We start from the raw sequence: 72,089 nt of genomic DNA on the forward strand, positions 1-72,089 counted from the left end.
GCTTCCTGTCAATAGAGGCCATCTGCATCGTGACAGAGGTTTGTTTGCCGGGTTGTTTTAAAAAGTTTGTCCCTTGCTATCCTGCCGGCCAACCCAAATGAAATAATGTCACTGTGATTTAAATGTTACGGAACTGGAGAAAGACCCTGTGACAGTGTGGCAGAGCAGTGAGGGTCACAGGAACAACACATCTCTAGCATCCTGTTTCAACTTTAAGTCCATTGATGGAGAATAACGTGCGTCTCCCTCTTGTTCCGAGTCACCTGCAGCTTCTGGAGAAAGACCCGGAGTACCGCCTGGGCAGCGGTGCACAAGGCGTGGTGGAGGTGAAGGAGAAGTCTTTCTTCAGGTTACGTGGGGCACACAACCGTTTCAAGGCCGCTCTTTCCCATGGAGGCGGGACCACCTCATGTTGACCGTCCTTCTTCTCTCCTCTCTCGTTTCAGGGCGTGGATTGGCCTGGGCTGCTAGAGAAGAATGTGAGGCCTCCCTTCATTCCCGCCATCGAAGAGCATGAGGAGCTCCATACCGCAGCAGCCACAGCCCTCACCCTGCCTTGCCAGCCCAGGGTCCTCAGCCCGGAGGAGCAGGACCTCTTCAAACACTTTGATTTCATCACGGACGGGTGTTAGGGTTGGCCGTCATGGACGTTTGGAAAAGAGATCCTGCAGAGCTGTATTTTAACGAGCAGAAAACAGAAAGCCCCACAGCTCTTCAAGCACTAAATTAAAAAAACTTTATTTAACTTTATATATCTTTAAGATTTAATTTTGAGCCTTACAATGCTCCATACATTATGCCCTGATGAAGGCTTCCTATCCAAATCATTGGTGGATTTCTTTTTCTCTTTGCCCAATAAAATGTCTTGCTTTAATTTAGTGTGATTGTGATTGTGTAGCAGGGCTTTTGTGCTGGTGAGGAGGGACAATTCGTTTTGAGAATATTTCACAGAGTCTGTTTTGACCTGTGACAGCTACTTTAAAGTCTCATAAGTGCTGCATTATTAATGTACAAAAAACATATGCAATAGAGTTCTGTAACCCCCCCCCCCACACACATACACACCTTTGTCTCAATGTATACATTTATTTTAAACTAATTCCAATACTTCAGTCATATAGATCAGGGGTTCCCAGCCCTGCTTCTGGGGGAGCTCTCAATTACTTAATTGAACCCTTAATTCAACTAATAATTTCCTTTTAAATAATTTAAACATTAGGGCTTTTCAGTTTACAATTGTATAAGGAACTTATTTTCCTAAGGAACCAGCTTTTTATCTGTTACACAATTTAGAAAGTCAATTAGTTCAACTAAGGGTTCAATTAACCAGCAGGGTTGGAGCTCCTGCAGGACCGGGGCTGGGAACCCCTGATATAGATGACACCTAATCAGGACAGTTGGCTGCGTTAGTAGGCCACTTAAAACCACTTCACATTTCATGCGTATGTGCTGGTTTAGTGGTTTAGTGCTTCCACACAGGAAGGAAGATTGACAAGCATCAAAAAAGTCTGTTTCTCAAATAAAATGGAACAATCACGTGGCAAAATGAATTAAATATGTAATAGTAATAATGAATTAAGGAATTAATAATAAACCTCATTCATTTTGGACCTTTAGTTTGTGTTATGCCCGATTTGTATTTTTGCTCTTTTGATTCACTCCCCCGGATAAGGGTGTCTGTTAAGAAGTAAATAATTACAATAATAATAATAAGAAGAAGAAGAACGATGCATTTTATTCAATCTCATCTCTCTCATGTTTTATGAAGAATACTAGTATTGACCCTGCCTTGCCCTCAGGAAATAGACACAGAAACAGGGAGTCTGTGGTGAAATCAGTGCAGGTTGATTTATAGTGCCAAACAAATGAGAGAAAACCCAAAACAGAAGCCCAGCTCCTCTCTGAGCCGATCCACACTGTGAAAACAGGTCTCTGCCTTCATGATCAGCGGGACGTTTCTGCCGCACAACCGGACCTCTGCGCGGACGACCACACGTCTGTTTGAGCGCTGGATGAGCCAGTCGGTCACGGAGGAGATCAGCAGAGGTGTGAGGGCTGTGGGTCGGTTGAAGTCAGAAGGGAGACTTTCCACAAGCGGAAGGAGACAAACATCGCTAGTGATGAAATGTGATCCATTTATTCCAGTTTCATGAGATACTTCAAATATATGAGCTCTGCGTATATTGGATATAGGTGTCTGCTAATAAAACATGTGAAAAAGGTCTGCAATAATAAACTGCGTGATTCACCATTTAAAAATAACACTTTTATAATTCAATCGTTTGATCACAATCAACACACATCGATATGACCAGTGATTCACGCCTGATGATGGCAGGATTTGAGATGTAATTCAACCTGAATCACAAACAAAAGGTATTAATAACAATTTAAAATAAAACAAAACAATAATAATGACATTACAAAGTGACAAGGGGAACTCATGCAATCCTTCAAACAACAGCTTTGGAATGACAAGGAAAACAGCCGTCAAACAAGGCAGACAGGGGAACCAATCACCTGTCCGTGTCTAGAGCTCGGAGGTGGGACTACAATGCTGCCCCGAGGGTTTAGTTGAGGGCAATAATTAAAGAAGAACCCCCTGCCCACTCTCATGTGCACGGCGTGGATGTGGCATTTTTTGTAGACCCACACCAGATCAAACATAAAACAATCTATAAGCTTTTAAACCCAATCGCAGCACTTCTGGAACCAACATATGTACCACACAGTGGGGTATCTTTGTCCAAATCTGCCCCAGAGGGATTACACAGCAGATTGACTCTCATGCTACTGGGATCTCCCCCCAGTTGCACTGCAAGGCCCATTACAGGACGATAAGAGAAGCAGAGTTTACGGACCTCAATGCAGAACCATATTTGAAGTCCTTAGCACCTGTAGCTCAGGGGTCGGGAACCTCGTTACCTAGAAGAGTCAAACAAACCAAACACAGTATAACTATTAACTGCAGCAAGATCTTTCAAATCAAAACTTAGCTGGAAGGGGCTTCCACTCTTGTTCTGCTGACTTACAGCCCAGTGGTTCTGACCCTGAGCTGATATTTCTATTAGAAGAGCGATTTAATGCACAACCGTTTATGTGGAAGTGCTTTCTGTTAAAAACACAGGGATGACCAGGTCACCGAGAGGTCACACAGAATCACTACAACGCTGCAGTAAGAGACAGAGACGCTGGGTGTGAAGGAGACACAACCAAATGAAGATAAACTGAAGAGCTCCACTTGTTTCAAAGACTGCGTTGATCAGTCGAGACCCAGGTTTAAGTCTTGTAAGATGAGTGAGAAACTCATTACATTTTGTAAACACGTTTCTCCAAATCCCACAATGCGTAGTTGCCACCCAGGGCCGACGCCGACTCCCAGAGTCTGGAGGAAATTATCCGACTCCTCTGCCTTCCCAGTGACTCAGCCACCCAGACCAGCTGGGCTCACAGAGAGTAGAGTGGTAATGTGATCATACGCACACACACTGCAAAGTGCTACAGATTACACAGCAAGTACCGTTGGGCTGAATTACTGGACAAGCCGCCCTGGTTTGTCACCTCCAGCGCTCTGTGGAACCGGGTGGAGCTCAAGACCAGTAACATGGAAACAACACAATCTCTCCTGCAAGCTTTTAACTCTCAGTCAGATCAAACACGACTCGACCAGGAGGCTGTTTCTGACCAGAGCACTGCGTAAACACAGACGCTGCCTCTGACTTCTGGGCAGGACTCATTGTTTCATTGCATTAAAGCCCATCAAATACTCCCAGAACGGGGCATTTTACAAAAGCAGTGGTCCTAACATAGGGAGCTAACATACTGTCTTCCTAATTAAGGAGGGAATTAAACTTCCTTGAATTAACGGTGATATTTAAACACTGGGTGGATAAATGTGCCTTTGGCTGAATCGTGCTTTCCGGCGTCTCGTTTACTTCCAGGACAGTCAGTCTGTGTGTTTGTGTTGCTGTGAAGTTCAGATGCTCTGGCCTCTCAGGCCTCCGACACTGTCCCCCCACTCTCTCCATGCACTTCATAGTTATGCAGCTGATCCCACACCTGTTCTACAGATATTGTACAAATCTAAAAACCGCTGTCAATGTTCAATATTTGCATTAAAACGTTTTTTCGCTGCTCTTTTTCTCTGTACTGCTCAACACGACCTGTCTGCACTATCAGTGTTTACCTTTACTTCTGAATATCAGCCAGATGTGCAACATAATCATCATCATTATTTAATTGGGCCCCCCCTTCACCCTCTCGTTATTACTGTCAGGGCACAAGGGGTTAACAGCTGTGCAGAAAGGCGTTCACTTACAGGTGGAGGAGTCAGCGAAGAAAACACGCAGATTCACCTATCTAACAACATCATCCACACACTCTCTCACCAGGAATATAAAAATCTAGTCACTCTGACGTTAAGTGATCAGTGCTGTAATTCCACAGCAGTCCGCAGATCACCATGTCTTTGCGGTGAACAGTTCGTCCTCGAGCCCAGCAGAAACCACCAGCAGCACGGGCTCCGGCAGGTCCACACAGCCGCTGTTACCGGACATGGGACAGGGACGGAGATGGGCTACGGGCACGAGGCACACACCATGCGACTGCCTGCTCTCACCTTCCCCAGCGGAGTCCTCAGGGAGAGAGGGGGCAACACGCTCTCCGTAGGGGCCCGAGCCAAAGACAGAGCCCCGGCCCCATCTACAGCCCCAGCCAGAGTCATAGCCACAGACACACTCAGCCCTACCTGAGGCCGGGCGGCTGCAACAGAGACACTGGGAAGCTGTCCTCAATTATTCATGGGAAACTGATCACTGGGCATCCCTTTCGACTCACACAGCAGGGATCCTCATTAGAGCCGCTTCCAATTCAGCAGGAGACACAGGGAAGGAAGGGAGCCATTTTTTTGCAGAATGAGGATGAGGTGGAGGTGTGTTTGCCCATGGGCGGGTCACCTGGGGCCTTGGCAGTGCAGGTGGACGGTGGAGGCAGTGGTTAGGGCTCTGGACTCATGACTGGAAGGTTGTGGGTTCAAATCCTAGGTGGGGCAGTGCTGTTGTACCCTTGAGCAAGATACTTAACTTAGATTGCTCCAGTAAAATGCCCAGCTGTATAAATGGGTACAAATGTAAGTTGCCCTGGATAAGAGTGTCAGCTAAATGATAATAATAATAATAATTTATGTAGTTTAATATCTCAATATACTCTGAAATTGCAGCACAGAATGATAAGTTGGTAATCTTTGTAGGATCCTGATCAAAAACGTCACTATCGAATTTGCCATTGGCCCCTGCGTGCGTCACTCAGAACAGGTCCCTTCCCACTTCCTGTTCTATTGAGCTCCAAGGTTGCAAGGTTGCAAGGTTGCAAGGTTCATCCTTGCAACCCTTGGGCAGTGCTTCCTTTTTCAGAAAACCGGGGTTGCATTTGCAACCGTTTGTTATCTTTAACGTCAGAAGCACTGCCCAAGGGGGAGGGGTTACTGTCAAACAAAACCGTTGCAAGGGAGGAGGCAGAGAGCTGATAAGGGAGCCTGCCCCGAGGTGAACCGCTAGGGGACCTTGACAACACAACTCCAGACAGTTATCCCAGGGGCCGCGCAAGGCCACACCTAGGCCGCCCAAGAGCAAGGACGGCAGTCACGCTCTTACCGGGAACTGTATGCAATCAGCAGAGCTCAACTCTTACACCCTCTGCTTAGAATAGCAAGGCCGGCTGCTCTACTAGTGCAGCTAGGAGCAAGTGTGGTATGCTGAATAATTCTCCTTACATTGGATAATTCTCAATATAATTATAACAGTTTCTTATTCCTTGATAGATTTTATTCCTTTATATTTTTCTCCCCATGATATGTTGCATGATCATTAGCACTGTCACAGTTTTCGTATTTCTGTGTTTTCATGTGTGATTGGTTATACGTGCATGTGCACGTCGTTGTGTACATTTGTAGAGGGAGTTCTCGCCATACGCTTAATTCATGATAAAGCATCGGTGAAGAAGCATCACTTTAACGTGTATTCATTTAATATCATCCTTAACAGGTATAAAATGTACAAAATGCACACCATCATTGTTCTAATCGCTTTATAAGAAAGACTGTTTTCTATATTGATTGTTTTACGAGATGTGTATGAGTGTTATGTCTGTAAACTCTGTTTAATGTTAACGATCGGTGCTGAACACATGGTTAGCAGATGTGCCGCAATTAGCGTGCATGCTGGTGAATGAGATGACTGAATTACAGACGGTATATATGTAGTGTCATTGTATGTGTTTCATGTTTTCCTTCATTCATTAATTCTGTGTTGTGAGTTTATTTCGTGCTGATTCACTGATAGTGTGAGTATGTATATGGCGTAGGCTATGTAGTCTAGTGAACTTATTTACATACATGGCATGAATGAAATTGTGAAAGTGTTAACATTAACAGCATGTAATTCAAAGTTGTGTTGAGACTATGCACATGTGTTAATGTACATAATTTGTATTCATTTATGTTGAGATTAGCAACATCATCCCCTTATTAGTGATCCAGAGGAGCAGAAGTGTGAGACATTCAGGGCAAGTGGTGGGAAAGACTGAGTGAGCAGTGCCTGTGCTGGAGGTTCAGTTTGTTACCAGCGGCAGCAAGGTCAAGTCAGTAAGGTAAACGCCACTCTCAACGGTGTGTCTACATGGCAGCTAAAAATGGATGAGCTTAAACCGCTTCAGGATGAAATTGGTGAGAAATTATGCACACTATCACGCAAAAAGCTGGCAGAACTCAGTGTCTTTCTTCACCTAACACGAGAGGATGAGACACATGTGACTCATTTGTCTCTGTTGAGCCACCTTAGTAACCATCTTCTGAGAAATGAGCTAGATGAGTTAGAAGATGGCGGCATGGCTGAACTCTTAATGATTAATGATAAACTGAGTCAGCTCATGGGAATCACAATTAATACATCTGAACCAGGGACAGAAAGAGAGGAAAATAAACCTGGAGATGTTAACACAGTCCAGAGAACGATGTCAGAGAGTAAAAGAAATGCAGCTGAACTGTTTTCTGCCATGCACATTAGTCCAGCCGCACCACAGCATGCAGGAAACGGACAGACATATGTAGACCATGGCCCAGTTTATTCTCCACCCATATTAAAGAGACCAGTTACCTCAGCATGCTAGAAAGAATTTCTGGTCTAATAGGAGACTGAGGACAAAAGGATCGGCTCTCATTCTCCAGTCTGGCATGGCAGATAGCCCTTATGGAGTCCACTTTCTATCTAAAACAGGAATTAATAGATTCTGTCATCAGAGCTATCACACCAGTGCTTCAGCTGCGGAGCTATCTTGAGGGAAAGGCAGGGCTGACACTCCCAATGCTGAGATGGATACTTCGCTCTCATTATCAGGAGAAAAATGCTACTGAACTATATAAGCAGCTCACCACAGAAGCTCAGCGCCCTAGAGAAACTCCACAAAGCTTCCTACGAGCCCTTAATCTTAGACAGAAAATTCAGGAGGATGACTCAGGGTTAAAATATGATCATGCTCTGGTCCACAAAATGTTCTTGCACACAGTTTTGACCGGATTGCAAAACGACCACATCCAAAGTGACCTTTAACCATACCTGTCAGATCCCACCGTGTTGCTGGAAAAACTCGTGGCTTGTTCCAATGAATCTGAAACACAGAACAAACGAAAATATGATAAGAGTGGTAGTGTTCATGCTGTGCAGCTAAACAAGCCTGCCCCTGAACAACAATTCCAGGCCAAACAGTCTCGATTTAAAATTTAAAAAGTTCGATTTAATGTCACAACTGAAAAGCCTGAGTGATGATATCATGCAGATTAAAAAGACAATCCAACAACCCTTATCTGTTCCTCAGCAGTGTTTCGCAGTCTATAACAAAGAACCAGCAGCAGCAGTGTCCCCACAGCATCAGATCTCATCTCTGGGTTCCCGACAGACATCAAGATGGACCCAAGCCCAAGAGCATCAGACCTGGAAACCAGATACAGCTACATATCAACAGCAGGCAGGTCCGTACATGTCTCCACACCAGTTCTCACAAAGCCAACAACAGGTGAAGGACCAGAAAATACCTCTTCCACCAGCAAACCTAGTTCAGTTGTCAACTGTTCCACAAGAACATTCTACTCACCATGGACGGCCGTTTGTATATCCTTCCCCTCAGCAGCATCCCATGTCCATCAATTATGCAACTCAGCCTTCAAGTTTTGCAGCACCACAGTATTATCCCCAGCAGTATATGGTGCCACCACAACAGCACCTTTATCAGTTTCGCCAACCCCGTCCTTTGGCGAGCCAGACAATGTTTCCATTGCCAGCAGCGTAAAGCAGAGGAACCTTGCACCCATTGTTACCACTGTGGTAGCAGTGAACACTTCTCAGCTGGCTGTAGGAGTAAAGGCCCCAGGCCTCAGCCAGGAGCTGCGTTAAACCGGAGCGGGTTGCCCCCAAGGGACAGGGCGTGACCCGACCAGTAGAGAAGGCCTAAAAACATGATAGCATGAGCAATCAGAAACAGCTTGAGTTCCAGTCACTTAATAGTATTTTAACTTCCACTTGTCAAGTTAACCAGCATTCTGCCATCACGTCTTTAGTGGGTAAACAATGCAAAAGACAGAAGCATTATGGGACACAGGCTCCCAAGTATGCAGTATTGATGAGCAGTGGAAAGCCAAATACGCACCTGAGGTGACACTGAGAAACATTTCAGAGGCAACAGAAGCACCAGACAGTGTGCGTCTGTTGGCAGCCAATGGAACAAACATGCCATACACAAGATGGTTGGAGATGACCTTCAAGCTGGCATCCCCTGTAACCAATGAGAAAGAGTTAATCATTCCTGTGCTCATTAACAGAAACAATTTCTGCCTATCTTGAGAAACGATTAAGTCATAAACAAATTCTCAGCAGACATCTGTAGGCTATTTCAGCACTGTGTAATCTTTCATTACTGACAGGAGTTTCTTGAGAAGTTGATTAACTGCTTGGTTCAGCCTCCAATCTTAGGATTTCCAGACTTCTCCCAACCGTTCATCCTCCATACAGATGCATCCAACCAAGGGTTGGGAGCCATTCTATACCAGAATCAGAATGGCAAGCTGAGAGTAATTACCTATGGTTCCCGAACTTTGACAAAGGCAGAGAAAAATTACCACCTGCACAGTGGGAAGTTGGAATTTTTAGCTTTGAAATGGGCTGTAACTGAAAAATTCAGAGACTATCTCTATTACGCACCAACCTTTACAGTGTTCAGCGACAATAACCCATTGACCTATGTTCTGACCTCTGCAAAGTTGAACACCACCTGGTGTACACGGGTGTCAGAGCTCGCAGACTTCCACTTTACCATCCGCTACTGTCCAGGTAAAGAAAACATAGATGCAGACTCACTCTCCAGGATGCCAGCGGATCTGGAAATGACAATGAGAGAATGTACTGAGGAGTTCTCATCTGACTGTGTGGGAGCTGTAGTGCAAGCATTGGAGATCCAGAATAATCCAGATGTGTCCCTGGCTGTAGCCTGTCCGAGTGTATCAGCATGTGTGGAGGAAAATGAGGGACTCCTCAAACCCCTGTCAAAAGAAGAAATTAGACAAGCACAAAAGAATGACAAGGACATTAGAGTAATCGTTGAGCACTTACAAACAGGATCTAGGCCCCCTCAGCAGTGGCGCTCTGTCAACTCTCTATCCAAAGTTCTTCTGAGAGAATGAGATCAGCTGAAACTGGATGAACATGGCATTCTGTTACACCACACATCTCAAAGGACACAGCTGCTATTACCAACTCAATTCAAAAGAACTGTTCTAAGGGAACTGCATAATGAGATGGGTCATGAGGGCCTCGACCGCACCACGAGCCTCCTTAGGGATCGGTTCTTCTGGCCCTACATGCAGAAAGACATTGAAAACTATGCCCTGAGAACCTGCTCCTGCATCAAACAAAAAAAAACATGCCGTGACACAAGAGCGCCCTTTAAAAGCATCAAAACGACCCACCCATTCAAATTAGTGTACATTGACTTTCTTCATCTGGACAAATGCAAGGGGGACTACGAGTACATTTTGGTAATCGTTGACCACTTCACCCGGTTTGCACAGGCCTATGCCACAACCTCAAAATCAGCAAAAACAGTGGCTGACCGGTTATTCAATGATTTCGCCCTCAAGTTTGGGTTTCCATCCAGAATTCACCACGACCAAGGGGGAGACTTGAAAAGTACAGTGGCATCAAGGACCACCCCCTACCACCCCCAAGGGAATGGGCAGGTGGAAAGATTTAACCGGACATTACTGCAGATGCTGAAAACCCTGACTGAAAGACAAAAATCTGATTGGAAGAATGCACTCAACAAATTAATATTTGCATACAACTGTACTAGATGTGATGTGACTGGCTTTTCACCTTTCCATCTGCTGTTCAGCCGCTCACCAAAGCTGCCCATCGATGCTCTCTTTGGGCTAAACTCAGAAAACAACTCTCAGAGTTATAGTGAGTACATGGAACGATGGACGAAAGGGATGCAAGAAGCTTGTGAGATAGCGAGAGAACAGGCAACCAAGTCTGCTGAATGGAACAAAAGGAATTACGACCAAAAAGTGAGGTGCACTGACCTATTCCTGGGAAGCAGGGTCCTCGTGAAAAATCTGACTCCAAGAGGTGGGCCCGGGAAACTGCAGAATTACTGGGAGGATGAAGTTCACGTTGTCACACGCCAGGTGGCAGATGATGGACCAATCTACGAAGTAAAACCTGAGCAGAGTAAAGAGTTTTACATCGCAATCTTCTCCATCCATGTGACCATTTACCTCTTAACACCACATCAACTCAAAGTACCAAACCAAAGCAAGGACATCAACCAAGAAACAGCAGAACTCGGCCCAACAGGGGGAGAGAATGTGAGCCAGAGTGTGATAGTGCAAGCGAAGAGGATGAGCACTACTTTCAAGTGGAGCCTTATCAGAGAAGATCACTAGAAAGCAGTGATCTCCTAGGAAAAAGGGATATGTTACCACCACAGTTAGTACCTTGTGGGCCTCGATCTAGCTCGACAGTGTCGGAACCAAGGCCACAGTCACCTTCAGCCGAGTCAGAGATGGATCTTCTAGAACCTGCCCATACAACGGCCATAAGACAAGAACTTCATGAAAATGAACCAACTACTGACCCAATGGAACGATACTTGCCTGTTAATGAAACAACTGAAGCGCTTGGGTCCAGGAACAGGACCTCAGAGGAGGAAAACGGGTACCAGTTCATCAGGAGGAAGCGACGGCCACCAAATAAGTTTACATATGACAATCTTGGGACCCCATCATGGTACAATGTGCAGATGGTGGGTGATAACCACTACCCACACTTTGCATCTAAAGTTGTACAAGGAAAATGTTGATGACAGTGCTGTAATATCAGATGTTGTAGACAACAACTGCTGGGTAAAGTTCAAAGACTTGAAATACTGTAAAGTGAGTATTACTGTTACTGACTAAGCAATTTGATGTTGGGACGACATCTTATTTTGAGGGGGAGAGTGTGGTATGCTGAATAATTCTCCTTACACTGGATAATTCTCATTATAATTATAAGTTTCTTATTGCTTGATAGATTTTATTCCTTTATATTTTTCTCTCCGTGATATGTTGCATGATTATTAGCACTGTCACAGTTTTATTATGTATTTCTGTGTTTTAATGTGTTTCTGCTTAAGCCGGCTTGGCTTCTTCCCATAGTGCATCCTGGTGCCATGTGTTCTCCAGGTAAGCGACACACACGCACCTGGCCATCCACATGATGTAAAAAAAAACGTGATTCATCAGACTAGGCCACCTTCTTCCATTGCTCCGTGGTCCAGTTCTGATGCTCACGTGTCCATTGTAGGTGCTTTTTGGCAGTGAACAGGGGTCAGCATGGGCACCCTGACTGGTCTGCGGCTATGTGGCTATGTTTGAGCTACAGTAGCTCGTCTCTTGGATTGGACCACACGAGCCAGCCTTCACTCCCCATGTGCATCAATGAGCCATGGCCGCCCATGACCCTGTCGCCGGTTCACCGTTTTTCCTTCCTTGGACCACTTTTGTTAGGTACTGACCATTGCAGACTGGGATCACCCCACAAGGGCTGCATTTTTGGAGATGCTCTGACCCAGTTGTCTAGCCATCACAATTTGGCCCTTGTCAAAGTCGCTCAGATCATTACACTTGCCCATTTTTCCTACTTCTAACACATCAACTTTGAGGACAAAATGTTCACTTGCTGCGTAATATATCCCACCCACTGACAGGTGCCATGATAACAAGATTATCAGTTTTATTAATTCACCTGTCAGTGGTCATAGTGTTATGGCTGATCGGTGTATACTGCAGTGATGTTAGAAGCTTGCACTGCTGGTCTGAAGAAAGATGGTGAGCTGAGGTGGAATGCAATCATTTTCTGGTGTCTCGTTGCTAGGGTCTTTAATATGTTCTTAACATTTTGAGAATTTCAAGAACAACTTTTTTGAAAAATGTATGTTTTCCTTCAAAGCGCATTGTCCTAGTAGTAGTGAGGGTAGTGTTCAATATAGTGGTGCTTTGGACGTAATCTAAAGTCAGGAAAGACTTATTTCAGCAGTTGTTTGTGATCAGAGATTTTGCATTCCAAGTACTGGATAGTTTCATCCGTGAACCTAGGCGATGATGCAAGTTCAACTATCTCTTTTAGATCCATTAGAATTTCCCAAGATTTATCAACTTCTGGAACTTCTCCTCCAATAATTAACGGAAGTAGTCTTAGCAAGGAACAATTCTCATGACCATTTCCTCCTATTGTTCCTTTGGATGCAAACATCTTGGAAATCAGTTGTGGGTGGTTATCTTTGTCTGAATGTTTGTATGGGAATGAAGCAATTCCCTTGTTACAAGACTGTAATGAAAACTATTTACTGGAAATCATGTATTTTAAGCAAAGTGCAACTTCAATAGGCAGCTTCTAACATTGGTTGTCACATGGTTTCTGGGCACATGACACTCACATTTAAGCTGTAGGCCTAACAATTACAAAGGTTTAATGTTACAGTACTGTTTAATTTGTAATTTTATTCACATAAAGGGATAGAGTTACTTTTGAAAAAGTGAAAGTTACATTCAATTGCAAAACATTTGTAACCTTGTGTCGTTGGACACCCAATGATCCTCAGTCTGCTGGGGGTTGCTTATTGTATGTCGTACTGGTTCTTATTACTGCACTTTGTACTTTGTGAAATGTTTGTGTAAACTGTAGGTCACTCTGGATGATGGCGTCTGCTGATACATTAATAAATATTAGAGAAAATCGGGGGCGGGCGAGATTGTTTGCCCACATGTTGACTGTCGACTCCACTGTAAGCACTTCTAATTAGTTTGCCATCACATATAAACTGGCTATTCCTTTCCCCCGATTCTAGAACTCCACCGGTTATGGAAATAGCTAAAGGGGCGTTGGCAGTGACGCACACGCAGAACATCTGGAATGACATCATGTTCATTGGAAATCAGCAGTTTCTCGGGACTTTGTCAGGGAACCAATCAGGAAGAGTGCATGCATTGACTTGATCTTTTCAAATGACCAAGATAGAGTCAGAGGGACACTAGTTAGAGAACCAATGGCAAACTGTGATCACAATATGGTTAGCTTTGAGGCATTCTTTCAAAAATCAAGGACCAAGTCTAAAACAATGGTCTACAATTTTAGAAAAGCAAATCTTGAAGGCATGAGGCAGCACTTAGAACAGTTAGACTGGAGCACACTGGATACAGATTCAGTTGAAAATTGATGGGTATATTTTAAGATTATACTACTTGAGGCTCAGGAGAAATTTGTACCAAAACATAGCAAATTGAGGACCAACAAACATTGCCCAAAATGGTTTAATAGAAGAATGCAAAAAATATCAAGAGAATGAAAATGTTGTATAGCGCATACAAAAGGGATGGAGACAAAACAAAATACATAGAATATGTTGAGCTGCAAAGAGACCTTAAGAAAGAGATCAGGAAAGCAAAGAGGGAAATAGAAAGAAACATAGCTCTTTTAGGAGCTAAAACTAATGCAAAGAGCTTTTTTCAATATTACAACAGCAAGAGGACAATAAAGGAGGAAGTGAAACAGATAAAGGGCACAAATGGAAGTATCATGGAAAACGAACAAGATGTGTCAAAAGTTCTAAATGAGTATTTCACAGAGGTTTTCACAAAAGAAAAAATTGATAACATGCCACAGGTTAACAATCAGTCCAGTGAAACCTGGATAAATGAGGAGGAGGTACTAAAGGGACTAGCAGAATTAAAAACAAACAAATCACCTGGGCCAGATGGGATATTTCCAATGGTACTTAAAGAAATTAGGGAAATAATTTATAGGCCGCTAACTCAAATATTCCAAATGACACTTAGAACAGGGGATGTGCCAACAGACTGGAAGACAGCAAATCTCATACCAATCCACAAGAAAGGGGACAAAACTGAGCCAAGAAATTACAGACCAATCAGTCTCACCTGCATCACCTGTAAAATGTTGGAAAAAAAATATTAGACAGAAAAAAGAGGAGCATCTTGATGAAAACCATATTATTGGAGATAGTCAACATGGGTTTAGACGAGGCAGATCATGTCTTACTAATTTATTAGAATTATTTGAACATGCAACTGCAGCTGTAGATCATGTGAAAGCATATGATATGATATACTTAGATTTTCAGGAAGCTTTAATAAGGTTCCACACCAAAGACTGATCCTCAAATTGGAAGCTGTAGGCATTCAGGGTAATGTAAGTAGATGGATTATGAACTGGTTGATGTATAGGAAACAGAGGGTGTCGATTAGAGGAGTTGCTTCTAACTGGAGTTAGGTTGTTAGTGGAGTTCCACAGGGATCAGTACTAGGGCCTTTGCTTTTTTAATCTATATTAATGATCTGGACTCTGGGATAGTTAGCAAACTTGTCAAATTTGCAGATGATGCTAAAATAGGTGGCTCAGCAGATATAATCTCGGCAGCACAGGCTGTTCAAAGGGATTTAGATAATATTCAGTTGTGGGCTGACACCTGGCAGATGAAATTCAATGTGGACAAATACACTATGGGAGGAATAGAACTAGATGAAGTATCGCATGAGAAAGACCTAGGAGTCTATGTGGACTCCTCACTTTCTCCATCCAAACAATGTGGGGAAGCAATAAAAAAGGCAAACAGAGTGTTAGGGTATATTGTCAAAAGTGTAGAATAGAGAACAAGGGCAGTAATGTTCAGACTGTGCAATGCACTAGTTAGAGCTCATCTGGATACTGTGGACAGTTCTGGGGTCCACACTTCAAGAAAGATATCGCTGCTCTAGAGGCAGTTCAGAGGAGAGCAACCAGACTTATTCCAGGTCTGAAGGGAATGTCCTACTGAGAGACTGAGGAACTGAACCTTTTCACCCTGGAACAGAGGAGACTACATGGGGACTTGATTCAAGTCTTCAAAATCATGAAAGGCATCGACCACATCAAACCAGAGGAGCTTTTCCAGATTAGCAGGGACACACGGACCCGGGGACACAAATGGAAATTGGGCTTCAAGGCATTAAAGATGGAAAACAGGAGACACTTCTTCACACAGAGAGTTGTCACAATCTGGAACAAACTCCCCAGCGATGTGGTAGAAGCTGAAAATTTGGGAACATTTAAAAATAGACTGGATAGTTTCCTTGGATCACTCAGGTATTAATGGACACTAAACCAGCACGATGGGTCGAATGGCCTCCTCTCATTTGTTAACTTTCTTATGTTCTAACTGACATCAATATAGTTGCTTAGCAACCAAATGAGTAATCTTCTATATTATATTAATTAGAAAAACTTTAGACGAGGTTTCCTGACTGGCCATCTCTGGAGCAATTTATTATAGTTGAATAAACTATAAGCTTTATTATTTTTCTATTTAAATTGGGCCCTGAGTGTTCCTTGACTATCTGTTGAGGGAGTCGATTTCTCCCTTTCAACTGTGCCGTAATCCAACAGTGATGTTCTTTCGAAAAGACGTCAATTGGAACAACGTGCATGGAGGACCAACTGTCTATATTTATTATTATACCAGTTCATCAAAAAATAATTAAGCCAGTTGCTTTGTTTAGAAAGTCATCTGAATAGAAAAAAATCTATGTTTCGCTGCTGCTCACACCTTCGTCAGGACTTCTTTATAGCTGGAAGTTGGAAGTTGGATGGGTAAAATAAACCGCAAATGTCCACACAGAACACATTGGCATTGATTGTAACTATTATCTTGCTGGTGTGTAAATGATAGAAGAGTATCTTAACTTAATTCAACTTAAATTACATTTCTGTCATAATTTCAAAATTCAAAAAGATTCTAGAAACTGCCAATTCAAAAACAAATAAATCATAATAATAATAATGAATTTCCCCTTCAGCATATTTAAAGTGATTTTTCTGAAAGAAATAACATCATCCTATTTCAAGCCCACCTCTTTCTGGTTACCTGCCACTCCTGAAATTCCTGAAAATTGAAATCTAAATAGCACTGCACAATATACACACTGGAGTCAAACTGACACCCCTCCTACTAAAACAACTGTGTCCCTCTGCTGCTGTGCACAGGGTGGAGTCTTGTTTCAAATGGGAAGCCTTTTGTAAAAGTGCTGACACACGGACTCAAAAAAACCCACTGCAACTTAATTCAAGACCAATTTAAGAGACTGATCATTGTATATCTCTTAATAAGGAGTACAATTTTTGTATACTTAATATGTTACTCACTTTTTATGTGGTGCTGTTTTTAAATTGTGCAGCACCCTGAGACGTATATGGGGCACTACAATACACTGAAATTGATTGATTGATTGATTGTAGAGTAGACCTAGAAGTAGAAGTGTATGGTTCTACTCCTTGCCACAATAATGAAACTACCATTAAAGCTTTCCCTGCAAAAAATATATACAAAAAATGTAAAAAGCTAATACAGTTTTCACATTTTGTTCTGTATGTATGTACTTCTACTTTATGAATCTATCCCATGGATAATAATCATTGGGTAATCCATTTTCTGGGAACCACACAGATGTATGTTTTTATTCTTCCTTTGCTCATTTTTTACATTTTGAATATTACATGCACTGCTTGTGTCAGCATTCATCACATCACATTTGTTTTAACTGGCTCCCTTAAGGCAAAGAGTTGAAGTTTTAACTAAGCCCAGATAGAGTAATATTATTTATATTTATTAATATGCAAAGGGAAGTAAGCATGATGTGTCTTTCATCTACTGCAGTAAGTTTTCTTGGCTGACTACTGCATCTACAGTCCTCAACGTTGCCCAATTCTTTTTGCTTCTTCATCTGAAAACCCCCATCTGCCTTGAAGTTTCTGCCGGGGAGAGACCTTGCAGATGCAGTATAACTACCTTGTGTCTTGCTGCTGTGCTCAGCCTTGCCATGGTGTATGACTTATCTTCAGCAACCTCACCTTGTTAGCTGAGTTTGGCTGTTCCTCACCCAGTTTTATTCCTCCTACACAGCTGTTACTGTTTCAGTTAATGATTGTGTTTCAATCTACATATTGAATTGATGATCATTAGCACCTCCATCCATTTTCAAAACCGCTTATCCTGGTAAGGGTGACAGGGACACCAGAGCCAATCCCGGCAGGCATAGGGCACAAGGCCGGAATACACCCAGGACGGGATACCAGGCCATCGCTGGGCAACACACATACCTACTGGGGAATTTAGAGTGGCCAATTAACCTAACCTGCATATCTTTGGACAGTGGGAGGAAACCCACACAGACACAGGGAGAACATGCAAACTCCACACAGACAGGCACCCTGAGCCAAGACTCAAACCCAGGACCCCTAGAGCTGTGAGGGAGCAGCGCTAACCACCACGCCACCATGCTGCCCATCATTAACACCTGTTTGGTATAATTGTTTAATCATACACCTGACTATATACCTACAAAATCTTGGACTCGGGTTTCCCTCCAATAGCGAGAGAAACCTTTGTCCAGCAGGGGGCTTTTGAACTGTACTTGACAGTCTTTCTTTTTTCCTTTTCCTTTTTTCCTTGCAGGGAGCTGATCCATCAGGCCAGACCAGACGAGACGGGGAGGTGCCGGTTGACAGAGCTGCAGAGTCCTGGGTCCTTGGAGCGGTCCGGAGGCCGAGGCGAGTGGAGATTGGGACGGACCGGGAGCGACAGGGGACCTAGCCAGAGGGGTCGGAGGACTCCTCACGGAGTGGGTCCCATCCAGAAGCCCGGCCGACCATCTACCCGGAGCCCGGCCTGACCAGGACTGCTCCCCGCTGACGTCACCAGCCAGGATCCAGGAGAGGCCTCGGATTCCAGGGACTGACCAGGCCGATCGGCAACGTCCCTGAGGGAGGCCTCCTGCAGCCAGGGCCCGGACTTCTCCCCGCAAGGCCCGCTCCCTGCAAGAGCCCCGGAGGTGGAAGCTGCTCCCCAGCCAGGTGGACTTGCCCCGACCTCCGGATTGAGAGCCTCCCGACCCTTCTCCAAGGTAGGAAAGTGCAGCATGGCCCAGCGAACCGCCGGTGTGAGGCGCCATAATGCGGTGCGCTTCAGCCGTGAGGCTGGAGCCGAGACCGCGGCCCTCACCCGGCTGGAGTTCAGCAGGTCCGTGCTGCAGAGGGGCCTGGGCTTTGCCCCTTCTGAGCTGAACTGTGTGGTAAAACTGCCTGGACCTAGGGACGTGTTCGAGGTGAGCTTTAAGAACCCTCAAGTGCTGGAGAGTTTTTGGAACCTGTATAGGGAGAAAAAAGACAGCATGCCCCTGAATGACTTTGTGGTCGACGCCCTGACAGATAGAGAGATTAAAATTGTAACTATTCAATTTTACAACGAAGCAGTGGCAGAGTACGACGTAGAAGTATGGCTGAGGAGACACTGTGAGATCCTGTCTGAAAGTAGGAGAGTTAATGATGAGGATGGGGTCTGGACCGGTGCTCGGCGGTGGCAGGTGCGCCTGCAGGTGGAAGTGGCCGCCATCGGCGGAGTACGCCATCTACCAAGCACCGTGGTTTTAGGAGCAAATAGGGGGCTTGTCTTTTATCATGGCATGCCCAAATTATGTAGGAACTGCGGGGCCCTGGGTCATTTAGCCGCAGCCTGTACCGTTGTTAAGTGCAAGGTCTGCGGCGGGGAACATCAGACCAGGGCCTGCAAGCAGGAGAGGGCCTGCAACCTGTGCGGTGGGGGAGGGCACCTCTTTAGGAATTGTCCCTCCTCCTATGCAAATAGGGCGCGGGCCCTCGGGGGTGGTGGAGAGAGAGAAAACCAAGCGGAGGCTCCTCCAAAGGTGATACCCCAAGATGGGGGTAGAGAGGAAACAATCCTCAGGAGCCTCATAGGCTCCCTCTCTGACTCTGGGTCAGAAGTGGAGGCAGAGGGAGAGTGGACAGTGGTAGCGGGGAAGAGAAGGAGGGCTGAGAAGAGGAGCATGGGTAGGGGGGGTATGATGAAAAAGAGGATTCATTCTGCAGATTCTCCCCCCCCTGCCGGCTCCTCCCCCGCTCCAGAGTCCCCTCCCTCAAATTTTTATACGCCCCACTCTGACTCCGGAGAGGAGAGTGGTGGGCCTTCTCCACTGCCCCGAGTGGGCAGCCTGGTAGATGAGAGGCCCCCTAGAAATAACATTCCTCCTGCCCCACAACTGAGACTCTCCCAGGGGAGGGGTCAGGTATGCCCTCCCGGCAGTAGTGGGAGAGCCGCAGGTCCTCAGGAGACGAGAGTCGGCGCCAGTGTCCTTTCCCAGAAAGACATCAGGGACGTGATGGCAAGGTCACTGGCGCTGGGGGAGGAGGCCTGCGGCGGCAGACAGCCGGGAAGGGAGAGACCACCCCCTCCCCCACCATTAGTTAAAAGAACGACTAGCGGGGTCTATACAGTTTTCTCCCCAGTTGTACATAAAGCCTCTGCCCTGCCATCTGTTCGTCAGGCCTCGGCCTCAAAGGAACCAGGGAGAACCTCCAGCACCACGGGCCCTGAGCCCAGTGGAGTTTTGCCCGCCTTACCGGGTGGCGGGAGCCGAGCCCCCCCCATAGTCTTCCTAGAGGATCAAGCGGTGAGGCAAATGATTGAAATGATGGGTGCTAGCGCTAAGCTAGGTGAGGGAGAAGAGAGGAGTGGGGAAGAGAAAGGTTTCTTTACATGATTGTTACGGAGCGGGTAATTGCCCTCACAGCCATTATGGCATTAACCATTATTTCAATTAATGTGAGGAGCATTGCTGAGGTGAAAAAGAGGACCGATGTTTTAAACTCTCTGGCTGGAATGAAGGCGGATATTATCTGTTTGCAGGAGTGCGGCATCCCGTTCCAAAAAGAATACAAAGATCTCCGGGACACTTGGACCCTAGGAGAATCCTTCTGGTCGGGGTCCAATGTGTCCCGAGCGGACGGGATTGCCGTACTCCTGAAAAACCCCTTCTTAATAGTTAAAACATTCAAGGTTATAGAGGCGGGCAGACTGGCCAGCCTCGATTTTAAATACAAGGGGGCTGTATTGAGGCTGGTCAATGTCTATGCCCCCACCAGCCAGAGAGAGAGAGTCCTCTTTCTCCCTCAGCTACGCCCGCTCCTGATCGGCACCTTGCCAGTTATCATTTCAGGTGATTTCAACTGTGCTCTGAGGGATGTAGACCGGAGTAAGCCCCGCAACGATAGATCCAGCAGGGACCTCGCTGCGTTCGTGGAGGACTTTGAACTCTGCAACGCAGGTCGGGACCTGGTCCCCTTGTTCACCTGGGTGAGTTCTTCTGGCTCCTCCTTCTCCAGGATAGATCTCGTCCTCCTCAGCAAGCCACTGGAGAGGACCGCCATGTCTTCGGAGGCGGTCTTCTTTTCAGACCACAGGCTCCTGACGACAGAGGTGCTCATTCCGAGCACACGGGAGTCGGGGCCTGGGGTCTGGAAGCTCAACACCTCTCTGCTCGATGACCCTCGTGTGATTAAGACCTTTAGCAGACGCCTCGAGGAGTGGAGGACCCTGAAGGACCTTTTTGATTCTCCCATAGAGTGGTGGGAGATGATGAAGAAAAGAACCAAGGGCTACTTCATTCAGCTGGGGAAACGGAAAGCTCGCGAGAGGCGGGCGAGATATTCCCATCTAAACGCCCGCCTCCAGCGCCTGAGTCTTTTACAGCTCAGAGGCTTCGACCTAGCTGAGGAGGTGGCCCGGGTCAAACTGAGTCTCTCCGCCCTCTATCGGGAGGAGCAAGAGAAGATCAAGGTCCTTTCCAGGGTCCGCATCATGGAGGACGATGAGAAATGCAGCCGCTTCTTCTTCAAGAAAACGAAGGAGAGGCGGCCTGCAATGTCCTCCATGATCGACTCCTCGGGGCAAGAGGTGGAGGGCAGAGAGGCTGTTGAGACAGTGGTGCGGGATTTCTACAGGGAGTTGTACGACCAGAAGGTGGTGGATCAAAATCTGATCCATCACTTTCTGTCCCTGTTGGAGTCCCGCAATGAGGGGGACGAGGAGGAGGAGGAGGATCCAGAGATCACCACCACTGAACTCTCCCAGGTGATAAAGAGTCTTAACTCTGGAAGGACACCGGGTCCCGACGGGATCCCTGCTGAGTTCTATAAGATCTTTTGGGAGGTGCTTAAGGAAGATCTGGGCCAGGTCCTGGGGTCGATGTACAGAGAGGGCAGATTGGCCCCTTCGATGAAGAAGAGTATCCTCTCCCTTCTTCACAAGAAGGGAGACACGAAAGATCTGAGGAACTGGCGGCCAGTCAGCCTCCTGTGCACCGACTACAAGATACTGGCCAAAGCACTGACGCTCCGGCTGCAGCGGCCACTCCCTCAAGTCGTGGGTCCCGACCAGGTCTGTGGTGCCCGGGGGAGATCGGCGGCCGACAACGCCATGCTGCTCAGGGATGTCGTGGCCTACTCGAACGAGAGAAGGCTTCCCCTGGTCCTGATCAGCTTGGACCAGGAGAAAGCCTTCGACAGAGTGGGCCACGAATACCTGCAGCTTGTTATGGAGAGGATGGGTCTCGCTCTTGGCCTGAGGAAGTGGGTCAAGATCATCTACAGCGGCCTAAGCAGCAGGGTCCTTGTGAACCGCCACCTGACCGAACCATTTCCGGTCAGGTCGGGGGTCCGGCAGGGTTGTCCCCTGTCGGCCCTGCTGTACGTCCTCTGCTTGGAGCCGTTCATGCAGGCGATCCGCCGGGACGTCCGGGTGACAGGTTTCCATCTCCCGGGTTCCGGCGGAGAGCAACTGAAGGCCCTGGCCTATATGGACGACGTGGCCGTGGTCTGCACGGACGCTCCGTCCGTGGCCAGGGTCGAGGAACTGCTGGACGGCTTCTGCAGGGCGACGGGGGCCGCTGTGAATAAGGCCAAGAGCGAGGTCTACCTCTCCAGGGCATGGCCTGTCGGCCGGGGCCCGCCGACCGTGTTCCCTGTGAAGCCGTTTATCAAGGTTCTGGGGATCACGATCGACGGGACCAACACGGGCACCCGGAGCTGGGAGGAGGCCATAGCAAAGGTCCAAAGGAAGATCCACGGCTGGAGCACAAGGACCTTGACGATGGCTGGTAAGGTGCTGGTCGTAAAGGCCATCCTCTTCCCGATACTCCTCTACGTAGGAATGATCTTCCCCCCAGACAAGGGTATCACAAAACTAGTGACCCGAATTATATTTCGGTTTGTCTGGGGGAGCAAAATGGAGAGGCTGAAAAGAGTGCAGATGGTGAAGGGTACCCTGGATGGAGGCAGGGGGGTCCCGGACGTTGTGCGGCTGATAAAGGCGCAGGGGCTGGCCTATGTGGTTAAGAACATCCAGGCTGCTGGCAAGAAAGTGAGTTTCATGAACCGCTTTTATTTTGCCAGCAGCCTGAGACCATTCGGCCTCTGCGCCATGGACAACACCAGGCCGCACTCGTGGGATCCCCCGCCGTTCTACAGGGCGCTCCGAGCCTTTGCGCTCGAAGTAGGCCTCCATAAAGTCGTGCTGGCCTCCTGGGATTATAAGACCATCTGTAGTCAGATGAGATCTGCCCAGGAGACCAGCCGGATAGAAGATTTCCCTCCCGAAACCTGCCGGTTTATCTGGGCTAACGCTACGCACGTTTGCCTCACGAACACGCAGAAAGATGTCTCCTGGATGGCTGTGAGTCGGTGTCTCCCCACCCGAGTGTTCATGCACAGAAGGGGCATAGCTCCTTATGACACCTGCCCCTATAAGGGTTGCTTGGGGAAGGAGACGGAGGCTCACATCTTTAGTGAGTGCCCCTCCGCCCACAGGGTCTGGCTCCTGTTTTCTCCGTTCCTCCACAGGTTCGCCGTTCCTGCGCGGGCGACCGCCCAGCAGATCCTATACGGTCCAGCCAAGGGAATTTCTACATCTACCTTGAGGTGCTGGTGGCGTGTCGTCTGCGCAGTGAAGCAGGCACTGTGGGAGGGACGGAACATCTGTTTGTTCAATAAGCAGGAGCTGGACCCGATCGTCATCGCGCGGAGGGGCATGGTGTTTGTGAAAGACTACGTCAATCTGGAGGTCCATCAGAGGGGCAAGGAGGAAGCCTTTAAGAACTGGCGCATACAAGATCTGGGGGAGCTCAGGATCCCGTGATGGGACCCACCTCCGGGGACGGTTAGTTCCCCCTGCTGGAGCCCGAGTCCAAGATCTTTTAAAGATTTTATGAATGAGTGGTTTTAAAAGAAGATTTTAAATAATGAATCTTAATTGTTTTTAAAGATTAAGTTGTTTTTAAATCACACTGTTTAGGGTTTTTTAGGTATAGTTTTGTTATATTTTGTTGTCAAATACATTGACCGTTTTTGGGTTTAATTTAAAATGCATTAGACTTTTTTTGTTTGTTTTTTATTTTTACTTTTTAATTGTTTTTTTATTTTGTCTAATGCATTTTCTGTTATTTTCAATGTATTTGACTCTTTTGCTGGTGTGCAATTTTTTTGCTTTTATCACGTTTTGTTTATTTGATTTGAGCACGTTTATTTTAAAGTTTATTGTTTTAGTTTTGTTAAAAATCACAAAGATTTTAAAAATTTTAAGTGATTTTAAGAACTGATATTTTAAACGATTTTAATCATAAGTATTAAAATTGGAATTGTTTTTAATTTGGTAAAATGTGAAATACTTAACCCAATAAACAGTATATACCTACAAAATCCCTGACTTTTGTGAAAGTGTATTTAAAAGAATTTATGTTGTTTTGAAGGCAAAGTGTAGTCACACCAAGTATGGATTTGATTTAGATTTTTCTCCTGTTCACTCACTTCGCATTTAGTTAATTGATAAAAATAATCTACAGACATGCTCAAATTTGTTGGTACCCCTTGAGCCAGTATTAATGTTTTATATTAATGTTTGAAAAACCAATATATCAACAGAGCCAGTTGCTATGATGACCACAGGACCGGACCTCTCCCAGTATATCCAAGAGAGACTCCGCTCATGTGGAGAGCTTCCATGTCAGGGCCTTTCAGGCCAGGCATGTTAAATAAATACTTTATCCTCTGTACATCAAGAGTGGGTTCTTCACCCCTCCACAAACAAACAAAGAATGCACAATTTCCTCTGAAATAACTTGAAACTGACAAAAGTAATTGGCATCCACCAGTGTTTATTCCATATTTAATAGAAATCAGACTGCTTTTGATTTAGTTTTTCAACATAATATTGTAAATAAAACAAATGAAAATGGCATGGACAAAAATGATGGGACCCTCAACCTAATATTTTGTTGCACAACCTTTAGAGGCAAATCACTGCAATCAAACATTTTCTGTAGCTCTCAATGAGACTTCTGCACCTGTTAACAGGTAGTTTGGCCCAATCTTCCTGAGCAAACTGCTCCAGCTCTCAGGTTTGATGGGTGCCATTTGCACTATCCTTCTGTTCAATCTGGGGTCGATGTTCCTCTTGCGGCCGTGCCCTGGGAGGTTGGCTCAGTTCCATGGACCTTGAACTTCTGAATAATATTTGCAACTGTTGTCACAGGAATATGAAGCTGCTTGGAGATGGTCTTGTAGCCTGTACCTTTACCATGCTTGTCTGTTATTTTCTTTCTGATCTCCTCAGACAACTCTCTCCTTTGCTTTCTCTAGTCCATATTCAGTGTGGTGCACACAATGATACCAAACGGCACAGTGACTACTTTCCTCCATTTAACTAGACTGAATGACTGATTACAAGATTGGAGACATGTGTGATACTAATTAAAAAAAATGAATTAGTTTGGAATATCACTATAATCCAATTATTTATGATCTTTTCTAAGGGGTACAAACAAATGTGTCCAGGCCTTTTTAGAATATCTTTGTAGAATGAGCAATAATTTATCTCTTTTCACAGCTTCTTTGCTTTATTCTATGACATACCAAAGACATGCAAGCATACATAATGCAATAGCTTTTAATTTCATCACTTTTCAGGAGGAATTATTAGCATTATTTCAATGAGCTGTAAGGGTACCAACAAATTTGAGCACGTCTGTATTAACATGTCTTTTTTTGAAAGCATTCTTACTTTACAGCATTTTTTCAGAGCTGCCTAAAACTTTTGCACAGTACTGCATGTGTGCAATATATATGACAAATAGTTGCAAATTATGTGGGGGGGGGCTGTAATGACATTCTGTAGCCGATGCATTGGGTCACATTCTAGCTTATATCTAGGTGTAACTTGAATGTGTTTATCATAAATCTTTGTATGTTGATTGAGATGTTATCATAGGAAGTATACAATTGTGTATATACATAACATACTGAATTATAAAACACAAAAAAGGTTTCAGTTTCATAGTGTTAAGTGTGTACCCACCTCTCCTCTCTTTGCTCTTGGTCTTCCTTAGTAGACCCTAGTTCGAGGATATGAAAAGTTGCTGTTACTAAGACGCTTTGGAGGTGGAATGTGTTTGTACTACCTTCTGTGTAAGCTGTATTTAGTTTTTTTAACCTAAGAAGTGGAGCTTACCTTTACTACTTTATATCTGTGTACAGTTGACTGTTGGACTTTTGTCAGCTTGGCCATTTACATGTGTTTTGTTTATTGTATTTATCTTGCATTCTTCGAATTTTCTGTTTGTTTCATGAGCAATTTTTATTGCTGAGAAAGTTTTCATTTGAGAGGATTATTATTTTCTATTACAGTAATTAAAGTAATTGTTGCATTGTTTGGAGCTGTCACATTATAGTATAGTAATACAGGGATGTAACTGATCTGGATAATAACAGCATAAAAACTGTTTTCTAATAATTGAGAGGTATTTTCTAATATCACAGAATGTAATGCTTTGCTGAATTAATAATAAGATTGATTTAACTGGATTGAAAGTTTATGAATTGAACTACAGTTCAAAGGAGCAGTGAAATGCATGGGTCTTACATATAACATATCCTAGAGCTGTCAATGTTGACCCAGAGCATACAATTATGTATTTATACTCCAACAACAACATCAGCATTTGCCTTTATAAAATACAAGTCTAATCCTACCTAGAGATGCACAGAGAAGAAGTCATATTGATCTTTTTGCTTTGTGTTTGCTCAAGAGTGTTGATCATCCATGACCACTGCCCTTCGCTGGGTCTCAGTTATTTGCAGATTGAAGTTTAATGTGTGATTCATCTCATCTCCGTTTTCCTTGGGTTTTTATACTGCATTTATTTCCATTACATACAGTGAGGGATAAAAGTATTTGATCCCCTGCTGATTTTGTACGTTTGCCCACTGACAAAGAAATGATCAGTCTATAATTTTAATGGTAGGTGTATTTTAACAGTGAGAGACAGAATAACAACAAAAAAATCCAGAAAAACGCATTTCAAATAAGTTATAAATTGATTTGCATGTTAATGAGGGAAATAAGTATTTGATCCCCTATCAATCAGCAAGAATTCTGGCTCCCAGGTGTCTTTTATACAGGTAACGAGCTGAGATTAGGAGCACACTCTTAAAGGGAGTGCTCCTAATCTCAGCTCGTTACCTGTATAAAAGACACCTGTCCACAGAAGCAATCAATCAATCAAATTCCAAACTCTCCACCATGGCCAAGACCAAAGAGCTGTCCAAGGATGTCAGGGACAAGATTGTAGACCTACACAAGGCTGGAATGGGCTACAAGACCGTCGCCAAGCAGCTTGGTGAGAAGGTGACAACAGTTGGTGCGATTATTCGCAAATGGAAGAAACACAAAATAACTGTCAGTCTCCCTCGGTCTGGGGCTCCATGCAAGATCTCACCTTGTGGAGTTTCAATGATCATGAGAACGGTGAGGAATCAGCCCAGAAGTACACGGGAGGATCTTGTTAATGATCTCAAGGCAGCTGGGACCATAGTCCCCAAGAAAACAATTGGTAACACACTACGCCGTGAAGGACTGAAATCCTGCAGTGCTCGCAAGGTCCCCCTGCTCAAGAAAGCACATGTACAGGCCTGTCTGAAGTTTGCCAATGAACATCTGAATGTTGTGGTCAGATGAGACCAAAATCGAGCTCTTTGGCATCAACTCAACTCGCCGTGTTTGGAGGAGGAGGAATGACCCCAAGAACACCATCCCCACCGTCAAACATGGAGGTGGAAACATTATGCTTTGGGGGTGTTTTTCTGCTAAGGGGACAGGACAACTGCACCGCATCAAAGGGACGATGGACGGGGCCATGTACCGTCAAATCGTGGGTGAGAAGCTCCTTCCCTCAGCCAGGGCATTGAAAATGGGTCGTGGATGGGTATTCCAGCATGACAATGACCCAAAATACACAGCCAAGGCAACAAAGGAGTGGCTCAAGAAGAAGCACATTAAGGTCCTGGAGTGGCCTAGCCAGTCTCCAGACCTTAATCCCATAGAAAATCTGTGGAGGGAGCTGAAGGTTCGAGTTGCCAAACGTCAGCCTCGAAACCTTAATGACTTGGAGAGGATCTGCAAAGAGGAGTGGGACAAAATCCCTCCTGAGATGTGTGCAAATCTGGTGGCCAACTACAAGAAACATTTGACCTCTGTGATTGCCAACAAGGGTTTTGCCACCAAGTACAAGTACAAGTCGAAGGGGTCAAATACTTATTTCCCTCATTAACATGCAAATCAATTTATAACTTATTTGAAATGCGTTTTTCTGGATTTTTTTGTTGTTATTCTGTCTCTCACTGTTAAAATACACCTACCATTAAAATTATAGACTGATCATTTCTTTGTCAGTGGGCAAACGTACAAAATCAGCAGGGGATCAAATACTTTTTTCCCCCACTGTAGCCTGTTCAATCTCTGCTGTATGTGTCCCTGATCAATATGTATCTCTTGTTATTTTTAACTTGGTTACTAATGGCATTGGAAGCAAGTTATTACAGTCCAGTGTCACGACGCCCATTAGTATGCACTACATTACTCTCTTTCTTATCATTAAGGTTTTGCGAGATACTTTTCAGGGGCACGTTTGACTTGGGAGAAATGTCACTTAAAATAGCCTTAAAATAAACTACCAGAGAGGTTCACATGGAGAACAACGAAATACACACAATGCAACATATGTTTTCTCCTGAAAAATGTAATGGGGGATTTTTTTGTTTTGTTTTTCATGGTCCATTATTTACTGTTACCACCAAAGGGAAAGCCTGTGGAAGGGGGGTGCAGGGCTGCTGAAATTCACAGCTCTATGCCTTGGTATTACACAACAGGGTTTTTCAGATTTCCGTGACTTATTCAAGAGGAAATGTCTCTGGTAAAGGAGTCACTTCTGCATGTTTGTTCCCACTGCATTGCTTGGAGGGCCTTGAAACAGACCTAAATATTGCAACTGGAAATGCTGATGTGGGCTGGCTAGCTGCAGCTGATCTCAGTGTTGGCAGTGTGCTAAAACACATCTCTCCCTAATCAGAGAACACAGGGGCAGGGAAAGCACAAACGACACACAACTACCAACACCAACTATCCTGAAAGAAGGGTTCCTTCTGAAATGCACAATTGTCCCTCTTACATGACCACCAAGGACACAGCAGAAGTGACACTAGGCATTTTACAAGTCATTATTAATTCAAACTTACTACAATGCTTGACTGTTGTTCTCTAGACAGATTCTTGTACGTATTCCTGAACATTGCAACACAAAACACACCTTTGTGCAAGGGCAAAATGAGGTATAATAAGGGAGACTTATGGGTAATTTAATAAAACCATTCTGCGTGATTCATGCCCATCAAATATGATCAACATGGAAAATGGATTAGGAACACACTGGCCTATATGTGTGAGTATTCATGAAAGTGTACATGTAATACTCAACTTACAAATTGAGTGTCTTGTACACAAGAAGAAATTATTGTCCTGATTTTCTTCCACCCTGAAGGATCAACTGATATAATTTACTGTATGTTTTCCCTCAAATTCACATAGAATATACCAGAATTCCAACACAAACTTTAATACAGGATACTATAACATTCAATAATATGTATTGTTACAGTTATTTAAGGAACATGACAGCGTTTGTGACCTATTTCCTGCCAATTCCATTCTACTAAGTGTTTTCCAAATACAGTACAAACATTTCTGTGGACCACCCAGGTCCCTACCCCTGGAGACAAAATGTATTTGTTTATTTCTAAATAGCTGTAATACAAAATACAAATCATACCAGAACATAAAAACAGTTTTGTTATTTTAAATGCAGGTATATGCTATAAGGGCATTTCGATATTATCCCATAATTTAACATTTAACCCTAAAACTGCCACTGTAACTCATTCTTTCCCATTAGCCATCCCAATGGGATGAGTGGTGCTGCCCTGCAACAGGTGATATCTAACAGCCAGTAAAAAATTAAATATTGTTTTTTAATATAATCAGGGTACATTGCCTAACTAATTGCCTAAGTGGAATATTAATTCATATTAATATTAAAACAAAAGGTATTAGCAATGTCATAATTTTGGGATCAACCATACCTGACATCAGAGCTGTAAAAGCTTTAAAGTAAAATTCAATAACTACAGAATTTTTTATTCATTTCAATGATACAGCCTCATCAGATCCATGAGTCCCTTTCAGGGTCTGTTGAGCATATTTGCATTTTACATTAGACACATCACTTATGTGTTTTATTAGGGTCTAATTCATAATTATCTACATATCAGTTTTGACTGAGGGGCCAGATTGATATCTTCAAGTCTTGTACTGAGAGCCAAGTAATTTGTATGTACATGAACTTCTGTGTGTAGAGCCACACATGACTGTAGGTCTTAGAAAGGAATCTGTCCAACTGAGGGGAAAGACTGAAAGGAAACAAACACGTTGTAAATGTTCAGAACAGTTCTTTTTTAGTTCTTGTTCTGTCTGTATCTCGGTATTTGTTATTGTGTATCATTTATTTGTTTGTCTTAGGCAGTGTTCTAGCTGCATTTATATTTAGAAACACCGGTTGGTCTTTTCTGATGGGTTTGGGGGAATTCAGGCTGACACTCGGCCACCCGGGCAGCCGGTTCAATGAGCAGTGGCGCTCTGGAGGCCACATGGTGTCCCGACTGACCAGCTGGAAGGAGGAGAACGACTGAGACCCAGCTTCCTATTGCACATCCAGAGAAGCCTGGGATAACACAGGGCTCTTTCATACTATTGTCCTGGGTTCACCCTGTGTGATTACCTCACTACAACTTGCCTACCATATAGGTGTTTTTAATTGCCCTGAATGAAAAACATATTGGGTATTTATGTGGGAGAGGACTTGTCCTGTCAGCATCAATATGGGAACTTAACTTCAAAGCATTACTTTTCCAGAAATGTGAACAAACAGATACACAACAATTATTAATCAAACACAATTTGGAGTAGGATGGCAAAGATTGGCCATGCTGGTAGTAGCCTCAGCCATGCCAGATCCTATTGGGTAGTAACAATACTGTTTCCTGTCCGTTATAATGAGGCATTCTGATACTCTCCAACTAGGTTTTTGTAGGAAACAGCTGGCTTTTGGTCTTTACACAATACTGGATAAGGGCATCGGCCAAGAAATAAATAAGACAAAATAAATAATAATACTAGGCCTGAGCAATATCTGCCCCAACACACATTACAATGATGAAATAAAAGTATTACATTGAAAACAGTAGGAGATAAATAAGGCCTTTAACACATTTTCAGCTCCAAACGTGTTATGGCTTTGTTTCAGAATAAGATTACTTAATAATATAAGTGACAGACAAGAAGGTAGGACTTTATAATAAGTGGCTGTGTGTGTTAAATTACCATTGAATAAATAAATAGATATAATGCGCATCCTAAGAAAAAGGAAATTATCATGTGGAAATTGCTGGTTGAACAGGATTTTGCATTGACAATGGGGACATCAGCATCAGTGCCAGAGCAGCCTGCGCTATTTTTCTCTCCGCTCTTCATGGGAAGACCAGTGATCGTGATATGATGGGGATTTGTTTAATGCCCATGAGGATTTGAATGGCCATGAAAACCTTAATCTCTTCATCAGAAACAGGGTGGAAAGGTTTTCAATTTAAAACAATATATACAGCTAACAGAATTAAGATTAAAAAAAGAAAGTGGTGCAGCTCCCCAATAAAATTGTACGCTTGGTTACCTGCAATATATATGACCAAATGGATAAATGTGTACTACTTATTATTATTTAAAATGTCTAAGACATGCTTTCATTAACTCCATCTTCTCGTCATGCTGCCTTTGCAACACTGCCAGCAGCCATTCAAATTTCTCATCCTCCTTCCTTTGCCTTTCCTCTTCCCTCTGTCTGCTCTCTTCACTATACAGCTGGAGCAGCACGACCACATCTGCAAGCTCCCACGACTCAGCTGTAACCTCTGTGCCGGAGGTCGCTGTCGTTCCACTGCCACGAGATTGTGCAGTAGACTGAGCCCGAGATGCTTGAGCAGAGATTCGGCAATCTGCTGATGGGGAGGCGGAGGAGGGGCTGCCTGGGGCCACTGATATAATGGTGCTCTATCCGGGGATTGTATGTCCAGATTGGCTACCTACTTTTCACAGAACAAAAACAAAACACACAATGTACAGAAGTTAGATGTATTGGTCGGTGGTAGAAAGACTAGACTGTATGCAGCAATTAACCCGGGCATGTCAAAAACAATCTAAATAAAATCTACTCTGCTCTACATTCCCCTCTGTTTGGACATAGTAACGTAGGTATCTTTTAACAGTGATATAAAAATTGTGAAATCGATACAATGCATTCTGTGTTTAAATCTGGATCTGACAACACTTGAAGGGATTGTTCCAAGCCTAAAACACTTCAGTACTGACAACACACTATGCTTATTTACACTGTGTAATATATATATATATATATATATATATATATATATATATATATATATTATACACACACACATTAACTTGCATATATGATACACATACACATATGCACGATTTGTTGCATAATATATGTATATTGGCATACAAAAGGGAAGCGATGGATGTGCACTTTGGTTATACTCTTTGTAAATCTGAATATTATTAAATCCAATAACACTAAATCCATATTACACTTAAAACTATGTTTAATGATGTTTTTTCAGGACTTGATTGCAGTTTTATTTTCCAGGGGGTCATGTAGGGCAGCCTGGCAATCATAATTGGACTAGTGTTCAGATGGGCTCCTGATGGATAACTAAATGAAGCACTGTGGGAAGTGTTATTTAATTGATGCTGATATATATATCGGAGCGCCTGGCGGGTGAAAGGGCGGGCGGCGGAGCTAGAGAGACATGCAAGGTTTTGTTGGCGGGAAGTGGCAGCGAGAGCAGGAAGTGAGGGGGAAGATGGAGAGCGAAACGGAAACGTCGTGGGGAAACGCGCATGAACTGGCGCTATACTTTACACACGGATTCAGAAGCGCTGTGAACAGGATCCGTGTGGCTCCCAAAACAACAGCAGGAGCGTTTTTGTTCCCGGCGATAAAGCACCCAAATAGACATCGCCTGCGTGAGTAAGACGCCGGCTGTGTGAAAACCGGGTTTGTTTCTCAAGTTTGTGCAGAACCGGAGCTCCAGACTTTCTTTATGTTGATGTGTAATAATTGCATGCTATGACGTTCCTGAATGTACAGCCACAGGGTCTGGTTTAGGTGCGTGTTGCTGTAGTCTACTCTCAGTCGCTGTGAAGTTACTGTACACAGCGCTGTTGGCCTCCCGGGGGCTGCTCTCCTCCGCCTCGCCCGTCATCATTGGGCATGTCCTGCGCCAGCCCCAGCGCCAGGGGAACCGTCTCGGCTTCCTCTCCCTCTCCTCCTCTCTCCTCCGCTTGTCCTCCTTCTCACGGCTCCCCTCCTCTGCCCCCGTCGTCTGCCGGCCCGGGAGCCAGGTGAACTGCCGTCGCCTGCACCGTTTCCTCTCCTTGGCCTCCGTCCTCTGCTTGGCCTCGTTGCCAGTGATGACATCAGCGATGGGCTGGAAAGGATTGGACATGATGCCGTCCTCATCCTCCGCCTGCTCCTCCGGCGCGGCCCTCCCCTCTCGCTCGGCCTCCTCCCTCTCTCTCCGCTCCCGCTCCTCTCGGACCCGGCGCACTCGCTCCGCTCTGTCGCGCTTGTCCTGCTCCTCCAGGGCCCTCTGCTCGGCCGTGTCCTTCCGTTCATGGCCGCGTATTCGCAGTGGATGATGCGGAGCAGCCAGCCCAGCCCCCTCTTGACGGGGTGCTCCCGATTCATGCTGTTGTCCATCACAGTGCAGCACGTCTCGATTGTACAGTGACACTTGTCCACTAGCTTCTCCAGGGAGAGAGACTGGACGAGTTCAAGGCCCCGTCGCGGTCCTGCTTGTTGCCCAGGACAAGCACGGGCTTCCCGGCGATGCGCGGGTGTCTCAGGACCTCGGCCAGGGTGTCCCTGTTCTCACTCATGCGTTCCACATCGCTGGAGTCCACCAGGAACACCACGCCGTGCGACTCGGTGTAGTAATTTTGACAGATGCCCCGGATCGACTTGCCCCCACCCAAGTCAAAAATGGTCACCTCGGAGTCCCCCTGCTTCAGGTCGATTTTGGAGAAGCCCACGGTGGGGGCCACGTCTTCTGGATTTTCTCCCAAAATTCCTTTCAGAGTCACTGTTTTCCCAGCTTTGTCCAGACCCAGCATCACTAAGGTCACTTTCCTTGCCGGCTGGCACAACCGTTTCACCCATTTGCCACAGTTCACCATCATACTGAATGAAAATGTCACTGACTACTCTTCACTGACTGCTAGCTACTCCATTCGCTCCTCTACACGCTGAGATGGGTGATACAAATGAAAACAACTGGAAGGATGATGCAAATCCTGAGCTCGGTGTATCCACTGGCGCTGTTGCACTTGCAAGTGTGTCCTGACCCTGTAGCATGTGGGGATGTGACGCGTCTGCCGCTTATGATGTCATAACTGGGACCGGAGGCAGCACTCAAGCTGTTAATCATCCACTGATTAAAGCTGCTGCTAATGTCATAATTGAAGGAAAAGGCAGGGCATCAGGCCTTAGATGGTCATAATTGAATCACGTGTCCAGAAGCTCAGTTCTAGAGCAGGGATGGCGAACCTTTGTTAGGCTGGAGTGCCCATAGTCTGGTTTGTTCAATTCACTAAGTGCCAAGGGTGCCAATGATTAATTCAGGATTAAACAGCAATTTCTTTAAACAATATTTATATTTATTTTTTGTGGTAATTAAGCAAACATGCCAACAAAACAAATCACAATCTACAATACAGAATAATCCAAAACACTATGGACAGATGGAACCCCTGCATCCACCCTCCTGCCACCTGCATGCACTGCTAACCTCCCCCCACTTTGAACCCCCCATGTCCCTCTGTGGTTTGCAGGCCTAATGTAGCCCAAAGTACATCCACTTCCACCCCCCAAAAAATAAATTAAGAATAAAGTAGTATATGTATGACAACTGTTTATTTTGTATCAGTGTTACTTCTTTAATAGATTGTTGATATGAATTTATTGCATGATATTGCTATTTTATTTTTTAAATGTAGCATTTGTGGCTTGTAATTGTGGTAAAGGGGTCTTGTTGCACAGGCAGTTATTTGACACCTGGACTTGCGGCCCATTGCTTAATTTAGGTTACCCACCACTGCCATGATCAAATCAATGATAAGTGTTTTTTTTCTTTCATATATGACTTCATTGTGTATTGGATTAATTCTTGAACAAAACATGTTTACAATAAAGCTTTGCCTGATTTGCAAACATACCATCTAACATGAGACCAATTGGCTGTAAAACATCAGGTAGCAGAATTTCACACAAATTACCCTTGGATTTGCAACCCATTTCCAACATTGTCTGTAGAATTGTAGATAATGGTATAATTCTTCCTTGGATTACTAGTCTCCTGTATTTTGAAAAAAGATGGGAATATTTTCTCCCCTTTTATTTTTTCATATGAGTCAACCAACCCCTCCTGTTACTCAATCCATATGAAACATCATCACAGTCACAGCTGTACCAGTGGTTAGAACTGCTATGTCCAGGCCTGGAGCTTGATGGGACTGTGCTCTTATTGATGGCGAATGTAGATGTCACTCACTCACTGAGGTAAACAATTCCAGGACTGAGCAAACCAGAGACTCTCATACAGTATTATCATTGCTATTATTATTTATTTCTTTGCAGACATCCTTAATTCAGTTTCAGTGAAAACCAAGTGGAGAAAGATTCATTTCCATATTTGTGTGTGTGTCGCAAACCCATCCAATAAAAAATAAGATTATGATACAGTAATAATGAAAATAACAAGAAAATGTACTAAAAACGTATAGATGTATATTGTGGCAACACCAAGCCATTGACAATTTAAAATTAATTTAGATTTGAATAACTTAAAATTGCATGGAGGCACCAGTACACCAACCTTTAAATAACTTAGGCTACATTTAAATAACTTATACATCATACGAATAACATGCTGAATCACTCAAGGCAGAAGAGTAACATTATTTAGTAAGAAGCTATAGTTAATATAACAGTACTGATATCTAAGTTTGCTAACCTTAGCTAACTAAAACTAGATTTCTCTTACTGTTTAATAAGACTGATTAATTAATCTGGTACATTTTTATACAATGTACATTATTAACTTTGACCCATCCGCTAATAGAAAACTACTGCTGTACTCAGTTGTGGCTTCATTTTCAATTAGATGCCACTTTCTTCTAATCACAAATGTAACCACTATGATGTACAGGTTTGTAGTTTGTTATTAGCGGGTGGGTCAGAGTTTTGATTTTAATTCGGCCCTTAGTCTTCTGATCTGCCAGTTAACCAGATACCTTTCAGGATGACTTGACAGAAGTCTGGCTTTTTCTGTATCTCAAAGCAAGCTTAAAGTCCAGCTGGGTAAATTAGCAACACATAGCACCTATCCAAGTAAGAGCTCCATCCCTGCGCCAACCATTACACTGCATTAACCCCTTTAAGACCCAAGAACTCGATATTTTCATTTTTATTGAATAATAATAATACATTCCTATTCAGCCATGTTATACTTTGGATTGTTAGTCTTTAAATTGCTTTTTCAAACTCTTTGCCGAGTGAAATGCAAATCTCAGTTGATCCTCAGAACAGTTAAACTAATTACAGCTTGGTTGAAACAAACCTTTTATATTCATATACACTTGTTAGCAGAAATCACAGTTTTTAAATATAAATATATATGCAGGGCATGTATATAAATATATATATAAACCTCAGTGCTCACTTTAAAATTAAAAAGTATTATAATGCTTGAAAAATGACATTTAAAAAATCGCTCAATTAATTTCAATGCAGCTTCTTTTTACTGTCATATCGAAACACAAGTGGTTGTAGCAGCTGGATAATTATTCACCAAACAAACTTCTTATAATTCTCTCTTGTCTTTGCCCCAGAAGTAATGTGTTTTTTTTTTCTATTTCGGGAAGAATACAAGTAAATTAAAGAAATGTATAAGGATTGTTTAATGAACAAGATGTGGATTTTTTCTATTTACTTCAGTATCATACACTTTGGATCAATGTAGTGGTGATTAGTGTCTGGCTGTTTGTATCTATTTATTTATTTGAGGGGCAGTATAAAATCTCGATATAAATGTATATAGGAATGCACAGAACGTGTAAGCGAGTTATATTGATTGCACTCTTTTTCTTTACTTTTTAAAAAGGTTTGATTCACCTGAGCAGTTATTGGTTTAACTAATCTGAGGATCCGGTAACTAGAAATGAAAATGGCAATGAACAACAATTGCGCATGTGGAGGCCTTTATTGAAAAAGTGTGCAGAAAAGATGCCTTCATAGAGAACATGATAAGTTATAGATAAAATCTAGCCTGAGGGTTATTTAATGTATTCAAACACTCACATTCTACTCTTTTAACAGTAATGTTTTTATTGTACTTACTCCAGATATCACTTTGCTATGCAACACAACATGCAGGTTAAAAGCATCTTCTGTAAAACAAAACAAACAGCATCTAACATGACACAAATTCAACAAGAATGTATTATTATCAATATTATCCAATAATAAAGAGTAGGCTTAAATAAAGTAGCTGGGTCTATAATACGTTGTGACAGGGATGCTCTTTGTAGGACTGGTGCTGTTACTGTTGGCATGCACTTTTATTGTCATCACTGTAATAGGATTCACAGTGATGTCGGTGTGGTCTTTGTTTCGCAGTAATGTCATGTGACCAGGTTGACACGGGTTGAGGATGCTAGTGTGAAATGGACTCTAGATGCTAAACACTGATTGTGCGTATTTGCAGTTCTTGAATGAGGAGAACAGGCTTAGATTTTGCCCGTTATCACAGACAACTAAAGGAGAATAAATTAGGGCTGCCAAACAAGACTTGACAAGAATCCTAATTTACTTGGAGTGAGACATAGATTAATTCCCTACGTTGAGAGATTTCCTATGGAGAAGTGTTAATTACTGTTGCTTCTTCTATCAGAGGTTCAACAGCTCTAGGAGTGGCTATTGTGGCAGTTCTCCAGCTTTCTTCAGACACACTCCAGCAGTCTGGAGGAGTACCTTACATAAAGCTTGATGTTTTCTCTTCTTGGGCCATTTCATTAGCAGTTCTTCAGATAGAGGGACTGCTACTTTCTTCTGCAGAGTAGCACAGCAAGGAAGCACTTCTTTGGGTACTATAATTGTCCTTTTTCATGAAATTCCCAGTTCACTTCTAGCTGGCTGTGGTGTCGTTGAAGATGAAGAAGGCTATTAAAGCCCTAAAGTTCTCGACTGAAATAAATGTTTGCATGAGAAAGACTTTAAATGGAATCCATGCTCTCATGAAAAACGCAGCCCTACTGAAGTATAGGCATCTCCTGTTAACATTCAGCTTGACAGGAATGTGCAGATCCTTTTCTAACTATGGCAGACTTGGGATAATTGTGAATCTGAATACTTACTTTTCTACCATTCTAATATAAAACCTGCCACCAGCACCTTAGATGAAAATATAATATACATTAACAAAATATCAAAGAACCGACTCCTAATTGGCTGATGTCTGGTCCTGGAAGGCTGCAGTCCAGCAGGTTTTATAGGTTTCCTTCAATCACCCATAATTTAATAATAAGGAAAGTGGTCAAATTTGTCCAATTAAGCCAATAATCAGTTGAACTAGGCAGTTAGGAGTTGACGTACAATGAATACCTTAAGCCAATACAGCCCTAGAGGACCAGGATCCAGCACCCTGGCTTATGCGGCTAAAATCCACACAAGGAAAGCAGGGTGAATCATATAGCCTGTAACATGTAGTCCTGAGGTCTGAGACCAATTCAATGCTCCCAGTGGGTTTTAACAATTGGTCGGTGTGCCTTTAAAGATGGCATGATAATATGGCATGATAAACTACCGCTAATCTGCCCCAAGTTCATTTTACTCTTATTGGGAGTGAAGTAATATATTACTAGTGGAGTAGTGGTCAGGGCTCCCTCCTGGGTGGAAAGTTGTGGGATCATTCCTAGGTTCGGGACACTGCCATTGTTCCCTTCAGCAAGGTACCTCACCTAGATTGTTCCAGTAAAAAAAGAACATGTTTAAATGGGAAATTGTATGTAAAACATAATGTGATATATTGTCACATTTTTTAAATTGCCCTGCCTAAGAAATACATTGTAATTTAATAGCTCTTGCTCTATTTTTAAAGCTGTATATTTGGTGACTGTAATTCACCTTGGGAAATGGTGTCAACTAATAAATAATAACAATAATAGTCACCAGGCAACTTTGAGACCGGACAGGATTGCAAAGTTCCCCTTAACCGGAAACAAACGTACAAACCGGTACTCATGATTCCTGTCACTGATCAGACAAAGTGTACATCCTTTTTTAGATTCTGGGCATTTCTTTCTAATGAATAGAAGTAGCTGCAGAAGCTTATTTTTTGGGTTGCTTTTATGTACATTTTTCTGTGTCTGAGAATCTGAAATGATTTTGTTGGCTATGTTGAGCAGATTGTATCTGTATCTGCTAGAAAGAACAATGTTGTGTTTGCTGTTTGAAAGACTGACCTTCTATTTAAATATTTAAAATAACTTTTGTGCTACATGCAATACTTACCTTTTCTTTTGTCCTCTCTATATAAAACATTGTTTTTTAGAAATTCAGACTTCACCTGAATCTCCTGAATTTTTGAATCAGGATTATATTATAGTTATTGAGGTATGTTTTTGGAGGACCTCATATGTGAAGTGTTATAAATTGTGAATGGTCAGTCAACAAGGTAAGCAGCTGCACAAAGCAATTCTAATAAAATGGTTTCAGCCTCACAGCCACAATAATGTTACAGTCTGCCCTGTTTGATTATAGCAGTTTTAAATGGAGAATCATTGAAGTCCAGGATTAACTTAAACTATTTATATAGACATTTGTGTAAGAATACCTACTGGGAAGGGAGTGGGAAATGAGCATGCGTGGATATAGTTTATTTATTCATATTTCTAGTTACCTTTGCAGCAATGTTATCCTTCTGCAGTAATCAGTCATCCATTAATCTAGTCCCTGCCACACTTTAAAGAATCTGAACTGTAGAGGGGAGACGAGGATAGCTATTAGATGTCAAATACACAGGAAGATGATAAGGAACTAGTAGTCGCACTGCAATTATGCACCCTCTTCTTAGTGTCCTTGCCCTCCTCTGAAAGAAGGAGCGTTTTAATCTAGCTGACATTCTGCCCATCTTAACTTCCCTGCCCTTGAAGAAACAGTACAGGAAATGGCATTGTTATGGTTCAAGTACAATAGTCCTTTAATCTTCACTGGTAGGAATCAATAAATAACTAAAAGGAACATGTCTGACCAGTAAAGCAGTTTTTACTTTGTGTTTGTTATAATATTTATTAAGCAGTACATACAAGCTAACCTAAAAGACAGGACCAAAGCTTACCAAAGCTGTTTTTTAGGATTTTAATTGCATTTTCCATCTGACCGTAACAGTTAGGTTCTACAAACAAGAGAAACCAAAACTAATCATATTCGCATTCCGATTTAAAATAAAATACCATTGAAAAGACATATGAAGATAAAGTAACTAAATAATAATGACTGCTAAAACTTTACAATGCTTTCGCAATAAATTGTTAAATAAAGAATACAAAGGTTGCAAGTCAAGTTTCCAAATGTGAAAACCTGATGCATTAATTCCAAAGAAAATAATTGACAACTGCACCAATCAGCCAGTTGAGCCTTCCAGATCTCATGGGACATCTTAGAAAAACAGCAAAGATCCCCTTGTGGCTGTAAAATGTCATTTTTGCTCCATAGTTAAGAAACTGGGGGGAATAAAATGTAGAAAATAAATAAATAAATGAGACAGGCTAATGAGTCTCCAGGGAAGCTTCCGTTGTGCATGGTAAATCAGAAAATACTTATCTAATGAGTTTGAGAGGGGATATTATTATTGTGCAATGCAATCCCACCTCACATAAGAATGAGCTACTAAGAGATTATGCAATTCGAGAACTCGGTCTTGCGTTGTTCCAAACCAAAAATGCAAAGAAGTCCCAAGAGCAAAATTATTATTGCAAGATTGTTTGGCCCATTTAATGCATTAATCACTGTCATGCACAATCAATTAAACCCTGCCACACTGTTGAGCCCGACAAGTCCATGTGCTTAAGACACACTTCAGTTTGCAAGGCTGTCCCCTCTCAGGAACTGTTAACATGAGGCCTCATAATGGGGTGTTAAAGCTGCTTGAAATGCTATTTGCAGCTTAAAGCAGGCATGTGGTGCTCATCCTGTCAGAGTAAAGACTAGCACAGGGTCTGTGTACGACAATGAAGGGAATCCCAAAGATGAATGGGCCACAGTCAGTAAGTTAAGAATCCAAAAGAATTATCCAAAAGGCCAGGCTCCTGGTTCGAGGTTGACTGCTCTTTCAAGTCTAAGGTAATACAAGCTCAGTAACAGGTTTCTGTAGCCTACATAATGAGCACTGTTCCACTACCTAAAGTGTTGTCTTTTACCTTCTGCTTGACTTGAATTGTCAGCATCTCTTGCTCAATTTATCTTTTTCTCTCTCGGCACTAGACTGAGAAGAGCCATCAGAATATATCCATGAATGAGGGAACATCTTACAAGATGCCAGAATTCTTCTTCTTTAAATGAGATCAACGGGGATAGGTCTGAAATCTTAAGGAGACAGAAAAAGGCAAGGTCCTTGCTGGCCCACCTGGAAATGGAGCGGGAGCAGGCTGAGGGTAAAAGGTAAATGCACACATGCTGGGTAAAATTGTTGTAGTAGTAGTAGTAGTAGTATAGTAATTATTGAGCACTACAGGCAGTAGTCTGTATAGATAATACTTCAGAAGCTGGATCAAATCACAGCCCAATTGTCTGGGTAGCACAAGTCTGTCCTGTCTCATCACTGGACACACATTCCACTGTGAGCTGTCCACTACCAATCCCTGGAAAGGGATGGGATTCCAGTAAAAGGTATTTTGTGTCAAGAACACATTACAATCTTGAAGTCCAGCATTGCTGATCTCATTTACCCGATGAATAGCTGTTCTGCTGGTGTTTACTAATGGCACTGTAAAATTCTGATTTGATTTTCATCTCAAATACTGTTTATTCGAAAGAGCTGAAAATGGAATGCATTTCATGTATCTTTATAAATGTACTTTGATCTTCAAGGTGTTGTAATGCATGTTCCTTTTTCTGCCTCTGCCGCATGTTTACACAGCTGACACTTTCTCTGCATCTATTAATTGAGGATTGTATTCCATTAGGTAAAACTATTCGTTTTCTTGCAATTTCCCTCACAGAATTCATATCTGAATACCGTGATCTAAGCAGAGTTTGTGCTAGCCTTTTTTTTTTTTATGGGCAACATGGCCAATAACATTCCTGAATTCCGGTCATATAGAACAATTATCGGACATATGTTTTAAATAGCCATATAATAGCTTACATTTAAACAGCAATAAAACACAAACACTATGATCCAACAAATGTATTTTATTTAGTCAGCAGAATGAACTCTTCACAAGCATATAGGCTACAACAATAAAATAAAACCAATAGCCTTGCTATTGTTAATAAAATAAAGACATTAGCCTACATTAAATGTACGTCTCTTTGCATTCCAAGCCCGTCAAATTAAATAACTTGAAAATAAGCTAAATGAAGACAAAATTAGGTCTAAAAAATAATAGGCTGGTCGGTCCGAATTCTGCGTTTGTCAAATTCCCGTTTATTTGCGGCGCGACTTCATTGAATAGAAGTGCTCCGCTGCTTGTGCAAAGTTGAAGCCATGCAACCCCTTGTCACAACTTGCAATTCTCATCAACCTTGTCACCTTGTCACGCTCTGCAGGCACACTGGACGCAGGAATTGTGCAGGCAATCTTTCCCAGCATTGCCAGGACAGGATACATTTCCCCGAATTCCCCGATGACCGTTTCACAGGCCGTGTGGTATTTCAACCTGCTGTACCCACGCAGTGCTGTCCTCATCGGCACTGCATCTCGCTCAGTCACATGACCAAACTCTCAGTGATGTCTTACTGTGACAGCGAGCGTAGGCTTGCTGTTGTCTTGGCGCCATGTCTTATAGGTCACACAATATTAGGCTATTTAATATGCTATTAATCTATCTATCTATCGACTATCGTCTGTTGCTGTCTGTCTACCGTGGTGTCTGTCGGGAGTGTGCATGTGTGGCGGGAGTGTGGAGGAGTGCGCAGAGCTTGAGTGAGTGAGTGAGTGAGTGAGTGAGTGAGTGGGGTTTTTCCCCGTTTTTTCTTCTCTCCTTCTTGCCTTTTCTTTCTTTGTGTTGGTTTGGGTGGTACAAAAGTGTATTACTGTTTGGGTTTGTGCAGGGAAGCAGACTTTTGTCAGCGATCGCCATGGCTACACCCGAGTTGGGGAGACTGGGGTTTAGTAACCTGACTCGCCGTCACGGCATTAAACTTATTGTGGATGCGATCGTCCCAGTAGAAAGATGCGTCATTGAATTGGGGAAAGTGGTGGGGTGTGGGAATATTAAATCCGCATCTCGGATGAATAAATCTGTTGTTTTTCTTGCTAATGAAGCGTTAGTGCGGAGAGTGGTTCTGGAGGGTTTAGTTGTCGATGCAGTCCTGGTGTCTGTCTTGCCGCTTGCAGTCCCAGCTCGGAAAGTTACTATTTCCAATGTGCCGCCATATATTTCCAATGTCGTTTTGATCACGGAGCTGAGCCGACACAGGCAGATTATGTCGGATATCACTATGATACCGCTGGGTGTAAAAGTCCCGAGCTGAAACATGGTGTATCTTTTCGTAGGCCGCTGTATATGTTGTTTCCTGATACCTACGGGGAGTTGAATGTTGCCTTTCGTTTTCGATTGGATGTCTGTGACCATGTTGTGTTCGCTACGTCTGATCTCATGAAGTGTTTTGTCTGCGGCCGTGAAGGTCATATTGCGAAGAACTGCAGGAGATCGAGGGAAGAAGGGGGTGGCAGTGCTGCGGTGGAGGAGGGCACGTAGAGTCTGGGTCAGGGACCGGGGACGGGCAGCGGGCCGGACCGGCGGGTGTGCAGGACGGGCAGCGGGCCGGACCGGCGGGTGTGCAGGACGGGGAGCGGGCTGGACCGTCGGGTGTCGGTGCGAAGGTTGGGATTTGTGGTGTTGGGGTGCTTTGTGGGAACGGGGTGCCGGTACAGGTAGTACATGCTGTACTGGGGTGTGTGGGACATGAGAGTGGGGAGACTGTGGCTCTGGCTGTGGTTGCTACTGTGATGCCTGAGAGTGAGATTGCTCTGCAGGAGGCAGGTTTTTCCCACGACGCTGCTCGTGAGGGGTCTATGGCAGATCCGGCGCTTGAGATTCGGCCAGCAGAGGTGGCAATGGAGGGGGAGATGACGGCTGAGAAAGGGGAGTTTAAACTTCCTAAACGGAAACGTGAGAAGAAGGGTAGACCCATTGACAGTGATGCGAAACGCAGTTTTGTCGCAGAAAAGCAGGACGTGGAGCGCGGTGTCTGCACTGCGAGCAGGTGGGAGTTGCTGGCTGAGGCCGGGACTTCGGAGGGCAGCAGGGCCGGCGAGAGCGATGAGGAGGGGAGTGACTCTGATCTGTCTGTCTGCCAGTCCGCTGCTCAAAGGGGGCTACAGCACACAGAGTATAAGGGAGTTTTTGGAGTCGGTTAAGGGGAGACGTGGGATCAGCATTGTTGATCACTTTCCCGATTTTAAACTTTTTAAGTTCAGCGGCGTTGGTGCTGCGGGAGTCTAAAGGGCTGGGAATGGAAAAAAAAGTGTGATCGCCTGAAAAACCGGATGGCTAAAGTCCGTATGTCCCTTAAAACAGGCACCAATGTATGAGCTCATTCGTTTGTTTTCCCCTGGCGCTGTGTTGTGGTTTGTCATAGTCTGTGTTTCCACTTTGTTTTCATTTCCTCCCTCAGTGCTTCATTTAACCGAAAATCTCTCCTACTGGGTTTTCTGATCATAGTTTAGTGGCAGTAGAAGTGGTTTTTCCTTCTGCACGGGCTCAGTCCTCTCATTGGCATCTAAACATTCAGTTGTTACATGATACTAAGCTTTTGAAATGCTTTGCCTTTTTTTGGGAAAGGTGGCAGAGGCAAAAACATACCTTTCCTTCCCTGAGGGAGTGGTGGGACATTCAGATAAAACTGCTCTGTCAGCAGTACACTGAAAATATTACACGGAGGATAAGCACAGCGATGAGAGAACTGGAGGCTGATATTTCCGAGCTCCACAGAGCCTTGGAGTCTGATTTCAGCACTAGGCTGTTTGAAGACCTGACTTTGAAGAAGCAAGGGTTAGCGGATCTGTTGGGCACGCAGGTACAGGGGGCGCTGGTTCACTCCCGGTTTCTGAGTTTGTCGCAGATGGATGCACCTACGCAGTATTTCTTTGCCTTGGAGAAGAAGACGGCACAGCGTAAGATGATGCACTGTTTACAGACTGCAACTGGCCAGCTGCTGCAGGAGCCTGGGGAGATTCGTGGGCTGGCGGTCCAGTTCTAGAAAGAGCTGTTCACAGCTGAGGCTGTGGACAAGTCGGTGGAGGCTCGCCGTTTTCTCATGGACCTGCCTGTAGTTCCTGAGGTGGAGAGGCAGAAGCTTGAGGGGGAGCTGACACTGCTGGAACTTTCCGAGGCCCTCAGTGGACTGCACACTGGGAAATCACCAGGCATTGACGGCCTACCAGTGGAGTTTTACCGCACTGTATGGCCACAGATAGGAGGAGATCTGTGTGCCGTCTTTTCTGAGTGTGTGCAGGACTGTGAACTGCCTCTGAGCTGTCGGCGTGCGGTGCTGACTTTACTCCCCAAGAAAGGGGAGCTCTCTGACATCAAAAACTGGCGCCCAATCAGTCTCCTATGCTCAGACTAAGATTCTGTCCAAAGCCTTGGCCAATCGCTTGCGTACAATGCTGGTTTCTGTGGTGCAGCCGGATCAGATGTACTGTGTGCCCGATAGGTCCATTTTTTATAGCATTTTTTTAGTATGGGATATATTGGCCGCTTCCAGTCTCTTCGGTTTTAATGCTGGTCTTATATCCTTAGATCAGGAGAAGGCCTTTGATAGAGTAGATCATTCCTACCTTTTTAGTGTTTTTAGGGCTTTTGGCTTTGGTCCCAGGTTTGTGGGGAAAATTGAAGTCCTCTATCATAATGTTTTCAGTGTGTGGTGTGCTTAGCTCTCACTTTCCGATCCAGAGGGGAATCCGTCTAGGCTGTCCCCTGTCTGGAATGCTGTACTCAATGTCTGTAGAGCCCCTCATTCACAGACTCCGCTCTTACTGACTGGCCTCTCTATTCCTGATGTGCCCATGAATCCTGTGAGAGTGGTGGCCTATGCTGATGACATCTCGGTGCTTATCACTAATGATGCTGATGTCAGGGTGCTAGGTGACTGCCAGGAGTGTTTTGAGAGAGTGACCTCTGCCAAAATTAACTGGCTTAAGTGCAATGCCTTTCTGATGGGGGACTGGGGAGGTGGAAGCCCCCCAGCTTTACCGGCAGGGCTGCAGTGAAACAGGCGGGCTTTCAGTTTTTTAGGGGTGTGGCTGGGGGAGGGCGGAGGGGCTACAGAAAATTGGGATGGGGTGCTGGAACGTGTACAGGGCAGGCTGCAGAGCTGGCGCTGGCTGGTGACTAAATTGTCCTTAAGGGTAGAGTGCTGGTAATTAATAATTTGGTCACATCTTCGGCACAGACTTCGGTGTGTGGATCCCCCAGGTTTACTTCTGAAGGCCATTCAGAAGATTTTGCTGCAGTTTTTTTGGGATGGCATGCACTGGATCAAGCAGAGTGTGCTGTTTTTGCCTGTGCAGGAAGGGGGGCAAGGGTTGATGGATGTCTGTAGTAAGGTGGTGGCTTTCAGACTCCAGTCTCTCCAGAGGCTACTTTTTTGCTCTGAGCCTCACCCTTGGAGGGATCTGGCATTTGCGTTTTTGCACAGAGTAGAGGGTTTGCACTGCGATAGGCAACTGTTTTTATTGGAGACTGAAAAGCTTAATCTCTCGGTTTTACCTGTGTTTTACCAGCGACTTGTTACTGCATTACAGATGTTTCAGGTACGCTCTGATTTTGGGTCTTTGGGGTTGAGGTGTCTTTTGGAACAGCCCCTGGTTTGTAATCGGTCCCTGAAGTGTTCACTTTTAAAGTCCGAGAGTTTTACTTCTCTGTTGGTGGCTAAGGGGTGTTTTAAAGTCGCTCACTTTATTGATATGGACCAGCGCAGGTGGAAGACCCCTGATGTCCTAGCTGCTGTGTTAGGGGTGTGGTCTCAACGAGTTATTGGTGTGTTTTTAGAACAGCTGCACTCAGCTTTTTCCAGAGAGGCTTTGTTGCTGCTGAGGGATTTTTTCTCGGGGCAGTGGACCTGCAGCCTGAGCCCCCAGTGGTGTCTTTTCTGATCACACCAGCAGTGGTGCAGTGTCTGGATACACCATGGAAGCTGCTGCAGTTTAAGGAAAACTATGACATCCAATTTCAGGGATTAGACAAAAAAGCACTTTATTTTTTATGCATCAAAATTCGGCACTACCCTGACCTTCGGGACCTGCCTGACACTCACTGGCGTGCACAGTTAGGTGTTGTGCCTTCTATCACTCCTGCTTGGTGTGGTCTCTATAGACCACCGATGCAGAAGAGAGTGGGGGACCTGCAGTGGAGAGTTCTGCACAGCATTGTTGTTACTAACGCTTTTTTATGTGTCATTTTGCCAGGCGTGTCTGACCTGTGTGTATACTGCCAGCATAGGGAAACAGTGTTCAACTGCTTTTTACATTGCTCTTGGCTGCGGCCTCTGTTTGTCGTCCTGAAGGGGTAGTTTGCTGGGCTGGGTGTCCTGTTCTCTGACAGTGTTTATTTTCAGGGTACAGCATTGCAAGAACAGGACTCGCACAGTACAACTGGCGAACTTCCTTTTGGGCCAGGCCAAGCTGGCCATCCTCAAAAGTAGGAAGAATAGGGAGAGAGGGGTTCTCACTGGGGATGCAGGGCTGCTGTTTAGAGTGCAGGTGACATCCAGGGTGAGACTGGAGTTCACATATTATAATCTGGTCCACCGACTGGACATGTTCCTGTTGGTGTGGGGGGTGGGGGGAGTGTTGTGTGAGGTTGTGAACGGTGTCCTGCAGATGACTTTGTAAGTTGGAGGAATGTGGGGGGAGTGGGGGATGGGAGGGTTTTTTTTTTTTTTTTGCTAGGTTTTGTGAATGGTGATTCGGGAGTATACTGTTATTTATTTATTTATTTATTTCCTGGATTCCTGGCATGTTGTTTTTCATTTTTATGCAACAACCAAATGAGTGCCAAATTTGACATGGAATGAACTGCTTGTTAGTTTTGTTTCTTTTGTTGAATTGTCTATAGCATAGGGGGGAGTATGTTATTTACTGTTATTGGGTTTCAATGTTTTTCATAATTTCTTGTGTGTTTCCTTTAGAACCTTTTTGTTTCTATCTATTTGTAACTATCCTTGTTTGTCGGTACCAATCTGTTGTTTTCTGTCTGTCAGTTTCTTGTCCGTTTGTGTTAGTTTTTGTATCTTTCTATCTGTCTTTTGTGGGTTGGGGAGCTTGCAGGTTTTGTGGTTTGGTGGACAGGAGTATACTGTGTATTTGTATCCTGTATTTTATGGAATAAAGTTCACTTTAAAACCCATCTATCCATCCATCCATCCATCCATCCCTCCCTCCCTCCGGACATATTGGCCGTTGATATTTTCATCTGCCGGACAACTACATGTGATGCCGAAAAGTCGGCATTTGCCGTGTTATCTAGAGCCATAAATTAATGGTTTAAGTAATATTTCTACTTAAAAGGATTTAAATTCGATTTTCAGGAGCCTCAATATTTTGACCATCTTATATACTGACAAATACATATGAGATGTACTCAATATTCTACCATAGACAGAGAAAATACACTTTGTATTTCTTTGTAGCCTAGGGGAAATACAATATTCTACATTAACATTATGCTTCTATGGATATTCACCCAGTATTTAGGTGGAATATTTGGATGCAAGGACCTGCCTTCTTGGTGGCATTCAGCATTCCTTAGATTCTATTGCATTTAAAATCGTTCAGCAATGATGTTCTAGTGCTTGTTTCTCAATTTAATCATCTCTAGAATCAGGCTTTCATGATGCATGTATTGATGTCCCTATATGTGCTTTACAAGGTCATAGATTTGTTGTAATCTACAGTTTTCGTCCTTGAAATTGATGTATAACTATTATGTATTTTTTTTCTTGACCTGCTTAATAATTGATACAAATGAGAACATTATTTTATTTGACCATGTAAGGGGTTTTCTCTGTATACTTCTTGCGTGCTTGATCTTCAAACCCCACTTATCTTTCAAATCGAGGATTCTGCCCAATGGGGAAGGGGCCTATGTCATTACCATGGTACCACTGTGAATGTACACGACCATTCAAAAGTTTGGGGTCACTTAGAAATGTCATTTTTTTCCATGAAAACATACATGAAATGAGTTTGAATAGGAAATATAGCAAAATGAATAGGAAATATAGTCATTGACAATAATTGTGTCCTTCAGACTTTGCTTTCATCAAATAATCCTCCATTTGCAGCAATTACAGCCTTGCAGACCTTTGTCATTCTACTTGTCAATTTGTTGAGGTAATCTGAAGAGATTTCACCCCATGCTTCCTGAAGCACCTCCCACAAGTTGGATTGACGTACCATACGGTCAAGCTGCTCCCACAACCGCTCAGTAGGGTTGCGATCCAGTGACTGTGCTGGCCACTCCATTATAGACAGAATACCAGCTGACTGCTTCTTCCCTAAATAGTTCTTGCATAGTTTGGAGCTGTACTTTTGGGTCATTGTCCTGTTGCAGGAGGAAACTGGAACAGGGTATGGCATTGCGTTGCAAAATAGAGTGATGGCCTTCCTTCTTCAAGATACCTTTACCCTAGGGATGCACCAATTAATCGGCCAGCAATCGGTATTGACAGGTTACAGGCCAAAAATGTAATAATCGGTATCGGCAGACTACTTCAAAATGGCGATTACTTGTACCACCAATGCTTGTACCCCATTCATACAAATCCGAGGTAAAATAGACTTTTCTTATTCAAATATATGGAAGAATAACTTGTATAATTAAAATGAGCTGAAATTAGAAGCCTTATCAGAAACAACATTTTTATTTAATTTATGACAGGGTAGAAAGTTACAGAAATGTCATAACATCGGTATCGGCATCGGCCGATTATGTTATATGAACATCGGCTATCGGTATCGGCCAATAATTTTCTTATCGGTGCATCCCTACTTTACCCTGTGAAAATCTCCCACTTTACCACCACCAAAGCACCCCCAGAGCATCACATTGCCTCCACCATGCTTGACAGATGGCATCAAGCACTCCTCCAGCATCTTTTCATTTGCTCTGCATCTCACGAGTGTTCTTCTTTGTGATCCGAACACCTCAAACTTAGATTCATCTGCCAATAACACTTTTTTCCAATCTGCCTCTGTCCAGTGTCTGTGTTCTTAAATTTTTATTTTTATTCTCCAGTCTAAGACCAGCACCCCAGAGTCACCTCTTCACTGTTGACGGTGAGACTGGTGTTTTGCGGGTACTATTTAATGAAGCTGCCAGTTGGGGAACTGTGAGGCGTCCATTTAGCAAACTAGACACTCTAATGTATTTGTCCTATTGCTCAGTTGTGCACCAGGGCCTCCCACTCCTCTTTCTATTCTGGTTAGAGCCAGTTTGCACTGTTCTGTGAAGGGAGTAGTACACAGCATTGTACGAAGTTGTACTTCAGTATCTTGGCAATTTCTCTGATGGAATAGCCTTCATTTCTCAGAACAAGAATAGACTGACGAGTTTCAGAAGAAAGTTCTCTGTTTCTGGCCATTTTGAGCCTGTAATTGAACCCACAATTGCTTATGCTCCAGATACTCAACTAGTCTAAAGAAGGCCAGTTTAATTGCTTATTTAATCAGCACAACAGTTTTCAGCCGTGCTAACAATTGCAAAAGGGTTTTCTAATGATCAGTTAGCCTTTTAAAATGATAAACTTGATTAGCAAACACAACGTGCCATTGGAACACAGGACTGATTAGGGGATAAAATAAACCTTTTTTTGGCCACTAGCCACGGTGTCTGGTAGAAGGAAAAAACTTACCAGCCACTTGGTATTTTTACCAGCCAAAGGCAAACATCACCAGAAATACATGAGGGTGCGTAAATGTGTGGTGAACATGTTAAAACGTGGCATTTATTCGGGTAATTAATCAATCACCATAACAAAAGCTAATTGCACACCTGTATAGACTAGACAGGTGTGTATGAGGGAAAAGGATCTGGATAGAAAAAACATGCTCCCACACAGTTTCTACTTGCAAGTGTTATAAGATCTTTGATCAAAACATTGCAGTCTATTGAATTATAACACTTCCTAGTAGAGACAGTGTGCGGGAGCATCTTCTTCAAATTAATCAATCACATATGCAATAACATGGCAGCTGATGGGGATCTGTATAAACACTAACACATGAGAAGGGGTGTTATAAGGTGACGCATTGCTCTTCATACTCGTCTTCCTCTTCACTGCTACTCCCTTCTCTGGGTTTCTGCACATCATTAAAAGTATTTAATTGGATTGGCTAGATATTCATAGAGCCATGGTCTGTGGTTGGGTAAAAAAATATCTCTAGGGATGATGACAGACAGTAACGTCCTTTCCATTGGCTATAGGCTACTATACTGTCACTCAGGCCAGCCCTCCCCTGCTTGCTTTATCTACTGTGGAAGGAAAGTTAGAAATTATTTCTCTAATACCTGTTAATCTCTCTTGTATACTTAAGAAAGATATGGTCAAGCTAGAAGGTCAGGCCAGAAGGTAGCTTGATTTCTGTTTGTTATTTATGATGAGAATCTTGCAGACAATGTCGAACAGTATGATTTAAGTGCCTGCTCCCTAATCCATGTGTTGATCTATGAACTCTGTCCTATAATGATATATGTTCTGATTAGCTAACTTTTAAGATAACATAGTAATGACTTTCTGATTATAACCAGCTCTTTGATTTTTGTGTATAAAAGCTCTGACTGTTAAAATGAAGGCAGAGCAACTTTGGGATCTTCTTGATTCACTGTTCCTCTCCACGCTGCGTGTATTAAAGGCATTGCAACTAACGTTCCAACCTGATTTGAAGATGATTGTTCTTCCACATTATCTGGCGACGAGGATCGGGATCGCTAACCCTGACGGAGAGGACCGGAGTTGCCAGACCAGTGACCAGCAAAGCCGCACCGGCAGAATAATAAGGTAAGGGAGCCTTTTAAAATCCCTACTGCGGTGCTTTGTTTTCACTTGTCTGCTCGCCTGGCCCCCTGACGATCAGGTAACGCGATCTATATTTTAATTAAACAATGTTGCTTGCCTTACATCAAATACTTGAGGCAGGAAATGTTTTCTTGCTTGTAAAGAAACAAAGGTTTCTTAGGGTTACCATAGACTTGACTGTGTCTTCTTGTTTATGAAGAAACAGGACTGTTTTTTCCTGTTTGGGTTCCCGCAGACTAAAGTGTGTCTGTAAACTGCAACATAGGTTTGACCTACTATTAAAAAAAAAAAAAAGCGCTAATTAATTGTTCAATATCTGATACGCCGGTGATAATATAAAATAACGTGTTTATAGTTTATAGAAGTTTATAGTGTTTATGGTAAATGAAGAAAAGTAATTAAGTTATATACAAGTTCTATAAATGCAAACATATTGAAAAACATGCTTGTTATTATTCCTATATAGCATTTATTATTATATATTTTTTTTTCTCTCCCTTGTCGCTTTATTGTTATTTTGCGGGCTTGCACGCCTTGGTTGTTGTGTACAAAACGATACATAGAAAATGGGAAAATGTGTTACTGTGTGGGAACAGCTCTAGTAAGACGGGCGACCCGCCACTTAAAGGTACACGTCAGGTACATGTATGATAACTATGGAGTGAAGCGGTGCGCGATGTGCACAAGTGGTTTGACTGGACAATAGGTGACAGAAAGTTAAGGTTTCCAGAAGATGGGACTTTTGATTCAGATAGACTTTAAACGGTTTTGCAAAATAGGAATACAAAGCCGGGAGAAGTAAACTAGAAAGTGTTTATTATGTAAGTAGAATTGGGGGCGCCATAGGCGTTTCCAGATATTTTATGGCATGTTACGTCACTTATTTATTATACCTACGTCATATACAGACGGAAGTGTACACCCATAGCGCCCTAACCCCCCACGATGACCCCAATGACCTCCCTTATCCTACTGTCCTTCTCTCGCCCCTAGCCCCCCTCCCTCCACCCACACTGCTTAGTTCTGCAGGCCTTTGTTCTTGCCGGAGAGTGTGAATGTTCAGAGTGTGAATGTTTCAGGTCCTGGGGGGTTGTGACCCCCCCCCCCCATTAAGTTAGAATAGCTCCATTGTTTCAGTAATAGTTATCTATCTATCTATCTATCTATCTATCTATCTATCTCTCTCTCTCTTTATCTTGTAGTGAATTCATTTTTTTTTGTTAAACGTCTTCTAACTGTCTTAAAAGTTAATAAGATTTAAACTTAAGATATTGTTCAATTTCTTAACAGTCCCTTATCCTGGCTTACAAATGTTACGATATACCACATTATTTTCTTACATTCTTAATCTTTAGAACTCCTTAAATTACTCTAGCCCTCTAAGTAAAGTGCTTAGGGGGAAAGTTTTTTAAAATTTATTTTAGCTCGCTCTCGCTCTCCCTCTCTCTCTCTCATGAAATGCGTAACGTGAAGTCTGAGATTAAAATGAATGCTTGTGGGGATTGAGGTCTGTGTGATGTCCCTCAATGTGACGTGGCTCACAACGAGGGGAGTGTACGTGTGTGTGAGTGGGTTGGTGGTTTTATGCTAATAGTCCCCTAGAGACAGGGTCTGACCGCTTGTTGAAATCAAAATAGTCTAATCCTTCTAACCGATATAATTTATTAAACATGTATCAAAAGTCCAAATAACTCTTTTGTCTGATCTAAACGCTTTCTGATTAGTTGCTACACATTTTGATACCAAACACGCCTGTGTCCCATCAATAACCTGGGCTGGACCAGGAAGTCATTTTAAACATCCCGAGGCTTAGATAAAGCTGATGTTGAAATACTGATTTTAAAATGCTAAACATCCTAGGGTCTGTCTTTAGACTTAAAAGACAAAACAGGTTCCCTAAAACAGTGATCAGAAATACAATGGTTAGCTAGAAGTCTGGTGTATATAGTATTATAGTCCTTTTCTTTGAGCTTGGGTTAATCGCTAGCTCGATAAACTGTTGAAATAGTCTTAGATTTATATAGAGTCTATAGAGTTTCTATAGGTCTAGCTGATTCGGTTATTTTTTTTTTTTTTGGACATCGAGTCAGGGGAGGCGCCACCTTGGCAGTCATTTGAATTATGCCGCTGAGAGAGCTGATTGGTTGTGGGGGGTGTTTAACAAGGTGACTGAAAGTCTGGGGGGTGCCCCAGAAAATTGACCCCCACCGCAGATTCATAGGCATAAATATGTGGTGAGGTCTCCGTCTTGATGCATCATCCGCACCTCCCGAGTGAAGTGAAGTGAAGACCTCTGCTACTGAAGAACTACAATGGCCGGAAACGGCATCACAGACTTCGGCTTGAACGAATTTTTCGGTAAGTCTTCAGATTCCATTCATTGTTACGGGATGTGTTATACACATGTTTTGTAAATAAGGCTATAACCTCTGTTTTAAGAACTGTAACTTTATTTTACAGACAGTCAACAATCTTTAATACCCAACGCGGAGGCCATAATTTGGAACGCCTCTGTGATTAACGAAGGTAAGCTTTAATTGTTTATATAGGAACTATGTTGTGTGTGTGTGTGTGTGTGTGTGTGTGTGTGCGTTGCTGTGTTTGTGCTTTAAGTTAGCTGTTATATAATGTTTGTTAATGTTTTGAATTAATTACACAGAGGTTGCCGAAAGGATCAATGTTATCGAGATACTGAGAGAAGCTACCGTACCTATACGAGAGATCTACAGACTACGTAAGAACTAAATTATCTTTCATCACATTATCGGCACTTATTTGTACCCATTTATACAGCGGTGTCGAGGGATCCACGGTACTTTTTAAAACATATTATTTTTTAACAGCTGTAAGAAACGTGATCCTAGACAGTCAGTAATGTCCTTCAAACTTTAAGTCTTTAAACGGGTTTGTTTGTTTGTACCGCTGAGGCTTGAGGGGTATTTTTTGTATTTATTTTTTTTGGGTGGGAGGGTGTGTTAGTCTGTTTCGTGGGTGGGTGTAGATGACATGCTGGGGCATGTAGCATGGCCTTGTTTAGAAATGTTTGTTTGAACACTCAGTTGGTTGTGAAGTTAAGCTTACCGTCACAGATGTTTTAGTGAGTTGTTTGTAATATCTACCGTTATTTTGATAGTTTAAGATGTATATAGATGTTTGTGATTGTATTTTAAAGTGTTTGGGTTGATTGTAAATGACTACATGTGTTCATTTTGTATTCTTTTCTTTTTTATGTTTGTTATTATTATTTTTTTAGATGGTGAAAATGCTCCCGAACCAGGAATCTCCGGGGTCAGACGACATTTAAACTTGGAAGGTTTGTTTAAAAGCTAAATGTTGTTAGTCGTCTATAAACCTGTGTTATGATAATATTAATATTACCGTTTTAAAGAATCGTTTATTATGACTTTATTTACGGTTTGTATTTTATGCAGTTTTTACATGGTTCATACGTTTTATAGCGAGTGTTTATATGTCTATTGTTTGTAAATAATAGCATCAATGTGTTTTGTTTGTTCCTAAGGCTAATTTTCAAAGGTCTAAAATGACCCTAGCATAGCGTTTAAATCATTTGATTTAAATGAAGAGTTTCATCGTCACTCAACCCGCCCTCGATCCTGTATCCAAGATACGGGAGCAGTACCCCGCCTATGCCAGATTACCCTCAAGTTCTTTTGGGTCACCACTCCCGAGTCTACGTTCGACCCCTTCAAATCCCGGACAGTATCCGCCGATGGGTGGAGATCTACTGAACCACCTATAGACCTGCATCGATAGACGAATGCCCGGATATAATCCCACAAGTGGCACGTGAGTTGTTATTGGATATACTAGATTATCAAAAAATGATTATACATGCACAAAGCCTGGCTATAGAGGGTCAAAACATTATTATTAATACAGTTAATAACGCCATAGATCGAAATTAATATTTTATTAGCGGTAAAACGACTCGAAAGTGTGGGATGTGGTGTTGTGTAAAATAAATAAATGAATGAATAAACAAAAATGTCTGGACATGGTAAAAGAGTTCACAATCCGAATGATTATGACCGAGTTCAGTCCCCAAAAAGACCATCCAGAGAGAATGGACCCGTTCATGTCGAGAACTCAGCCAGCCATCCAATAAACCCGGAACTATTGCAAATGGTAAATGATTTAAATAACAGACCCTTACCCCCGATAGAGTTAAACACCCTGTTCCCTCCTGATTTGGTCGAATTGCCGCTGAATCCCGACCTGTTGCAAATTGTTAATGATATAAATATCCTACCCCTGCCAATGTCTCCTATAGAGCCCCGGCCCCCAATACATCCTGATTTACTAGAAATGGTTGATGCTTTGAATGTGATACCCTGTCCAAATTCTGTCCCTGTTACAAATTAATTGTGCCCATTAGAACACCGGGGTTCTGCTGAAGCAGCCGGTGCTATAGAGCAGGATCTTGACATTAACCGGTTTGATATCTTTGAAGGTCTTTTACAGACCTTAAATGAGACTCGTCAAAATGGTGGCTTTGCGGGTTGTTGGGGTGATGTGGAGGGTTGTGATACTGATAAAGTGGTAGGGGGCAGACTCGGTGAGAACAAGGGTAGTGAGGGTTTTGGGCAAACTGTGGACAATCCTAAGAGGTTCGTTGATCCAGTGATTATAGATAGACCGGCCTATAACAATTTTGAAATTATGCAGCATTTTAATTTTGCAGAACTTTTCAATTGTGATAATTATGCTGAAATATTCGTCAACATACACGATGCCTTGCAAAGCATGATTGAGCGGGTGGCTGATAGGGTTAGACCTCGAGATGTTGTCCTGTTAGAACTGAGGGGTGATGATTTGTTTAGCAACCTGTCTGTAATGCCTTGTTACAGAGTAACGCATCCATCTTAGCCGATGAAAGTTTGACCCTGGTTCTAAATGTGGTGCGTGACCGTGAGGGAGGGGCTTGTAGAAGACAGTTGTCAAAATGTTTGAAGAATGACATAATCCGGATTAAGATCAGACAGTTAGTGGTGAACTCCGATGGGGACAACAAAATCTGTTGCCTTTTCAGACATCTTCAAGTTTGAGGAGAAATTGTCTTTAAAAATTGTGGTGTGTGTGATAAATGACGTGTTTGTGAAATTTCAGATGCATTCTGACCCCCACGAACAGACGCTGTTTCTCTTCCTTAATGATAGTCATTACATTGGAATAAAGAGTTTGACGGCTTTTTTGGGTTGTTCGTACGTTTGCCCCTTCTGTTATGCGGCATTCAACGATAAGCTTAAACACCGATGCACCGGTTACTGCAATGTTTTCTGAGCATAAGGTGCCGAGGGTTAACAGCGAGGGTGTTGAACTGAGCGCCTGTGATCAAACAAAATATTGCCCCAAATGTCGTTTCCAATACCGGTTTCATAAGGGCAAGACCCACAAATGTTCGAAACAGCGGTGTCGGCTGTGTAAGGCCGACCTGACCCTAGAGGCCGAACACCAATGTTTTATTCAGTCTGTTAAAAAGGAGCCACTGCATAAACTGTATGTCTTTTTTGATTTTGAATGTTGCCAGGAAAAAGGGATCCATGTCGGCCAGCGGTGAGGATTGTGTCAGTGCTTTCTTTATAAAATACCGTAGTCTGAAATACCTCAATTACACGTTTATTGCACACAATGCTAAGGGTTATGATTCTTACGTTTTGATGAAGTATCTGGTGGAGAACGTGGTGACCCCTAAAATTATTGCTCAGGGGAGCAAGATAATGTGTTTCACCGATGAAACTTTCAACCAAAGGTACATAGATTCGCTGAATTTCCTACCCATGAAATTGAGTGCTTTGCCTAAAGCTCTGGGTTTCGCGTCTCAGAAGAAAGGTTGGTTCTGTCACAGTGGTTGGAATACCTGACTACCCGGGATGACATCATGATCAGTCACGCTTTAAACCGCGGGGAAGTCAAAATGGGTCCCTACCACTACCCCAGGTGGCTGGGGTGCGTACCGCTTACGAGTTTGCCGGTTGTATTTTCCACGGGTGTCCGCAATGTTTTGATCCAAACACCTTTAATCCTGTAACTCAAAAACTCTGTGGTGATGTGCACTATAATTTTCAGCAACGAATTGAAACATTAAAAAAACACCTATGGTTTGAACGTGGTGGTGATTTGGGAACACTAGTGGACCACCCTGAAGCAGCAGGATGAGGGGGTGCGGGTCTTCATGGAAACCTTTGACTTTCCAGAACGTCTCCAACCCCGGGAGGCATTATTTGGGGGTTGGACCAACGCCATCTGTTTACATTATGAGGTAAAGTCAGGGGAGAGAGTAGATTACTATGACTTCACTAGCTTGTACCCATTTGTCAACAAAACTAAAATGTATCCCTTGGGACATCCAAACATTATTTATCGCGACTTTCTCGACATCAGTCATTACTTTGGCTTGATCAAATTCACCGTATACCCGCCCCGAGGTCTATTCTTGCCCGTGTTGCCTTACAGGTGCTCGGGAAAATTGATGTTACCTCTGTGTAGAACATGTGTGGAAACAATCGTCTAAATACAACCTTGATTAAAAACCCCGAACAGTTTATAGAATTCATGTTTTCCAAAGAACACGATGTATCCCACTTTCTAATTCATAAATGACCGAGTGGCCCAGGTGCAATGGCGGACCCCGAAAGATTTCCCCACCCGCCAGGGTAACGTTAATGTGTTTATTGCAATTTTTTCCACGGCTTACGCCCAGCTTGAACTGTACAACTTAATGGACCAACTACAGGAGTGCACGCTCTATCACGATACTGACTCTGTGATCTTTGTCACCAGGCCGGGGGATTGGGTCCCGCCCCTCGGGGACTACTTTGGGGAGTTAACGAGCGAGCTAGATCCTCAGGACCACATAGTGGAGTTTGTTTCAGGGTTCCAAAGACTTACGCATACAGAACAGCTGCTGGTAAGACATGTATGAAAGTTAAGGGGATCACTCTGAACCATTGTAACAACAAAATCATTATGATGACCCTGGTCCACAGTTTTGTAACTGAAAAAGACGCGCCTTCTCGTGAGATTATTACTTCCAGAAACTGAATCTATCTGAATTAAAAGGGTTACATGTTGGAAAATAGATCACTAAACAAACGGTTCAGGGTGGTGTACAATAAAAGAGTGTTGATGCCCGACTATAACACTCTACCTTATGAATATTAGCGGTGGTTTTGATAACAGACTTCAACATCCTTTTTCATGTATTATAGCCGGTCCCTCCAACTCGGGTCAGAGCTATCTTATAAAGAATTTCATAGAAAATGTGGAAGCGACCGTGTCCCAAAATCTCGACAACATAGTGTGGTGCTACTCTTGCTGGCAGCCGCTCTACGATGCTTTGGCGGCGAAAATAAAAAATCTGAAATTTGTACAGGGAGTCCCCGACTCGCTGTGTGATGATGAGTTGTCAAAAAGTCTAACTAATCTAGTGGTCCTTGATGACCTGATGGAACTGGCCAGTGACAATAGCGAGGTGGAAAATGCCTTCACAAAGTACACTCATCATCGGAATTTAAGCATTATTTATTTAGTTCAAAATTTATTTTTGCAAGGTAAAAAAAGTCGCACTATTAATTTAAACACTAATTATATAATTATTTTTTTAAATCCCAGAGATAAACTACAGGTTACCGTCTTGGCTCGTCAAATGTACCCCAAACAGACAAAGTTCTTTTTGGAGGCTTTTGAGGACGCTACCAAAAAACCCTACGGGTACTTGCTCGCCGATTTTAAAGCACAAACCCCGGAAGACTTTCGTCTCGGAACAGGTTTGTGCCCTCCAGATTGGCCGGCTGTGTATGTGCTAAAGAAAAGGAAATAAATAAGCATGTCTGTTCGGATTAAAAGAAATCTACCACTTTTGCAGATGTTATTTGAGGGGAACCCGTGCCAGAGGAAAGCTGTGCTGGCCGCGGCCCCTTCGGATTTGATAGAGTCCCTGTGCGAAATAGCTTTAAACATCTTGCGTGGAAACATCCCCCTAACCCCTTCTCAACATTCTAAACTCAAAAAACAAAAAGCTGTTATCAAGATCATCGCTAATAAGAAGTATTCTATTAAAAGAAAAAGAAAGAAGATTAATCAAACCGGGGGTTTTATTGAACCACTCTTGAGCATAGCTGTGCCTTTCCTTGCCAGTCTTCTGGCTTCGAGCTCGGTTTAGTAATGGAACATGCTCGGAAAATGTTTTTGGTCCCTCAGGATCAGCTTGAAAAACTGAAAAAAAATGTTGCCGGTCCAGAAACCCTCCAACAAACTGTCGAGAATAACTTGGACTCTGAAATGAAAGCTATATTAACCAGGGTTGATTTAAATCAGCATTCCAAACCCCAATTGTATAGTGCCACAATACAACAATATACAGTATCTGGTTCGGCAGGGGGAAAAAGATTACAACACTTTAACTTTAAACATGGCCTCTCGAGAAAACGGGATTGCGGATGAGGGGACTGTGGCTGATAAGGGTTTTGATGCTCAGCCCTCTGTGATAGCGGATACCGAGCCTGTTGAGGGTTTTTCCTCCTCGCCAGAGGTCGATGTTGTAACTGATGTTTTGAGAAACATGCCTTCCAGAAGCAAAAGAAATGCTGAATATATCCTGCACAAAATGGTTCAGAAACCACGTGTAACGGCTTGGAATGAACAGGGTGAATTTGTTTTTAAAGGACAATTGATCAAAGGATCACATATGTTTGATCTGTTGAAGAGTGTCACTAGCACTAATAAGATCCCTGCTAGCTGCAGACCTGTAGGCTGGAATTCTTTCCTACATGCGATGGCCTGTCTGAACATCCCACAATCAACAGTGCCTAACCAGGAGACACGCCAAAAAATACACATGTGTAAAGAGGGGGGAGGCTGAATGGGAAGCTAAAACCCCAACTGCTCATTACTTACCCAGTGTTAAGCGAAGGATCTCAGGATCTAGTACACGTTGGTTTGCTTATTAATAGCCTGTTATTATTGTTTGTAAAACAGTGAATGAAGACCGACAACCGATTGTAATTATTTATTTTATGTTTTATTTTTCGAATGTTGTACAGATGTGTTCTTTATAACATGCCCCGTGTCTTCTATAATAAGTGTGTTAAATAAATGATTTGCTTCAAAGACTGATTCCTGTTTTTCTCCTTAACATACGTGACATCTTTTAAAATCCTCACAAGAGCAGCCAGTCTGTATACAAGGGTTGTTAGCACCATACGTTACAGGTATATAAGGGTCCGTATACATTGTCCTGACAAACTGTCACTTTTTCATCATTCTGTTCTAAATCATCGCTGTACAGAGTCATAATGTCTGGATATGTTCGACCTTTAGCTCTATGATATAAGAAAAATGCACAATGTTGGCACAAGTGGTGGTCTGTAGACTCTGTACTTGACGCCCGTTTTAAAGGGTTTCTTGACAGTTGTTGAGCAAAAAGTTATGGATACTCCGGGGGAAAGGTCTGAAATCTGGGGGGTGACCGTAGGAATCAAAAAAATTCACCACGTTGATCCTCCCTTAGATAAATAGTGAACCAGTGTTCTCCAGGCATATTTTTAGGGTGAGTATTGATTATGTACATCGCTGGTAAATTCTTGATCTTAAATTTAGGCAGCTGGTCACAGGCATAGACCCCTTGAAACCGTTTGCGGGTACATGAGGTAGCCGTCATGATGGTGTTGAGCTCTATGGTATTCATTTTAATAATAATCATACAGAATGTTTCTTCTCTGATTCACCTCAATAATGTTGTGAAACACAGCGTACACGATCATATTTACAGTGCGGGGTAGAGGCTATTTAAAACGCATCTCCAGACGCATGTTACCCGTTTTCACCAGTGAAAAATGTTGTCCACACTCTTCGTCGGGGGTCAGGTTGAATCTGTACAGCGTGTAGCCGCTGCAGTATTCCTGGCGATTGATCATCAGAGGTTGATCCTTGAGATGACGACCCGCAGCCAATACTAGACTGTAATATTCCCGAACAGCATTGCTGTTTTCAAAGTCCGGTTGAAAAGGCTTGGACGGCACCTGCACTCCGTCAACGTACAATGCTATAAATTCTGCGTTTAATGTTTAAAGTTAAAGGGGTTCTTGTTGTATACCCTGGTAAAGGCATCATTATCCACTAGACCTATAATAACCTGTTTTGGGAGCTGCCCTAGAAAAAGATTTTCTTGGTTCATCACACGTGTCCCCTCGGGGATACTGTGGACTTTCATATAGACTCTTTCTTTCGGGTACTTGGCGTTTGCCGTCATTAATGCCTGGGCGTGTCCTAGTTTAACTGCTGGGGATACGGACACTTTTCACAAACAATGAAGTCGATAATATATTCAGTTTATATTTTTCAGTATCGGGAGTCATCAGACAGAAAGCATTTTTGCTCGGGATCATTTTAATTTTAATGTCTACCCTGTTGAGCATGAGTTTTTATTGAAAAAATATGTCCACATGAATATGCCCTATTAGCTCAAAGGTCCGGCCTTCGTCTGAAAAGGCTGCTCTTTTTTGCAAGCCCTCATTGAGTCCATCTGTATCCCTGTCGTCCATAGCTTCTGGGGTGTCTTTGAAGAACAGGCCAGGACTGAACTGCTTGCTTAGAGTCTCCTCACTATAATTAAGGATACACTCCATCATGGCTCTATAGGGGTAGGTATTGCTGCTTTGACTAATGAGTCGATCACCCAGGGTCACGTCCACTTGCGAAAACATGGTGGCCATAGGGTAATTGATGACACCAACGTTGGCTGCCTTCACTGTTGCATCCCCATCCTCCTCATCCACTCTGCAGTTGATTAAAATGACAGTGTTGTTCAAATCAATATAATCTTCCCCATTTCCCGCTATGAAAAACTCCAGAGGGGCTGTTTCTGAAATTGCGGAAAGAGGTAGTATCTCTACATAGATGCTTTTATCTATACTCGTTTGGGTGTACGGGACTGTAAACAGGTCCAGTTCTGATTTAATGCATTCTTCCGATAGGCTATGGAAAAAAGACATGTTTAAAAGATGTAACCTGAAGATCTATTGGGCTTTCTTTGAGACTTTCTTTTTGCAGGTTTTCTCTTCTGTTGCTTCCTTCTCCAAGGGATTCTGTGGTGTGTTGGAGAATGAGCGAGTCTTCGTTTTTTTGTTAGCTGGGGGTCTTCGCTGCCCTGGTGGGTGTCTGCTGCTTCTTCTTTTACCCCCGCCCCTCGACATCACCATGAGTCCCGAACCCTCCTGATGCTCATGGCTAGCTGAGCGGTTCATAACATTGGCGAACACATCACTAACAATGTTTTTAGCCGCTGATTTCAAGTGGGGTCTGGCTATAGCAAAGCCTCTCTTGAGCAGGGGTACGGCCATTCTAAAAAGACCACGAAAGAGTCCACCTAGCCCGGCCCCATACATAGTGGAGGATCCTACAAACCCGGGCAAGCCATTCCCGGCTTGCATTTTGTAATAATCAACATAGGCCAGAGGATCGACATAACCCCTCGAAAATGTAGTTTAACTATAATTTTAACGAAACGGAATGGTACGTTGATATTCTGATCTGATTTTACTTTGATCGTGATGTTGTCAAAGTGTGTCTTTGAGACTGGTATGTAGTGCGGCTTGTCATAAGTAATTGTGATCATGTCATTGCTTTTACCTTTAATAAGTACATTTCTCAAAAGAGGCACATAACTATCACCAACCCTCTGGTGGGCAATGATGTCCGTATAGATGTAAAGAGTGTAAAAACCACCTCTGATATCGGCCGGGAAGGGGGCCACCACGTCTGAGAATGAGTTCTCCGTGTCAGTATAGAAGCCTATTATACGTCCCAGGGCCCCGCTGGTTTGAATACTAAGGCCAGGTTTTGACACAATGTACACTCGGTTTTTAATAGGATTGTAATATAACTTGAGGCAGGGGTTCCCGTCTGAGAACTGCTTATTCATCTCATCTAATATTTTATCCACGCTGTCGTAATAACCCCCTTCGATCGTGAATGACCATTGACTCTTTTTAAAATGATCAAAAACTGAGAAGTTGGCATCTTTATCTTGTAAAATAGACCAAGTGTAAGGATACTGTATTTCCGCCAAACCCACTTCCCACGAACCCCTTAGATCTATAGATTTTCCAAATTGCACTGTGTAACTGGATATTTCATTTTTAGGATATATATCGAGAGAGGAGTTACTGGGTAGAGTCACGTAGAAGCCACCTAATTCCATCTTGAGAAACTAAAGTAATGCCCCCCACCACACCCGCGGACATCTTGTTATAAGGCTTGAATAACACAAACCTGTTGCTCCGGGACTCAACTATTGAACTTTTCAGGCCAACCTCTCCATTGCACTAACACATAAAGGGTTGCGCAGCTTTGAAACTCTCACCACATCCCCGACATTGAACTTATAAGTAGTTTTTTCTGTCTTAAAAAAGGGACCGTATACATTTTTATATACCTTAAAAGAATTACTCTTGTTAACATCTATAGGCTTCATTTTAATACTGGTGTGATATCCTCGGTTGTAAACTTCGATAAAATCCTGAACTTTATCAACATACTTGAACGTGTTGACAGCTGTAAAATATCTCCACATTATTGTCTTTATGGTGCGGTTAAACCTCTCCACAACCGATGCCTTAAGCTCATTACCGGTGGTGAAATGATGTATATTGTGTCTCTTCAACAGATTCTGAAATTCTCTTTTGAGAAACTCTTTTCCTTTATCAGTCTGCAGTTTTTTAGGACACCGACCCTGGGACAATATATCCTCAAAGGCCCTTGTCACCACACTACCTGTTTTATTGTGCAGAATTCGGATCCATGCGTATTTCGATAACACATCGATGCACATCAACATAAATTTGTGACCATTGTTATCTTTTGATAAATTTGACATATCGACTAGATCCATCTGCCATTGTGAGTCTATGTCAGTCACATAGACGCGATTTCTTTTAAAGTTAATTCTGAGCGGTTTATGTAGGGTATAGGCGTCTTGTGCCCTTAGCCATTCTGAAACAACCTCATCCTTAGCCTTAACCCCGGCTTCAGTTAGTCCTCTTTGAAAACCTTTCTTACCAGCCAAACCACCGGCCTTGGCCGGGTTGTAGTACAGATCCTTCATCTGGGGAGCTTGCAGAGTCATTCTGTCAGATCACACGACACAATGAGCAAAGTTTTTTATACATGTTTTTTTTATTCCATTTCAGGCGAACAAACACCTCTTTTTAGACAATTGAGAAAAGTATAACATACACAACAATTTTTTCTACGGTCCAAACAAAAATAAATCAGATGATTGGTTACTTGTTCTATATCGACAACGACATGTTTTTTTTATCACACACATCGATTACATACACAAATAAAACAACAATATGGGCTATTTTAAAAGTAAACAAAGGTTTGTTAAACATGATCAGTAAAAATTCATACAGATGATGATGAAAAGGACTAACATCCTTCTGGGCGCCCTCGACCATCTCACTCCAGTTTTCGTATCCCCCAGTCTCTGTTACGGCGGCCATGAAATTTTCCAGGTTTGAAAGTTGGTCATTATCTACGGTTAAATCTGTAGAGAAAAGGCTCGCATTGGCTACTTTTTTGTCAAGCACATGGTGTAATAGAGCTCTCAGGCTATCCACCGAGCGTTGATGGCAGATCCAGTTGCAGAAGCAGTCCAGAACATTTCCCATCTTCCAGGTCCCTCAGTTCTTTATGGAAGAAATACTCTTTTAGCTTCCTGGCGGTTTTTCTACTCGGCTCATCCAGGTCATTGAACAGCTCAGTTTCTCATTTATATACTTCTCATTTTTCAACTCCAGCAAAATCTCATCTATGATTTTCTGGACTTGCCCGGAAGAGGCCCGCAGGTGGGAGTAAGATATCGCCTTGATTAGCGCCAGCTTCAGCCATGGTTTGTTCAGTCTTCTGTAAATCACATCGAAATAGTATCGGAAATAATAGGCATCTGGGTCAAACAGACAGCTGTGCCTCAACTGGCTGGGGTGATTCACTTCACAACCCTGACAGACTGATTTCAGGGTTTGGTCGATGAGAACCGGCAGAATATATACCAGGGTGTTTTTAACAATTCTGCTTACATCGACCCGCACACCGGGCATAAAGCCATCGTCTTCATCATGCCCCTGAGGCGGTTCGCTGCTCATTGGGTCACTTGGTTGGCTGTGGGTTGTTTCTACAGCCGCTGGAATGCCCCCTTCCTGAGACGAGTCCGCGATAGACAGTGCAGCAAACGCAGAACCGTTCAGGACCTCCTGAGCCTGTACATCCCAGAGACTAGCTTCGATGTCTATCGCAAAGCGTCCTGTTTTGTCTTGCGGAATCGGGTGTTGAGGTCCCGGAGGTTGGCCGCAGTCAGTGGTTTCAGGCATGTATACAAAATCGGGTGAATAGAACCAAGGTAGATCCCGGGATTGGAGAGGGGTGTAGAGCCTGTCGACATCCATAGACATTGTCTTTAAACATTGATCGGGGGGTGATGTATACCGTCTCTTCACTACGTCACGATAACCCGCCCTCTTAGAAGAGAGTGGCCCCTGCGGCTCCGTACCCACCACCAAAACCCTGAGCATTCATTTTAATCTCAGACTTCACGTTATGCGTTTCGTGAGAGAGAGAGAGAGAGAGAGAGAGAGAGGGAGAGCGAGAGAGAGCTAAAATAAATTTTAAAAAACTTTCCCCCTAAGCACTTTACTTAGAAGGCTAGAGTAATTTAAGGCGTTCTAAAGATTAAGAATGTAAGAAAATAATGTGGTATATCGTAACATTTGTAAGCCAGGATAAGGGACTGTTAAGAAATTGAACAATATCTTAAGTTTAAATCTTATGAACTTTTAAGACAGTTAGAAGGCCTTTACTAGAAGGTGTTTAACTAAAAAAAGAATGAATTCACTACAAGATAAAGAGAGAGAGAGATAGATAGATAGATAACTATTACTGAAACAATGGAGCTATTCTAACTTAATAGGGGGGGGGGGGGGGGTCACAAACCCCCAGGACCTGAAACATTCACACTCTGAACATTCACACTCTCCGGCAAGAACAAAGGCCAGCAGAACTAAGCAGTGTGGGTGGAGGGAGGGGGGCTAGGGGCGAGAGAAGGACAGTTGGATAAGGGAGGTCATCGGGGTCATCAGGGTCATCGTGGGTGGTTAGGGCGCTATGGGTGTACACTTCCGTCCGGATATGACGTAGGTATAATAAACAAGTGACGTAACATGCCATAAAATATCTGGAAATGCCTATGGCGCCCCCCATTCTACTGATGTGGAATGATTAATGTACATTAAGAAATGAGAAACCAAAGCTAGCTATCTTAAAACATTTGTTAGAGAAAAGAAAGAAAAGACAAAAGCCATAATTCAATCTAACCTAAGTCGAATGCCCCGAAGAGAATTAAAAACAACAAAACATTACTTTGGATATAAATTAATATATATCTCTTTGTATGTTTGTACGTTTACAGTTTGCGCAAGGTAAATGTCCGTATGTCATGTCATTTTCATTTACTGTATAGTCCAGAATATGACTGAGAGTCATAAGTCACAAATAGTTACAGAATGATAGCTAAAAAACACCAGTTAAATATGTTGTAATAACAGACCTACAAGAAAAGTAAGCATTTAACTGTACACAGAATGCTATTGCAAACAGAAATAATAATACAAAATTAATTTATTTAAATAGGTCTTACGAATACAGAAGTTTAAACTAACATGTTAGAAATGGAATTAGAGCCAAATTTAGAAATGGGAATCCGAGGCAACCGCAAACATTCGGTGAAGGTTTCTTAGATATTGATAAATAGATAACCAGATACTCCAGGAAATTAAAGACGTGGTAATTTGGTAGCTATGAGTTCCACAATGAAGAGTTTTTAAATCCCTAGAAATAGATCCCAAATACAATGTGTAGGTAAGAAATTAACTATTGATCAGTTCAATCTGGTTCGGGAACAGTTCTTCTGAACCTGTACCGGTGTAGACTGGACTTCAATAGGAGAAAGCTGACACAATAAAGACATGAGCCGCGCAGGCGGACAGTCTTAGTGCCCACGCAGGTTCTTAGTTGGGGAAATAATTGACTGGACACATTTTTTGAAAATGTGTTTTCCTGAAGTACCTGGACATCATTATTGAGATCAATGAAAAAGCTTATTTTCCAAAGATTAAAAGATGTAACATAACTAATTTAATGAAACATAGTCATGGCAAGTTATAAAACTGTTTGTCCTTTCACAAACAGAAATACCCTATCAATTAGGAAGAGGGGGGCAGGGGGCAAGTGCCATGACACTGCTCCCCCTGTTCGCCTGAGCAGACAAGCAGCCTGAGATGACTGTGAGAGAGAGAGAGAGAGAGAGAGAGAGAGAGAGAAGGCAGAGACTGTAAGTACGTGTAAGGGTTCATAACTTACTACAAACAGAGGAAGAGTGTAATGACTGGTAATTTACACTGCTTGTATTAATAATGATAATAATATTGATGTTGATACAGACGAATACGTCACATACTAGATGACAACCGCATAAAACGAATAATAATGAAAATAGGAATAATAGGAGTTGTTCCTAATTAAACTATGTACATAATTTTAAATTATGGTTTATTGGGAAAAAGGTATTGAGAAACAAAGAGTAATAACTGCCATCATTTACACAACTACTATTAACTATGGTGTTGAAGGAACTGCTGTAATAATTATTGTAATGGTCTCAGGTATTTAAGTTAGATAAAAGGACAAAAATAAGCACATTGTTTTGACAACTCCACACAAAAGAGTATCTACACTAGGAAGTAAAGCTGATTCAGTAAACACAGGAGATATGATGCTGCTGACGACAGCTGAGTGCTGTACGTAAATAATTTGATAAATGAGATCAATTGGAATCAAGATTATTATTATTTTGAATTGTCCCTTTACTAGAAACCTTACAGATTGTGCGAATGTCAACTAATGTGATAGAGATGCCTTTTATAAGGAGGATCTCTGATGTTGTGTGACCCACACATTGTGTCTTCAGATGACTGATTTATTCCACATGGCAGATTATGAATCGTGTCCTGAAGGAACAGATGTTTGACCCATAGTGGCAGAGGTGCATATGGAGAAGACGCTGGTTTTCTCATTGAGACACAGTAGGCCGAGGGCCCGGCTTTAAAGACAGCCTTACGGCATCTTGAACAGACCGATGTTGAGGTCCACAACGCTGAAGTGATGGTTGACTGAAATAAGTTCAAATACTGAAATTAAAGGTTTTCCAGATTATAGGAATCTACAATATATTGTGAAACAGCTCAGATGATGTCCGCAGTAGCATATATTCTTGTATTGATATTTTAATTTATAATGTACTATTAGTGGAGATGTCACATTATTCAAATGAATAGAATGAAAGCCATGAAGTCAGAATCAGTCCATTGCCTCTCTTAAGATTTGTACAATGTACAATGTTTATAAATCAAAACGCAACAAATATATGTACAATACAGTTTTCAAACTGAATTTGTAAAAAATAATGTTTTGCTGACTTTTGTATTCTCTTAGTAGGAACAAAATGTATGTGTTACGTAGGTAGTAACTAGGGTTTGACTTTTATGACCTGGGGCTGGATGAAATATAATTTGAGATGCACTGTAAAAGCTCCAGGAAATTGCAACTGGCCACTGCACCTTCCATAAGAGAGCTCAAACATTTACTAATTCATTGGTTGCCTCACAGGCACTCTTTCCCTGGTTTGCCCATCTGGCGCATGGTGTTGGCCACACAGGCAAAGGGGGGATGTGTGCATCAGTCTTTTAAATTGGTTTGCCCCAGGTTTTATAGTAACAGCTTAGCAATATTGTAGAACTTGCCACATTTATCAAGCTCATAATCCTGCAATATGCAAATAGATTGTGTTCAAAAGCTTAAATGTTGTGGATATGAATATATACTTGTAATAATGTATAGGTGTTCTAAATGGGTTGAAGCCTATCCCATAGGAAGGCTGAAGTAGTAACAGTAGCAAAAATACTGTTAAGGGATGTTATATGTAGATTTCGCATTCCAGGGAAATTTCCAGCGATAGGAACACTCACTTCACTGGGACGATAGTGCAGGAACTATGCAAAGCCCTGCGAGGTAAACAACATTTTCACTGCCCCATCAGGCTCAGTCAGCTGGAGCAGTGGAGAAACAAAATGGAATGTTAAAGAATAAGCTGGTTAAAATATGCAAACAAACAGGACTCAAATGTCCAGATGCCCTTCCTATAGTCCTAATGACAATGAGATCGTCAGCAAATTGAAAAAAACAGGGCCTTTCTCCGTGTGAGATTATTATGGGATGACTTATGAGACTCTCCATCACTCCTCCATTGTCTGTAAGGGAAATGGACATTCACTTGATGGATGATGCTATGTTGTCTTTTTGTATGGGACTAACACGTGCATTCGAAGCTGTCCATTCACAGGTGAAAGCCGCCCAGACTGAACCATCCCAGCAGGATTGCAAGGTGCAAGGTGCAAGGTGACTATGTGTATATTAAAGCACACAAGAGAAAGTCCTCCCAACAGCCCAGGTGGACAGGGCCCTACCAGGTGCTCCTGACCACCCACACAGCTGTGAAGTGCCAAGGAAAGACGACATGGATCCACTCCTCCCACTGCAAACTTGCCAATCGAGGTGATCAGCACAACCCTGGTGGAGAACAGAGGGATGCTTGCCTTCGCCTGGATCCTCTTCCTCATCGCCTGCGGGACCATCATCTGCGCCATAGCAGCCTTGGAAAAGGGCGCCTTCACCTCCAAGTTGACAGGATCATCACTGACTGAGGAAACCCGTCCAGAAGAAGCTGACATCAGCATCACCCTCCAGCTAACGGCACATGGCCAGAGCAGTGGCCCAAAAGGAGCGGCAGGACGCATGAGTCCACAAATACCAGGTGATGTGCTAGTAACCTCTCCCCTTTTGCATATCGACACCACAAACACTAACATATACACTGATAAAATACAACTGAGGATTTGACAGCGACGAGACAGCTACCTGACCAGAGGAAACGCCTACCTCCAACTGTCTTATCAGTTTACAAAAGACTTGAATCTGTCAAGGTGCTGGGTGTGTTCACATGTGCCCCATAACACTGAGGGAGGCATTCCCATGATCCCAGTTCCCTTGACTGTGGAAGATAACTGTGCTATATGGAAACATTATAGAATAGATATGAGTATTTACAATACTGTTAATGCATCTGCCTTTACTAAGTTTACTGAACAGATTCATGATCTTACGGATCACATTTGTAAAGATGTAACTAAAATCCACCAGACCTCGGAGTGGTCTCTTGGGAGCTGGATAAGTGGCTCCCTCGGAAGTATTGGTGCTATCATAGCCCAAAGTCTGCTTTTTATCCTTGGCATACTCATTCTTCTCTATATTTGTTTTGGACTGATCAAGTGTTGCTGTGCTTGCACTGCTAGAGAAATGCAGAAAAGCCATACTCCTGTTGAAATAAAGGAGTCTGCTAAAATAATGTATGTGGAAATGCTGCAAGAACACAGTGATATAATGGATCTTATGAATATAACCTTATTACACTGAATGATGTCCACTATTCCCCCTGAGGTTAAGGTTTACAACTCCAGGGTCTCATCATAGGACAAAATGGGGGGAGTGTGGAAGGAAAGTTAGAAATTCTTTCTCTAATACCTGTTTATCTCTCTTGTATACTTAAGAAAGATAAGGTCAAGCTAGAAGGTCAGGCCAGAAGGTA

At 43.0% G+C, this 72,089-nt stretch overlaps 1 pseudogene; it reads right to left on the reverse strand.

Moving 5' to 3' along the window:
- Positions 1 to 10,627: 10,627 nt before the first annotated feature.
- On the reverse strand, positions 10,628 to 44,174 carry LOC136713252 (ADP-ribosylation factor-like protein 13B pseudogene; annotated as a pseudogene).
- Positions 44,175 to 72,089: the final 27,915 nt, after the last annotated feature.

The sequence above is a fragment of the Amia ocellicauda genome, chromosome 2, assembly GCF_036373705.1.
Source record: "Amia ocellicauda isolate fAmiCal2 chromosome 2, fAmiCal2.hap1, whole genome shotgun sequence".
NCBI lineage: Eukaryota > Metazoa > Chordata > Actinopteri > Amiiformes > Amiidae > Amia > Amia ocellicauda.